A 71,425-nucleotide genomic window follows, 5' to 3' on the forward strand; every position below is an offset into this window, starting at 1 on the left:
CTGAACAACCCAATCGTGTCCTGTCTGATAAGCTGGGAGGCGGGGGAAGAGTGGTGTTTGACCTCCTGTGGTCCCTTTCAACCTGAAATAGACTATAATTATGTCAGTTTTTTGTTTTCTGAAGCAGCATACACAGAACTCTAGGGTGTGATTTAACTTATTTTGACCTCCAGTTGAACCTGAATAATCAGTGACAAGCAGAGAATGGGTTATCATTACAAACCCAGCCCAAAATGTCAATGAGCACCTTCAAACACGTACTCTGAAGTCAGGATGGGTTCCCTGGAATAAGCCATATAATCAATAGCATTTTGAGCAGTGGTCTCCAGAGACCTTACTTCAATTTTTAGATGCCAACTGAGCATCACCTAGTCCTTCAAATATAACCTGAAAAGGCCTGCACAAAGGCCTGGCAACTTTAGGATGCTGAGGGATGGAAGAAAGTTAAAATAAATCAATAAAATAAAAGCTTTCTGTCTAAATGCATAGTTTCTCATCCGCACCATCTTCTTCTGCTTGTTTGCTTTGTAAAAGTAACAATATCTGCTTGCCATGTCTTGGTTTTGCCAGCAACTCTCCTTTACAGTTGTTACGTACTAATAAGACTTTATCAGCCTTTACTAACACAACAAATTAATAAATTCGTGACTGCTACTTGTAACTGGTTTCTACAGATCTGAACTACCTGATCATGACATTTTTTTCCCCCAATGCCAAATTGTCTGCAGTCCACATAAGTAGTTCTGCTCTCACTTCCCTGGATCTTGCCTCCATGAACCATGATGTCATGTCATAATCCTGCCATGCACCACCAGCCACTAAAATCTTTCGTAACAGAACAGGTTGGACCAGACCCACACTTAACAAATATAGATGAAGAAAAATAAGAAACAAAACTGAAAAAGTACACTTAACACTATTCCTTTTCCATTATCTTTAAAGTTAACAGAAGATCACAGATAAGAAAAAAGTGCTAAAACCATTTAGGCCCTTTTACAGGTTCCCTTTAAGCAAATGCTTCTGTAGCCAAGTGCAGCAGTAAATCTTACTACTGCTTCCATTTCTGCCTGCACTTTAGGTTTCAAATTCCAGTCATGAGTTAGAAAGAGCAACCCCTGCTTATTCCTTGCAGTTTAAAATGTCTTGCCCAGGAGCGTGCAGATTTCTTACCTTCCCAGGATCATCCCTCGGTCGAGGCACTTTTCGAAAACACTTATTCAGAGAGAGGTTATGACGAATCGAGTTCTGAAGAGAAATTGAGAGGTACAGGTAAGTGCTACAACAAAAACATATAGCCTTCTGTGTATGCTCAGGTGTGGGTAGAGAAAACGGAAGGGAAGCGTATACTCAAAAGCCAAACCTCACTACATATACCCACCATGCAGCAGAACAGAAGCTTAGGAAAGGAGAGGAATAGAATAGGCTGAGTAACTGGGGCTGAACCACCTATACAAATACAAAAGGTACAGTGAAAATAGTATCAGCGTGATGCAGAGACTGGCAGTAACGTGGGTTTTGTGGGTTCTTTTTGTTGGTGTTGGTTTTTTTTTTGTGGTGATTTTCTTCCCTCTTTTCCCCAGGATTCTTTGTAAGGGCCACCACGTACACGCAACAAAAATCTGAGAAAAAAATGGGACCTCTGTCTCTCTTCATTTCTTCCAAATGGTCAACTTAATTTCACATCTGTTTCTCTTCATTTTGCTCAGTGAGCACATTTGGCACAGAACTAAGAAAATAACATCCATTTATTAGACGGAAAGGGCACTTTAGCTATGGAAGTCCTTACCTTCCAACCAATACCAGCATTTTTGTAGTAGGGAAAATTGTCACAGATCCAACGATAGATCTCACTGAGTGTCATCTTCTTGGCAGGCGACGAGTTGATTGCATACGTGATCAGAGTGGCATAGCTGTAACGTGGCTTCCCATCTTGATGCACTGCAGCCTCATCCTTACTCAGAGTAGCATTGGGATCAGTTGGTGAGCCTGGAGGACACTTTCGGGCAGCCCCTGGAGGCCCTGCTTGTGAGGAACCCCCCAGTTTTTCAATAGTAGCTCTTAAAGTAAGCTGTGGGAGCCAGTCAATGGAGGTGAGGCTGCTTTCCAGGTCAGAGGCCATGGTGCTGGAAGCAGGTGTATCTGTGAGAAGAACAAAAAGCACAATGAGAACTCCTCATATACAAACAAGGTAAACCATAACAACAGAAATATCCGTTTGCATTCCCCTTCTCTACTTCTTCCCCTATCACAAAATACCGGAGTGAAGATCATCCTGCTTTGCATACATTATTCAGACAGATATAATCATCCAAAAAGGCCTACCACTACGTCTCCAGGAAGACCATTCTTGCTAGGACAGCACTGATGATAATTTTGCTAGGACAGCCTTATCCAGAGCATCCCAACTGTTCTCAGGTAAAGAGCCAAGATCTATTCAAAGGACAGGGACCCTCTTCAGCAGCTGCATCACATTCATTCCTTTACTACCTAATATAACCTTGAGGCCTTCACCAAGATTAGCTGTAATACAGTAGGTTTGTCGTGTCATGTAAGAGGAAGATCGTGGCTAAAAGGGAATACCCACTCATTCACACCATATCCAAACCACAATGGATCTGATGATCTAATTAAGATCATCTGGAAAAGTCAGGACTGTGACTATCTTAATTTGGGGAGAAATTAATTTCTCTCTAAGGCCCACTCTGTCTTTTTGCATCAGGTGACATTATAATTAATCCTATTCCTTGGGGCTAGGATTACATATCTCATTTTAAAACACCAAGATCATGCATAATACTATATATAGATAATTACATCTACCATGTCGAGGTGGAACAGACTATATAAAGCTTGTAATAGTTAAAGCTTTGCCTACCATAACCCATTTTTCCTAAACATACATACAATTTTGATTGTATTAAATCTTGCTGAATTCACGAAATAACAAGCAAATATTTTGCCCAAATCTGAGACATGAGAAAAACTGACTTATCCAAGCTCACACTACAAATTTGCCACAGGGCAGAAACAGACTCGGGATCTTTCTTTTCATAAATATTACATATTCCCCCCCAACCCCCCCAAAAAAAATTAAAACACACCTGTCCAACATGACTAGCACTTGTAGCCAGGGTTTCCTACTTAAATATTTTATAGGAATAAAATATTCAATAGCATAAACACGGATGAACTTGTACACAGTACAAAAAGCTTATATGCCGCCTTTTGAAGTAGTCAGGGCATCAGAAAGATCATTATTCTTACTTGCAATTAGAAGCATCATTCGTTTGGACTGAGGTAGTTTCCATGGTCACAACCTGCACTGCTCTGCACTTAAGCATTGAACAAAAATAAAAATAAAATTTTGAAGGGCTGCAAGTTCTGCATCTTTCATTTTGGAAATTAATCTCTGTGGAGAATTCGATGATACCACCCCGTATCTCGCTAGTACATACAAAAGTTAAATGCCTAAAGACATGCATGCTCTTTTGTACATGCTCACGTAACAAATTAACTACATGCCTACATGTCAGAGAGCACAGACTAGTGTGAACATGCACTGCTTCGGAAAGATTCACCAGTCAACACCCCCCACACAAGTCCATCACTCATCTGAGCAGATCAGATGAGAAAGGGAGACGCACAAATAGATATTCATTCATTAGAGTATCTGAGTACTCATGCAGAGTATGATACAATACTCTGGTGGAGCATTACAGACACTCATTCTAAAAATAGGCATTTTACAATAACGCAGTGGATGCACCCAGCATTTTGACACAGAAGCTCCCCACTCTGCCCCACAACCACGTGTGTTACACAGAACCACAGAGTGGTTAGGGCTGGAAGGGGCCTCTGGAGGCCATCTGGTCCAAGCCCCCTGCTCAAGCAGGGACACCCAGAGCACGCTGCCCAGGATCACATCCAGGTGGCCTTGGAAGATCTCCAAGGAGGGAGACCACCACCCGTCTGGGCAACCTGTGCCAGTGCTCCGTCACCTGCACAGTGGCAAAGCGTTTCCTGATGCTTAGAGGGAGCTTCCTGTGTTCCAGTTTGTGCTCTCTGCCTCATATCCTGGCACTGGGCACCACTGAGAAGAGCCTGGCTCCACCTTCTTTGCACCCTTCCATCAGGTATCTGTAGGCATTGCTAAGATCCCCCTGAGCCTCCTCTTCTCCAGGCTGAACAGTCACAGGTCTCTTGGCCTCTCCCCATAGGAGGGGTGCTCAGTCCCTTGATCATCCTGGTAGCCCTCTGTGGGGCTCTTTCTGTATTCAAACATTTCTCTTGTTTTGGGAAGCCCAGAACTGGACACAGTGCTCCAGGTGTGGCCTCACCAGTGCTGAGCAGAGGGGAGGGATCACCTCTCTTGACCTGCTGGTGGTATTTTGCTTAATGCAGCCAATTAGCTGTCGTAGCAGCAATGACATATGGTTGACTCATGTTCAACTTGGTGTCTACCGGGATTCCTCGGTCCTTTTCAGCAGAGGTGCTTCCCATCTGAGCGTCCCCAGTACGTACTGGTGCCTGGGGTTGTTCCTCCCCAGATGGAGGCCTTTGCACTTTTGAACATGTTGAACTTCATGAGGTTCTTGTCAGCCCACCTCTCCAACCTGTCAAGATCCCCCTGCACGGCTGTGCAGCCCTCTGGTGAGTCAACCACTCCCCCCAGTTCTGTGTCATCACCACCTCACCCAGATCATTAATTAAAATGTGAAGCAGGACTGCACCCAGTATTGCCCTCTGGGCTTCATTGGCAGCTGCTGGTCTCCAACCAGACTTTGCACCACTGACCACTACCTTCAAGGCCCAGCCATTCGGCCAGTTGTTGACCCACCTCACACTTCTGCACTGATGTGCCCTCACAGTACAGAGGAATGCACAAAGCCTACACCCCGACACGATCCTACACACCAAACCTTTCGTTTTCGTGCACAATTTCATGCGTACATGACACCTTTCAGGCCCGGGCCACCTACACAGCACACCAACAAAACCCGCAAGCAGCTGCGCCAGCACGCGGGGCTGAGGAAACACCTCCCAGCGTCACCACTCACGCCCCGGCGCCTGCATGGATTGAAAAGTAAAATTGCACCACTGCAGTATCTGTAGTGGGTGGAAACATTTCTCTGCCTGTGGAGGAAAGGAAAAGCCCAACTGCTACCAACTTATCTATCTGCTCATCTGCCACAGATGACAGCGATGACTGCTTGCTCTGCAGCTGAGTGATCAGAGCTGCAGAAGGCTTCACACCATGCAGCCTGCTGAAGTTACTGCTTATTGAACGTAGATAGTTCAACCAAGAGGGGCCAATCTCAGGCATTTTTAAAAAACAGAAAGCAGCATTATTCCTTTCCAAATCACCCAAGGGTAAAGCAACAATACATTTTTACACAGCTTTGGGCACACGGACAAAGGCTGCTGGGACTGCTGACATCGAACGGAAACACAGCGAGACCTGCACGGTAACTTCACTTGGACAGCCCTCACTAACAAGTATTAGTTTGATCAACCTGGGAGGAAACAAACATGAACTGATGTCAGATGAATGTTGAATTTTCTAAGTGTGCCTCATAAAGATTTCAATTTTTCACAATGCAATCGGAGAACACATGATCTTATCATATGCATTAATCCAGAAATATCAGTTGTGCTAACAATACAAATCAAAATAGTTACAAGTTACAGCTAACACCTCCTTTCTTAAACACATATCAAGAAAATTAAGCTACTAAAACCTATAACAGATTGAGATACCGAAATGAAAGAAAAAAAAAATATGGAACAACACAAAACACTGCAGTTTTCTTAAAGATTCAGATTTGCCCAGCTAGTATCAGTAGAGCATTTAGCTCTACTTCACTGGCTATAAAGTAAAATGCAAAGTTGATACCAACACACCAACTCTCAAACGTACAAGCACTACTGTATTTGTGTAAAATATCTGTCAGGGAGACAAGCAAGGTTAGAATTGGGTCCCATCACTTTCACACTAAGAATCTGTTTTGTTTTTTTTCCCATTCTCTGGTTTATAAAACATTTTAACAAGAAAACAAAATCCTTAAACTTTAACTATATATATAATTAAATATATATGTATGTTAATATATGTATGCATATGCACTAACCAACCCATATTGAAACAACTACTTCTCAGTAAAATCCAGCAGCTCTTTAAGAATACATACGCCAGACAGTAATTCTGGACAGAAAGACTTTTAGATGTGAAAGCAATCACCTGTGATATTTCAAGGCAGTGGAATAAGACTGTTTTTCCAAGCTTAAACTTTATCATATTGCCGGAATTATAAATCTGTATCCTGGCAGTAAAGGATCTGTAGCATTCGTGCACAGTCAAACCCTCAGGTACAGTGGCAATTCCAGAACAATGTTGACACAAAAATAATTTGGTATAATTTGTTACTAAATTACTATAACAGTAGTACTTGCTATAATTTGTGCTGTGTATTTTCATTCATCTGATCCGAGCCGTACACCAGCTTGACACTACTTAATGGTACAGCACAACACCGCTACAGCCAAACGTCAGCAGCTGATGGTTCTTTCATCTTCCCCTTCCCAGTTCATTGCCTGACAATTCTTCTTTCAAATTCCTTTTTTATAATCCCACTCAAAGAGAGAAAAAAAAAAAAAAAAAAAACCAACAACTAGTGACTAACAAACATACTGAACCAAACAAGGGTGTTTAAAAAAAAAAATCCTACCATATTAGCAAGACAGATTTAACTCCAAATAAATAAAAAGACAGTTAAGGACCAGAATTCATCATCTCCCATTTTGCATGTACAGAAGTAAATGTTATCGGTTTATATATTTGGTTGACTTTAAAAATCAGCTGTAAGGTAGCCAGTCATAACCACCATCAGCAGCTGGAAACTGACTGCACAGTCTGCACTCCTCAAGTACTAACTAGTTCCAGCACAAGACCAAGTCAAGACAGATCAGAGATACAGAAACGACAGCCAAGCACCAACTCAGATCTGCAGCTAAATACACAAGAACCTGTCTGATTCATAAGGAAGACCTATTAAAGAAAATCCTAGCATGGAATACCTGTTAAAAACCATTAATTCCCTCAGGACTAGTAACACTTCACTGCAGCGCTCCAGGAAAGCTACTGCCTTACTGTGAGTATCTGCAGCTCACAAACTGAACCTCAGGTTGAAAACGTAAGCCAGCTTTCTGTCTGTCAGATTGTACCATACCTGCTGCTGGACTGCAGAAATGTGTACTGTGCCTACCCTGCTGTTTTGCAAAAGCTTGTTCTTAGTCAGCCCTTACCTTGTGCCACTACTACTTACGTATCAGGAACGGAAGAAAGATCTGAACAGTGAGGAACAACACTCTGAGGGGCAACACTGTGTGCAATCACTTAACATTTATAACCTGAAATATTCTCTAAGGCAGGTCCCAAAGGCTGTCCATTCAGTAGAGGGTGAAGCAATGAATGAAACTACACCATACACAGCCTATAGATAATGCATATTCTACAACAGATCTGTGGATTTACTTTCTAAATTTACTTTTCACTGTTGCTTTATTTTTCTTCCTCCTGCTATTCTAATCCAATGAAACACTGCTGGTGAAACACTCAAAGGAGACTCAATCTAATTTTCTCAACATAAACTTTGAGAAGGAAGATACACAAAACAGACTACCAAGTAGTGAGACACATTGCTGCAGAACACCTGTAAAAATAAGATCACTTCTACTGAGGTGCCTGAAGCACAGATCCAATGCTGACAGTATGCATCTAATATAATCTGACATAAACCTCACTTCTGGGGTATTTGGGGTAATTTTGGGGTAATTTTTTATTATGGGGCAAACAAATAAACATCATCATGAGGAAAAGAAAAAAAAAAAAAAAAGAACTTGACCACTGAAACAGAAAGGTGAGCAGGATGCCAATTAGACTAAACTGCCTTAGAAACTAAGGAAGAAAGTAACACATGAGAATGCATGAGAAAACAGGTTTTACTTTGACAAAAAAAAATAAAAAATGTACTTTATCAATGTTACTAAGGAGCTGGAGATTATCAAGGGGCTGGAGTGCCTCTCCTATGAAGACAGGCTGAGGGAGCTGGGGTTGTTCAGCCTGGAGAAGAGAAGGCTCTGGGGAGACCTTACAGCAGCCTGCCAGTGCCTAAAGGGGGCCTGCAGGAGAACTGAGGAGGGACTCTGTGTCAGGGGGTGTAGGGACAGGACAAGGGGGAATGGCTTTAAACTAAAAGAGGAGAGATTTAGATTAGATATAAGGAAGAAGTTCTTCACTCAGAGGGCAGTGAGGCCCTGGCACAGGTTGCCCAGAGAAGCTGTGGATGCCCCATCCCTGGAGGTGCTCAAGGCCAGGCTGGATGGGGCTTTGGGCAACCTGGTCTGGTGGGAGCTGTCCCTGCCCATGGCAGTGGGGGTGAAACTGGATGATCTTTAGGGTCTTTTCCAACCCAAATCATTCTATGATTGTTCATAAATGAAACTTAACCTGGAAGAACTGGCAGGGGTTGTGTTATTATATTAGCAGGCAAAAATGAAAGCATTGCAGTTAGAAAGCACACTTCTGTTTGCAGTACCTATAAAAGGAGGAAAAGCAGTCCCTGTCGCAAAGAGGTAGCAGAAACCATCATACCCTAGAACCACCCTTCTCTTCGTTGGGAGCAGTATAACAAGCACAAAAAATAAACTAATACAATAATTAAACTAATAAGCTAATAATTTATTGCCAATAAATTATTGGACTGGAGGTGTGGTAATAGAGTGTACACAGCTCACACTAGTCATGAGCTACAAAGGAAAAAAAAAGGCTTCAATCAAAGGAAGTTACTGTCATCTAAAAGCACACAGCTATATGGATATGAACTATGAAAAGTTATTATGTATTAATTTTTGTAGAAAACTGGCAGGAAGATACAGTTTACAAAACTTGACCTGCATATTTAAACTTATCAATAGATAGCATTACAGCCAACATCCAAAACATCACGTCAAGGGAAACAGTGTCTTTACAGGCATAAAAGGGTAGAATCAAACAGTTTGATCTAAATTTTAGTAGTAAGACCAACTACTCAAAAGACTTTTGTCATTTGCTACATGAACATGCTGCAGAAATGTAGAGAAACGCTCAGCAAACATTGCAGAAACCCCTCAGACAGTCTGAAGATGTGTTCAAAGTTAAGATTAGTGTGCTTATTTATGGTGCTGTGCAAGTGAGAGTGGGGAATATGTAACACCTGTTAAAAGAAACAGCAAATGATATTGAGAATAGTGGCATGCTTAAAATACTTCTGAGCTAAAAGTTACTTTAGTTGTAGTAAGACCATCATAAAAGATTTATTCTAATAATAAGCCCCATGTCCCATTATTATGTTAAAAAAAAAAAAAAAAAAAAAAAGTAAAAGCAAACCAAGTAAATTTGAAGCAGCACAATGAAAATAGATCACCCCAGCAGAAGGATCTCTACAGCATCCCTCCACCTTCAGAACCACTACGCAACATCTTACCATTGGAAACAGGAGCACGATTCTAAGCACATGCCAGGAAGGTAGGAGAAATCTTTTGGCACGAATATTAACAGAACAATTAGTCCTACACTGGAAAAGGTATTGGGTATTGTTTTTGGAAATAGTTCAAATTCATGAGCACATATCTGGAACGAAGGTTTCCCTTGGAAACCCAGAAGTCGGAGGTAGACAAACCATATTTAAGAGAAGGTATTTTCCCCCAGCTTCATGGAAGCACCTAGCTTGAAAAGAAGGATTTCGATTTTAGCTGCCTATCAGAATCATATCCCGTAGTAAAGCTTCAGTACAGGATATGCAAACACTGATATGACACACAGATTGTCTCTGAAATTAGAGACAATCAGAAGTAGATCAGCATGCAAAGTATCTTGTTCAGAAGATCTTCACATCACTGCAAAGACAGCTAGAAAAGCCCGGGTTAAAAAAATGCAACATGCACTTGTAAATAAAAAAAAATGTGTTCTTATTCACATTAAAAAATGGATCTGTCAGTAAAAAATGAAAATCTGACTGCAAGTGGCCTGTTCACCAAAAGCTGAACCACTGAAAAAGACATTAGTCCATACGAATTCTGCAATAGCTGCTGAAACAAGCCACAACCCACACTGACCTTGTGAGAAAATGAGTATCAAGCACCAACTTTGCATTGAATTCACAGAGAACAAGGAAACTGGTATCAAGTACAGATCAGTGGAGTACCACCTAGCACAGGAAATGCTCCCAGAGTTGAGATTACCAAAGCCCTGCAGAAAAAGTTGTTAAAGAAGAGCTTGGAAGCAAAGTACAGATGAAATTTAAGTTGTAGATTGATCAGATGAATCACGTAGCCCTGTGTAAAGTTCACAAATTATGTCTCAAGCACAACTTTAAACACAATCCTTTTTCACTTCTTTGTTAGCTGTTCATTTGAACTAATGTGATTGAACAGTCTTCCAGGAGACATCTGACAGCCTCCAGCCAGGTGCACAACTTTTAAGGATTTTCAGCAAGTGTGAACATCAAAAGGATTCCACGTACCACAGGAGAAGGGATGTACACCCATTAGTTCCTTCTTCTAGCTTAAAATGCTATTACTGCTACTTGGCACTCTGTATCCTACCTACGAAGTGCTACTTTCTGTGTGTCATCCTCAGACCAAGCCTCCTGTTCGGGCTGTTACAGACTCATAAAGAAGCCACGTTCTTCCACACGCACGCTTACCACAGCTGCCACCTTGCTGTTCTGAATAAATGTTTTCTGCTCCAGCTCTGACCTTCCCAGTCTCCGAGATGTGCCTTCGCTTATGACTATCTGTATTTACTTTTGTAATCGGTCCCGTTCGCAGGAGCAGCCTGGGAGAGGAGGACACATGCAACAATAACCCAGCTACATCTGAGTATCGGCAAGGCCTTCGGAATAATTTTCAAATATGTAAATAAGTAACCTCCAGTTTGTCTCGCCTCTATTGGCTGGCAATTCTCCTATATGTATCAAGGTATGAGTCAGCTGAGGAGGAATGCGAAGGGATGATCACGCAAGAAATGGAAAGGCACAGCGTCATGCCTGTGTTGCTGGAGAGCAAAGGACAACACAATAAAAGGCAGAAAGAGATAGGGGAGAGGCATAAATGTGGAAGGCCCCTCAGAGGAGGGGCGAGAAACTGTGACCTTACGTGGTGCACGATGGCCAACGGGCAGAACTGAGGGGGAGGAGAGGTGGCAATGCTTTGACTAAAAATGCCAGGAGGTTTTGCTTCAGCAACTGTCTTTTTGACAAGACTCGGGGAAAGTAAGAATTGTCAGAGGCCAGGAAGAAGAGAGAGCAGTAGCTGAGATGGCAAGCAAAACAGAAAGCATAGGGGTTACCCAAACAGGTAACTAAGAAAGAAGCAGCAGATTAAGGGCATGAAACTGGAGGACGAGGTCTTGTATCGTAAGTGTAAAAATAACAGTGTGATTCGGAGAAAACCCACGTCCAACTAGGGTCCAACTGTGGGAGGTTGCAACAGAGGAAAGCAGGAAACAAAGGGAAATCTCACGGGAGATTTCTGGGGTTTCATCCTGGTCTCAGCAATTTTGAACTATCAGCAAATCATTAAAAAAAAAAAAAAAATGAGACATTAAGGTGGTATGCTGAAATGCATAATGTAATATCGCTGGCATGAAGAAAGTGAAAAAAAGCCAGGAGAGCATGCCAGAAGTGGGTCTGTGTGTCTAACTTATGAAAAAATAAATGGAGGAAGGTAAATGGCCTAGTACAGAAGTAACTGAATAAGTAACTAGAACAGCAGGAGGGAAACCAGGAAAATACAGACACAAAAGTCAAAGGAGGACAAGATTTCAAGACTGGGCATGATCAAGTGTCAAAAACAGCAGGGAAGCCAAGAAGGATGAAGATGGAATACAGACCCTGAGACCTGGCCAAGAAAAGGTCACTAGAGATCTTAGAAGGAGACTCTTCAAGGGAGTCAGAGTATCTATACTCAAGTCAACTTTAAAAACAATCCCAGGCTACTGACACGGCACAGGATCTGTCACCCTTCAGTTCTGGCTTTGTGGGTCCTGCCACGAAACACGAACGACCAGGGGCATCGTGCTGCCACTGCTCCTCAGCGCCAAGCAAAGCAGCACGCAGAGGCGTCGAGTTCAATTTCACACCGCAATTAAGGTAATCGACAGGAAGAAGAACACCAATAACAACACCCAGCCTTCATGAAGGGTTTCTCCTCCTCACACTCTGGAACCCTTGGAAGGGACGATTCCCGATTCCCTCTTCCAGCGTCAATAGGAAGCTGTGCAAAGAGGAGCACGCGGCGCCAGGTCAGCCAGCAGAGCAGCAGCAGAGCCACGCGGAGCACACAGCACGCCCACGCCAGCTTTCAACCTTGAAACCCTGTCTGCTTTGCTCAGGTGGAGAGAAAGGGAATTTCAAAGGGAATTAATAGTTTGCCCATTCTTGTCTGCAAGTTACTGATGGAGAGGGAGATTTTTAAAATATTTTTTTCCTTAATTTTTTGGAGGGAAACTGAGAATTCACAAACTTTGCTCCTTTAACTGATGACAACAAGCAGTCCAGATTCCTTCCCAGTTATTCAGATTTGAACTTTTAGCAGTATGTATATGTTTCTCACCATCAGCCACAGCCTTTACACAGCAAAGAGCATAAACAAAATTTGAATTGCTAATGTAAAGAATAAAAAGCAAATACTTCTTCCTCCAGGTATAAAAGCTCTCACTCATCTCTCGCTCATTACTCAGTCTCTGTCATACATTAGAAAGGCCAAACAAAAACACACATGCCTTTATTTGTTGACTTCATGTCAAGTAAACCGACCAGCTTAGAGAGATCGGATCAGAAATGAGGCACTGGGCCTTGCACAAATTGTTCACACCAACTCAAAACCAAGCTCCTGAGGTGCTGGGAGCAACCAGAGATTGCAGTGCAAGGGGCTTTCATTCCAACCAAATAAAACCTTGAAGAAAAAAAACATGAAGAAAGGAAGGGGAAGGAAAGGAACATGGGAGACAAAGTACCATTCCCCAGCTTTGTTGACCTAGACATTTTCAGATGAACAGAGTTTCATTTATTTTATATTTGTATAAAATGTGCTTCTTGACATAAACTCTGGCCAAAAAAAAAAAAAAAAAAAAAAGGAAAAGTTTATCCACAAGCATATAATCTAACAAAAGCCAAAAAGACTGAAATACAGGTGCAATAATGGTGAAATACATGGTGAAATACAGGTGCAGAAATAATGAGATCTGTGAAACGGGTTAAGAAAGGACTCCTGATAGTAAAGAAACTTTAAAGGACATAGGGAATGCTTCTCTTTGAAGAGACAAGAAATGTTTCAGGCTTCTAGGGCCACAAGAGAGAATGACAAACGGACAGTAAGGAAAATAAGATGCAAAGAGCAGTACAGAGAGAACTGGGAGGAGTACTGGGGTGTAGGAGGAAGTGAAAGTAAAGTAGATGGGGTGGAAACACGCTGGGCCTTAAAGGTGCAGGAGAGGAGCCTGACTATGACACAACGATGGGAAGCCAGGGATGGGATTCAGGAAACTGCTCACGAGGTCCGCAGCTCGCAGCATCTGTGTCTTCTGCCTTTAAGGCATCGACTCAAAGGGTCATATTAGGACGGGGTAGAGGATGGAGCAGTCAAAGACAGGAGGATAAAACAGCTGGCTGGTCCAAATATTGGCAAGGCACCACAGCTCACACCTGTAACGGGTCCTACGCTCTGTTCTCTGCATTCTGAAATGTTCCCAGTATTCTGCATGTTCCTTTTCAAAGGTAAAATGAAAATTTTGCAGCTCATTCATTGTGAAAAAGTACTGCAGCATGCTTGCCCTCTCTCAGTAACATACACTCAGAGGATGCCTTAAAACATGGAAAAACTAAGGGCAGAGTAGACGTATGCCATGGATTTTTATGTTCATCACATATACCTCAGAAGGAGGACACACCAACAGCACAGTAGGTAGCAAGTATCAATGTTAAATCCTATAAAAATGATAAGCATTTTGTAGTTGAACACAAGCGGGATATTCTTGATAAAATAATGAGTACAGCAGCCAGCAAAACAGGGGTTCAGATACTTTTCTTTAGGCTTCAGTATTGACACAACTGGAAAATTCACACATTTTGGAAGTAACAATTTTGGGCTGTCAATCTGGGCACTACCCTCACTTTCCAAGTTGTCTTCTGGAAGTGCTAGAAACATTTTATTATTATTATTATTATTTAATTAAAGCATCACAAGGCAACAGTTTCTGCAAACGAAGTGCCACAGCGCACAGAGGGTTCTGTTCTCAAGTCACTGGTTACAATCCCAAAATTGGGGAAAGCAAATGGAAAAGCGAGTCCAAAAGCATCTCATCTTCTGATTGCTAATGACAGAGATGTAATTCCTGTCTGACAGCTGTGTAAAATGAGATAATCATCTCAGCCCTGCTCTTGAGAGACAGCTGTCCATATCACAGTTGCCATTAACCATACTTCTTTTCTGACACTTGAAGGGCCAAAGATCCAGACTGTGATGCAGACCGAATCTCCCACTACAAAGGTCAGCTGAAATTTACAGCAGGACGTAGTAAGTGAAGATACCAGTACCTCTGGGATGAGAAAAGACCTTCTTGAGAGACATAAGCATTCAGCTGCATTTTTATTGAAAAAATAAGTACTAGTATAGTCACAACCACATCTTGGACTGGGAAATGATATCTGAACTCCTTAAAAATCATTTATTCTGTTTCATTTGAAACTGTCTGACTCTTTATTCTACCCTAGACGCTTGCCTACAGAACCAGATTTCAAGATAAAAATCCAAGAAACTTACAGAACACATACTGAAACATTAATATAACCTCCTAACCTTTCAGTAATTTAATCCTTTTGACATAACTGTCCAGACCTTCTCATTGCATTTTACCTTAGGGCTTGACATGAAGTTCTGAGATGAGAGTGGAGCACACGCGGGGCAGAATCACGCTGCTTCAACTTTAACAGTCAACTTTGGGAATGATGAATGACCAAATTTAAACTTACAAATCCATACACATGCGTTTAAGTGTCTCTGTACAGTGAAGACTTCATTGCCTCTGTTAAGTCAACTCTACATTCCTGGGCACTTAGGAAAATTAGGCTATTTACTTAGGTACCTAAATGTGGTTTCAGAAGTCTAATTTTAGGTGTTCATGTTTAATATTCTTAATGTAAACGCTTAAAGACATAGTGCTTCCATTCAAATGCGTCTATACAGTACCTTGCACTTTTTATGAAGGCAATATTCTCCATTTTTCTTTCATGGATACTTCTGAATAAAATAAATGATGCAAAACAGCTGCAGTATTCCACCTCAGAGGAAGCTGCATTTCAGTCTGTGATAAACGTTTGATGAAAATACCAACATCACCACGGAAAACCTATGCTCCCAAAAGATTACCCCCTCCCTCGATTTTATCAGTCTGTCCTGGCTTTTGTATAGTTGTATTTCAGACTACAAGATCTTCAGAGCAGAGATTGTCTTAATTTTGTGTGTCTGAGTCAGCACCGAATGCACTGTCAGCAATTACCAAATAAATAGCCAACAATTACACTACAGCATATGAGTTTCTGCCCTGGATGTCTGTTGTGAAAAAAAAAGGCTCTGATACAAACTAAAAAAATCATAATAACCAAGGGAAACATATACAAATATATATATACACACACAAAAATAATCATTGCAGGAAAGCAGAATTCTGTAAGGCTGGCACATATATTCTGTAAAGCGCCCTGGCATCCATCAGAGCCAAAAGCACTTGAAAAATGTCAAGTCATTACTGTGAGGATGGGGACAGAGCAAGGTAAATTGGCCTCTGGAGAATGAAAAGTTAGCTACCCCCTTGAATTTAACCTCTAGAGCATGAGAAGTCAGTTACCCCCCTGAATGTACAAAGGACAAAATGCCTCAGTTATCTCTTCTCTTGCGCTAGATAACACTGTACTCAAAACAGGCTGATTGCATAACTGTAGGGCAACAGGTAGGAGGGCATCTAACAGTACTCTGAATATACATCACCTCTGGGTTCAGTCTCCCCTTCGCAAGGAGCACCTTCTCAAGCTATGGATAACTGTCAAAATTCCCTGCAGAAATGGGGAATTGTTTTGGAGGAACCTGGAGGCATCATCCCCTGTCTGATCTCACTGGCCACGTTTTTTCTTCAGGGTTTCCCTGCTCACTGTTCTGTGAAATGCATACTGCAAGGCTTCCTGTCCTGGTCAAGGGCCCTTTGATCTTGGATTTCCTCACTGCTGTCTCAGTGGAGAACACAAATAGAAGTACCTCAGGTGAGGTACCCGTGGGTTTGGTTCTTCTGCTACAGGGATCTGCTTTGACTTCATTTGAAACGAAGCCTCCCTTGGACTCGATTTCTCAGGAAATCACGTTGCTGTCAGAATAGTCATCTGGGGCTGGAAATTAACTGTCTTGTCTACAGAAAGCAGCCGGCTTGGCTCGCGACGGCACCAGGGTTACCCTTCACGTGAGGACAGCGTACAACACACACCAAGACTGGCAGCAGCAGAATGGCTTCTTCTGACTTTCAGAGCAGGTCCCACTAGCACTACCGTGATTTTTCATTCCTAGGCCCCCGAGCACAACAGATCCCACTCCCAAGGGCACTCACACCAGCGTCCACCCCACAGCCCCGAGGTACAGCAGGACACGCGGGACCTGCACGTTCAGATCCCAAGCACAGGAAGGTCTGCATCCCATGGTGATTTTATCACCACCGTTATTTGCACAGGAAGGCATGCAAGGAGAACAACTGCCACTCCAGCCCCATGGAGGCATCCTTGGGCACTAGCACTGCAAATCACCGTCTGTATCTCCTCGATACTTTTTGGGCAGTATTATCCTTCTCAATGACCCCTGAATGGAAGAAATTCACTCCACACCAGAGATGACGAAGGCTGAGCCTAGGATTAATGCACCAGTGCAATAAAATAGAAGGGAGAGGACAGCAAGGTTTCTTACAATTAATTAAGGTTAAGGTCTCCAATAAACTAAATAGCAAGGAAAGGCATCAGATCAATTACACATAGGGTACAAGATCACAAAATGACAAGAGATGGAGAAAAACAGCCATAGGAAGGTTTGGAAAAGGTTCAGAAACAACAGGAGAGGAAAAAAAAAAAAAAAGATTAAAAGGAAAGAAGATATGGTGAGAGAAGAGACATGGAAAATAAAGATAAAAAGCAAAAGAGAAGGACAGATAGGAATAGGAAGGTGATATAATGCGGTCACTCACTCTGACTGGAAGATTCTTCTGGAGGGAGGTGGATTATCTTCAGTGCTGGTTTCTGGGGTGCTGCTCTTCACACTTCTCTGAGACCCATCCTCAGAATGTTGCTGTCAGTTATTCCAAGAGCTTCTTCAAGAAATATTTCGAGGGCGTGGGGGTTGCAGATTAAATCAGAATCTTGAGTATTATAACAATCTGCCTGGGACTGTCACCTCCCTAAAACTGCTGGTTTTATCCCTGGATGGAGATCCGCTCTCCCTTTTGGCAGCTGAACACCAAAGGGGTGTTCCCCCGGGAGACTGCCTTTTCTTCTCCTTGCCGCCTGTCAGATTGGGGAAATTGATCTCCAATGGCCTCCCTACCTGGAAGTCCCTCTTCTTTTTCCTGTAGGTGCACCTTGTCCTTGGGGGTGGCGGGACCACTTTCTGTGAAATAACTCTTGCCAACGCTGTGGGTATTATCGGGGATCTCTGCCTTTTCCCCTCCCTGTAATCGGGAGGTCAGCGAACACTTGGAGAAAACCCCCTTGGGGTTAGGGAAGGCGGGATCTCCCTTGGGACGGCGGGGGATCGGGTAGCTCAGTACTGCAAATCACCTTTACCTCCAGCGGCCAGCAGCAGCTGGAAAAGGGAAGAGGAGGCACCTAAATTTACCCGTGCTCTCCCTCCCGAGCAGGGATAAATAACCAAAACCACTGCACACGCAGCCGGGGCTCCTGCTTATTTCTGCCTTGCCCGCTGCCTCCCTGGGGCGCCCGGGGTGCCTCCTGCGGGCCGGCTCCTCCCGTGCCTTGGGGGGGGAATCTCCTCACCGCCCAGACGGGCACCGGGGGGGCGCGGGGCCGCTCGGGGCTATCCCCGCCACCCCCGGCAGGCCGCGGGGGTCCCCCCCAGCCCGGCCCGGCCCGGCCCGGCCCAGCCCTGCCCGGCCCAGCCCAGCCCAGCGCCCTGAGCTCCGGCCCCGGCTTCCCCCCAGGCCCCGGCCCCGGCTACCGCGGGAGGCCGCGGCGGCCCTCGGGGCTCAGCGCCCGCCTCCGCCGCCGTCCGCCGGGCCTCGGCTGCGCCCCCGGGGGCTCCCCGGGCCCTGGTGCCGGAGCAGGGGGGGGGACGGGGGATGGGGGACGGGGAGGGGGCGCCCGGGCGGGCGGCGCTGAGTCCCTCCAGGCCCCGCCGCTCCCGCGGCTGCTGCTGCTGGCGGCGGCTCCGCTGCAGGCCCCGGCTCCTCCCCGGCCCCGCTCCGCCTCCTCCGGCTCCCCCCGGCCGCGGCCGCCCCCGCCTCACGCGGGTTAAGGAGGCGCCGCCGCCCGGCCCCGCTCCCAAATGGCGGCCGCCGCCTCAGCGCGGCCCTACCCGGGGTGTGGGCGCCGTGCCGGGCGCTGCCCCGCTCCCCTCAGCCCTCCCAGCCCGGTTCTGAGCCCTGTCCCCGCTCATCTGCCTTCGTGTGTTCTTCCATAACCTTCCACAGGAGCGTCCCCAAAGCTCGGGGTGTTTCCCCCGCAGTCCCGTAACACGTTATAACCAGCCAAAGCACTACACAAATCCCCCCTCAATTGCCTGCCGTGTTGTCGCACTTCCACCCCCTTGGCTGCAAATGATGAGCCTCGCGTGGGCACACTGCGAGGCTGGCGCTGGGCACACGGGCTGCCCGTAACGTCAGAACATCACAGCAGGCTGCCCGGTGAGGTGGCTGGGGTAATAAGATGCAATACGCCAAAACCTGCATGGGAGAAGGAAGAGACGCTGCATGAGATCCCCCTGAATCTAAGGCCAGTGCTGCAGGCCGGCCGCTGACACGTGGAAACCTGAAATGCGCAAACCTGTAACACCCCGACACTCATCTGGAAGACTCCCCATCTCTGAATCAATCTCTTCTTTCCATGGCTAGCTTTGTATTTGCACCCCTCCAAGCAGTAACACTGCTACGAAACGTGGAGCTCAGGACATGGAATACACTGGGAGGGAAATACATTTATTTTCTGAGCAAATTTTCTTATTTTTTCTTCTATAAACTGTAATGTGAAAACCGTTCTGATGGCTCAGCAGCTCCTGTAAGACTTGCTACTTTAGCAGGGCTTCGTTTTTTCTTGTATCTACCAGACACTCTTTGCATTCCTTCAATGTGTCAAAATCTGTGCCAAACTCCCATGCCTTCATTTCAGGACATACCAGGAACTAACACTTGATGTCCACTCTGTCAGGAAGTTTGTGCCCTCTTCTCCCAAACCAAACCTTTGTTTTGCCAGCAGCTCTGGCAGGAGCTCTTCACCCTTTGTTATTATCTACTCCTCTCTGTCCGGGACGATTCCCTGTCCCTTTACCCATATTATTCTCTCATTACAGATCCCATTACAGTGTTCCCTCTCATTACCAAGGGCCAACATCCACGTCTTCGCCCTCACCTCTGCAGGCCGTGGCAGAGCCCTGTCCTGTTCTCATTGTTCCCCCATCTTGCTCCAGTTCTGGGTAAGCACCTCAGCTCCTACTCCCATGGCTTTTTACCTCCCCTTAGGATTTCTCTTTGGGGCAGGTGGTCTTTGTTCCTCCCTGCTATTCCCACAAGTCCTCCAGTCCCCTTCTTGCCAGGGTTTGTGTCCACGTGGTGCACGGGCTCATCACCCTGCTGAGAGGCACGACAGGAGCATCACCATGCTGGGGGGAACCAGAGCGTGGGCTCTGCGCGTTGCTTGACCTGCAGCCAGCTGCAGGAGCATTGGAAAACTGCAGCTGGACTCAACACGTTCCAGGTACCCCACGTGTATTCCCCAGTTATTTTTACTCTTTGTGTCTGCTGTCTTCTCCCACAAGTTAATGTCTGAAACATTGTTTTTTATAGGCAGAAACGATCTGATGTGATTGACTTACTCTGCTACTTGAAAGGAGATAAATATGAGAATGCTATTAAATACTAAAAGGGGCTTCCAGAGGCAGCTACGTGCTGCAGGAACGTGGAGGATAACGGATCGTGACCCCATCGCCACGTCTGGTACTCTGAGAGCGGAAAGACCCATCCCAAGGCCTCTGCAAGCCAAGTACAAGAGCAGGGACAGCAGATGGGGACACGAAAAACGACTCAACTAGTCCTCACGCAGTTTATTTTACTTATTTTTACATCATATCCGATATATTTTGGCTTTTCAAGATGCCACGGGCTTCGCACACGATGGAGGGTTCATTCCTTCCGCGGGTAACCAGCACCCGCCTCAGGAACCCAGCACAACGCAGAGCTGTCTCGATGTATATTTATTACATCTCTGAGGACTTTCTCAGCCCTTCCTGAGCACCGCCGCGTAACGACACCCAACACAACGAAGCGCTTCAACCGCGTGCCCAGCGGCGAGGCGAGGCTCCTTCCCCCCGCCCCTCAGCGGCGGCGCCACCTTAAGAGCGCGCGGCCCCGCCCCTCCCCTCCCCTCCCCGCCCCGCCCGTGGCCGCGCGCTGCGGATGCGGCCCCGGGCCCGGCCCGGCCGCCCCAGGGGCTGCGGGGAGCCTCGGGGGCGCGCGCGCGGCGCGTGCCCGGCCCCGCCCCCCTCGCGCGCCCGCCCGCCCGCCGGCGCCTTCGCTCCTCAGCGCGGCCCCCCCCCTCCATGGTAGGCGGGGCCAGGCCGGCCCGCAGCTCGGCCCTGATTGGCTCGTTCCCCCCTCCGGGAGCTGCTATTGGCCGGCTGGCGCTGCCAGTCAGGTGACTCACAAAGGGCCGCGCGGACGCCCGCAAGAGAGGGGCGGGCGGCGGAGGGGTCACTTCCTGTCCGCGGGCTGCGGCTTCCGGTCCAGCCCTCGCACTTGGGGCCGGCCTGCGGGAGGCGGCGCGCGCATGCGCCGTAGGGTGGTTGCCCCCCCCCCGCGTACGTCACGGCGGGACGGTGGCCGGGCCGGGGCGCGAAGGCGCTGCCCTGTCAGGGCGGGGGGGGGGAGGCTGTCAGTCGCCACAGAGGCTCGCAGCCGCGTGCTGTGTCTTGTTGTAACACCAAACACTAAATAAAGGAGTAAATGCAGCCCATGAGGATGGGCAGGCACACCTCGGGCCACACAAAAGCACAGTTCACACACGAGTTATCGTGCCGTGGGTCTCTCCTTGCCTTCGCGCAGGAGCTGCACCACACAAACCCTTCCCGAAGCCCTCAGGAGCCCCAGCGCAGCGGCGTGCTTTTAACACAGAAACCCCCTTCCAAAAGCAGGAGAATCCCAGCCTGGGTTGCTCACCCGCGGGTGGTTTGTTCTTTCCTTCTGCGGAATGGTTGGAAAGCTGCCAGGCAGAGAAGGACCTGGGAGTGATGGTGGACAGTCGGCTGAATATGAGCCAGCAGTGTGCTCAGGTGGCCAAGAAGGCCAACGGCATCCTGGCTTGTATCAGGAACAGTGTGACCAGCAGGGCTAGGGAGGTGATCGTCCCCCTGTACTCGGCTCTGGTGAGGCCGCACCTCGAGTACTGTGTTCAGTTTTGGGCCCCTCGCTACAAGAAGGACATCGAGGTGCTTGAGCGGGTGCAGAGAAGGGCGACGAAGCTGGTGAGGGGCCTGGAGAACAAGTCCTATGAGGAGCGGCTGAGGGAGCTGGGCTTGTTCAGCCTGGAGAAGAGGAGGCTCAGGGGCGACCTTATCGCTCTCTATGGGTACCTCAAGGGAGGCTGTAGCGAGGTGGGGGTTGGCCTGTTCTCCCACGTGCCTGGTGACAGGACGAGGGGGAATGGGTTTAAGTTGAGCCAGGGGAGTTTTAGGCTAGATGTTAGGAAGAACTTCTTCACTGAAAGGGTTGTGAGGCACTGGAACAGGCTGCCCAGGGAAGTGGTGGAGTCACCATCCTTGGAAGTCTTCAAAAGACGTTTAGATGTAGAGCTTAGGGATATGGTTTAGTGGAGGGCTGTTAGCGTTAGGTTGGAGGTTGGACTCGATGACCTTGAGGTCTCTTCCAACCTAGAAAATTCTGTGATTCTGTGTGATTTGGTCTCCTGTTTTCTGTAGGAACTCTCCACCTTTTAGGTCTCTGCAAGTGGCCTCTTGTTCTTTATAGCAAAGGTTTAAAGCTGGGCAACCAGCTTTTCCCCCCATCCTTCAGACAGGTGTAGTGGCTGTAGGTGGGTACCAGGGCAGGGCTCATTCCCAAGGGTCATCATCAGGAGACTCTTGTCTGCCTGAGGTCAAACGCCCTATTTGAAGGGCACCCTTTGCTATGGGTTCCCTGTGGTTTAGAAGTGGTCCAAATGGGAATCTTGTTCTGGAGCTTCAACTCCAGCTGAAAAGCTTGGAGGGTGAAGTCAGATCAGATAGAGTCAGCATGACAAGTGAGTGATGCTTAAATGCAGACTCCCGTGCAACGTGGGTGCTCGTAAGGCCAGAGAGCAGCTGGGTTGGGGCTGGAGGAGCGTTCTCAGGAAGAGAGAAGTTGCAGGCATGCCAGTGAATGGACTGAATGTATTCAACATTCATTTTCATTTCATACAGCTTTTCTTTCAGTGTGAAACATCCAACAAGATTTCCATGAGAAAATATCTCCATGATAATTGCACTTTACTGAATCACAAGGTTTACTAAGTGACACTACTTAGTTAAGACTTACAAAGTACTCGCAAATGAGACATTTCAGTAGTTACGCAAACTGATAATGAATAGCAGATTCTTGGGCCCAAAAGCCCGCTGATCTATGGTTACAGATGTTATGTTACTATGGACTCAATGAATATATAGGAAAGTGACAAAGTGATTTTCCTCTGAAAAGCTGTACGTAAAAAGGTACCTTCTTACTCAGCAGTTAAGTTGCTTAGGTGTGTTCTGACTAATCTTCTGACCTGAGTGACTGAAATAATTTTTACTGTTTTTCTTGCTTGTTAGCCCTGCAGAATTAAAATAGCTCTGAGAGAGGATGCTGGATACTGCTCCTGCCTGTATTGAAACAACAGAATTGCATTATAAGTTTAAGTTAGTTAGAATGAACAAACCAAAAGATCAGTTAGTAGCTGTCCTTAAAGGAACCCGTTTTGTGTATGATACTTTTGGTCTTCATATTCGGCAGTGGTGCCAAGGAAGAAAAGCTGTGGTCTCACATCCCAGGATTGGCAGCTAGAAAAGTTCAGTCTGCCTGTATGTGTGGACAGAGGTTGCTGTGAAGCAGTGAATGTGGGACCACCTCAAGTCGCTTTTCACAGAGCCCCTACATTTCACAAACACTGAAGCGCAGGGAGGCTGACTAACTGTCTGCCACTTCAAAAGCAGGCGGTGTGAAAATGCAGACAGGATACAAAGTTTGATCGCAATAGCTCACACTAATGAGCAGTTCGTGCTGTTGCATCCTGACTGAGAACTAGGCATCAGAGTTAATAGTAAAAGATTAAAATCCTTAGAAGTGCTGCACATACATATAATATCAGGCATAATAATAGTCTTGGATGACAAGCATCTCTGTGGATCAAAAGAAAAGCAGGATACCTGTGTGACTTAAGTTACAATTTCTGAGAAACCTGGAGTCACGCAAGAGAGTCTTCAAAATTTACAGTAGACAGAAGCTTGAATTTGCAGCACGTAATAATTAGGATGGAAGCTGGAATAGGGAGTTGAAGTGCAAACAATGAAGTGAATGAAAAGTATAAATGAGAGTCTTTCAGTGTGTGAGAATCAGGAAGTCTGTGAAAGAATTAGTGGATGTGTTGGATCAGGGGAGGTTACAGAGAACAATTAAGAAAAACTTTGCTTTTTCATATCCAACTCCAATTCTGAGGGTGTAGGAGACTTTTTATATTATTGTCTTGCAAAGCTACACCATCCTGTTCATCTTGATAGAGAAAAGGGATTACTAACACAGGTCAGTTTTTGTTTCATATTTGATTTCGTGGACTTGGCATAAATAAAAAGAACATTTGGATGAAATTTGCTGATAGCACAAGGACAGAATGATCAGGGTTTTACAAAAGCATACTGAAAGACCTCTGAAATTTGGATGAAATGAGATCTCGCATAAGAGTCACATATGTAAAATTTAGTGCCAAGAATTGCTTTTTTTTTTTTTTTTTTTTTTTTTTTCCCCCCCATGGGAACTCACCCATTGGAAATGGGGCAGGAGGAGAAGAGGAACTTTTGAGCATTCAGGGTCACATAAGATGAATTTCTAAAAAATAAATCGGAGAGAATCAAGAGAATTTTCTATAAGAGGAAAAGAAAAAGTAATATTGCACCATCACAGATGAAATCTCATACGTAATATTGTGAATAATTCTGATTAGTCATTCTCAACAAAAATTATTTCAAACAGAAGCAGGAGGAAGAACAGCTTCTAGGATTTCCTGGGGAAGATGATCCTGCTAGTAGAGCTTAAAAATCTTGCCTAGTAAAACAAAGCCTTGGAAATATTCTGATGGCTGGCTAAAAACACATATGACAGTAAGCAACAGGTAGGAAAAAGAGCTTTCAAGGGGAAGGATACTGCTGATTATGAACAAATAGGTATAGCATGGCCAAAGTTGAACTGTAGAAAGACAAATCCAACACTGAGAAGGGACTTTCCAAAATGGCCTTCCTTAGATTGTGGGAGCAAAAAGCCTAAAAAATTTTAAGCGCTGCAGGGCAAGATGAGAATTGTCTTTGAACAAGGACTGTCCTACAGGCAGCAAGCAAGGGACAATTAGACAATTCATTGTCGTGGTAAAAGGTTAAGAGAAAAATGTTTTAAGGATCCACCCTGTGTTCTTGTGCATCTATTAATCATGTGGAAGGAGAAGGGAAAAGTGAACAGTGAAGCAACAACCTCTGCAGAAGACAAAATAATTCAGAACAGTGGCATGAGAGCGGATTCTGGAAGACTTGAGTCAGACCTAAAACAAGGAAGATGATCAGACAGCACAGCAGAAAATGAAATTCAGCGTCAACAGTGCAATGGTAAGGGGAATGTTTAGAATGATGTTACCCCTTCAAGGTTTAAAATTAACTGTATAATCATCGCCATGAGATTTCAGCACCGGTGTGGACAATGTTGTCTGAATGCTCTGTGGAGGATGCATGTCTGACCTTAAATGTGAGGTTTTGGGAAATGGTGACCTGAATAATTAAGGCATGTAAAAACTCTCTGAGAGAGGTTAGAAAAACTGAGGTTGCTGTTTTGTAAAGGAGAGATTTTTGTAAAGGAGAGTAATTACTAGAGCAGGAAAAGTAAACTTGAGAGCTTCTGTTCTTCCTGTATCACAGTATGAGAACAAAGTGACCATTCAATGAAACTGAGGAGTGAAAATGCAGTAATGCTTTTCCACGTCATGAAATTACACTGATGAATTCGTTGCTGAAGGAAGTGGTTGAGCCAAGTAGCTTCCAGAAAGAACTGAACGTGTAGCTCTCATGAGTATCTTGAGGAAATGAAAATACATTTAGGAAAGGGGTATTTGATACAGTTCTGTCCACATGAACTGTTGAGAGGTTGTGACATGGAACATCCTGGCTGAGGATGCTGAGCTATCTGGTACGTGACTGATGCCCAGGAGAGACTGTAGTGAATGATGTCCCAAAGGTGTGTGAGTCACACTGAAACACGACTGAATCTGAAGTGAAGACACAGTGGTTGAGAAAGGGCTGACTAATATTTCATTTCATGGACTGGCACCTGCTGCCCTACTCTTCCACTCAGCCTAAGGTGGTAGAGTGGAAACAGGAAATGAAAATAACCATTTAACTTGAACTCAGTTCAGCTTATTCTCTGAGCTATTTTCTTATCAGTCCACACTTGAGAGCACAACATATTCCTTCATGTGGGGTTACCATTTGTTAGACATTGTCCTAATCATAGTGTTCCTAATTGCCAGGTGTTTTGTTTGTTTGTTTGTTTGTTTGTTTTTGGACAAGGGTGCTATTTATGTTGTGCAATTGGCAGTTTACAGAAATAGTCAGTATAAGATGCCCATGTGTCTAAAAAAACAGCAACTGGGATAAATGGGTAACCATGTTCTTTCTTTCTTCTACATAATCAGAAGACTTTTGCCTCTAACATTTGAGAAGAAACAGGATGAATAAAATTAATAATAATAATAATAATAATAAAGGATATTTACTAATGCCTATATAAGGATTTCAAAGGATTTTTGAATAGCTAATATCCAGAAGATATTTCTCTCTTCTTAAGGAGTCCATGTCCATGTCACCCCATATCCATGTTCTCCATGGTAATGCACTCCACAGCAATGCACTTGACCTATAAAACAATGTTGCCAGTAACCTGAATCCTGAAAACTATGAAGTTCTGATTTTCTAAAAGCAATGCAGCCAAAAAAAGAAAAGTGAATAAACTTGGTTAAGTCATCATAATGCATTGCAATCAAGCATTACACGTAGAGACTTGCAAGTGAAAGAAGAATTTGGACCTAAACTGCATTAGTCCCCTGCCCCATTTGATTTTGGTACCATGCATAGATGCTGCAGTAATTGGAAGGAATGAAAAGTGATCAAAGTGTTTATGAATTGGCTCAGTTCCCACTCAGAGAGAAAGGCTGTGTCTGTGGTAGTAAATTAAACAAGACTGTTCTCTGGTTCTGAGGCCAACAGTATGGCCAGAAGTGGCCGTCCTGTTACACTCTTACCTTCCGTGACAGTCTGGCTGTGTGCAGACTTCCCTCTGGGAATGGTCCTTGCTGTGTGCTGACTCCTAAACTGTGACCAGAACTGTTTGGAAGATTGCTAGTCGGCTGCCATAAATAAATAAATAAATAAATAAATAAATAAATAAATAAATAAATTCCAATTTCACTGCTGGGGAACACTCCCAGTCACCATTTCTTTTACCAGTCTGGCTGTGTGCAGACTTCCCTCTGGGAATGGTCCTTGCTGTGTGCTGACTCCTAAACTGTGACCAGAACTGTTTGGAAGATTGCTAGTCGGCTGCCATAAATAAATAAATAAATAAATAAATAAATAAATAAATAAATAAATAAATTCCAATTTCACTGCTGGGGAACACTCCCAGTCACCATTTCTTTTACCAGTGTGGATATCTACCCAAATAACCTCTGTCACAAGACAGCTTGGAGTGAATGAATATCCACCCCAGCCTAAGTAGTACAAAATCACCAATACTATTGGAAAAATCCTTTGTCTATGAAGTTTCTAAGGACTCCTCTGTCTCTCAAACTCGTATGACCCACTGCTGTCACCCTGTGGTGGGATGAGGTTGCTTTGTTTCGGAGCAAAGCAGTAGGTTGGTAGGTCAGCCAGGTTTCTCTTGGGCTGCCTAGGTTGGTGATGCCCGTGGAATCAGGGATTTAGCTCAGGATAGCTAATGAGTCCTTCAAGCTGAGTGCCCCTCTCTGATCTTTGGTCAATTGTGCATGCACTGGGCTGATTGTGAAGCTGAAAGATGTAGTGCTAGAGAGCTGGATGAGAAAATCCCTGCTAGTTATGAGTCCCTCAAACTCTCAGCCTTCTGTCCTCCCAGTGGAGGCCAGTACTGTTATAGAGAGTAAAAAATAAATTACCTAAAGTGAAGGATGTTTTCAACCACACCAGGACTTTTCCAATTGATCCCTGCTGGAGATGGGAATGATGCACTGCAGGGCTCCTACCAGAGGCCATGCTGAGGGTCACAGTATGCATGGCCAGATATCCCCATACAGTCCCACTGCTGTTGCTTTATTGCTGAGAGTGCAGCTTCTGCTGACCGAACTCCTCTGGGGTCTACATAAACTGTGAGCTGGGGCCAGTGATCACTGCACTTCTGTGGTCAATCTCACGTGGGGCAGAAACCAGCGCTGCTGGAGCACCAGCATCCATGCAGAGCTGGAGAGTGGCTGGCTGCTCCTCAGATTTCATGGGCTGGGTCACTGGGAGCAACTAAATGTCATGAGTCACCCCTGCCTTTGGGAACACTGGAATGGGAAATTCGTCAGGTACTCTGTGCCTGAGTGGTCAACCAGCTTGTTAGAGTTCGGGCAAGACGGTCACAAGGCTGGGCGTTCACACAGGCAGAAGTGGCTGAGCTGGCGCAAGGAACAGGCAGGAGCAAGGCTGGCATGGAAGGGAGGCACGAAGGCAGGGCTTGAGCAAGGGGTTAAGCATAGCTGGGAGCAAACACTGACGGAGAGCTACTGTCAAATGCCATCAGGCTGCCCTCCCTCTGAATTGTCTGCACGGTTCTGGGATCTGGTCCCATCCTTAAATGGGAAGGGAATTACTCTATACCAAAACATAAGGAGATGAGAAGAGGGTGATTTTTTATTTTTTTTTCTGTCTCTTTTATTCTGCAATTTAAGCCAGGCTCAACCAGAAAGCACAACAGCACCCACGAAAGGAGCACACGTGAGCAAACCATCTGACGTGAGATTCCTGCACTCTGTGAGACATCTGCCACTAAGCCAGAGATGGAGCCCTGAGCCAGACAAATAGACTGAGGGTGGCTGGTGGGTTTTGAGTTCCTTGGTAAGCAGGGGCACAGTCCTATAAATTCTGGTGATTTCTGCAGCAGGCAGATGGGGTTGGTAATTTCACATTCATTAACTGGCCCACTGTGGGTGACTCATGTGGGTGACAGCAGCTCTCAGGGATGAAGCGAATCTTTCTAATTTAGGGCCAGCTAAACCACAAGCTTCACAAGTTAGGAGGGACTCCTGACTGCAGCACGTGGAGTAGTCAAGAAAATTTGCCAGTGTTGAATTGAGAACTATGGAGAAGACTTGAAATGGCAGGTATAACTAGAAATCTAACAACGTGAGATTTAATAATAGATAAAGAAATAATCCAACAACAAACTAACATGAAAAATTTTTGATGTGGCAAGAATAAGGGCCTGTGGGGTAAACAGAGAGGAATAAGCACCCCTCAAAGAATAGCAGGGGCGGGGTGGGGGTGGATCTTGGTATTTATCTATTTATCTATCTATTTATTTATTTATTTATCTATCTATTTATTTATTTATTTCCAAGCACTCGGCAGGTATCCACCAGATGGCAACAGAAATCTATTTTTTACACGCCAGTATTCTGTGGGGAGTCTCGCCAAATTCCAGCTGCTTTCCTGTCTGGAAGATTTACGGGACTGCAAAGCCTGCCCTGCCACCAAACAGAGAGAGAGGCAGAGAGAGAAAGGAAAAAGCCTACACGAAAAAGCCAAAGTGGTTTTATCGTCTCTAGGCATGCCTACGCTGGCTTTTTACTGAGTCGGCCTGGGCAGCTGAGGACGGTGAAGGAGGGGTGTCTGGCACGCTGAATTTTCCCTGGGAAGCTGTGGTGAGCTGGTGCAGCCTGTGTGGGGCTGCCCTTGCTCCTGGCACTGCGCACGCCAGCCCACGCTGCTACCAGCCGCCTCTGCTGGCTGTGCGGATGTATTCTGGGTGACCCAGAAACAAAAATAGCTACGGGTGGATTCAGGACAGGCGCTGAAGTAGATGGTCAGGCTCCGGGAGAGCCCCTGGGCAGTGCTGTAGCTGGGAGTGATGCAGGCTGGCTGGGGGGCGTTTGCAGAGCTGATTGGGAGCCCAGCGCCGTGGGTTTTATCCTCTCAGCAAAATTCATTTTTTCTGGCAGCCTCCGTCATATTTTGACCTCAGCTGGCTTGAGCTCTGTTGCCATGGGAACTGCTTGCTCTTCCTGCCGTACCGTTCACTTACTGTCTGTGTCAAGAAAAAAAAAAAAGAACTCCCCCTATCTTGCAACAGGTCCTTCCCAGCAGAAGTGCTGCCAGGTTTTTAGCCCTGTCCCCAGGCAGAAAAGCCCTGTTTAGCAGCCCGAGGAGGGCAGCCCGCAGGTCCCCAGGGGCAAGAGGCGCATCACAATCCCCTGCCTCACAATCTGCCCCATTCCAGGCAGAGGGCTGCAGGCAGCTGGATGACCTCTGGGAACTGAAGTCTTAAAAATGGACCTGTGTTGCCCAGGACTGGCCATGGTGAGTTTGCAGAAGAGGGATGGAGGGAGGGCATCGCTGCCCAGTGGTCCTGCAGGCGTGTAGGGAGAGGAGGGGGAAAGGAAGGAGGCAGAGGAGAAGGGAGAGAAGGGGGTGTGGAGCGGGGAGCAGACCCCCCAGGGCTGCAGGGGAGCCGTGAGGGGAGCGGGATCGTGCTGAAATGCCTGCCGAGATTAAAGCAGGCCTGAAAACCAGTCTAGAGCACGTCGCTAAGAGCAGGGCAAAGGAAATGTTCAGTTAAAAAACAAACAAACAAACAATAACAACAACAACAAAAAACTAGAGATCAGAACCTAAGGAGAAATGGGACTTGGCTGTGAGCCCACTGTCCTACTAGTTACTGGTACGTAGGAAGGAAATCCAGAAACTCCCTCTGACACACATGCAGCAGACACATGACGCATATTGTAGATCTGCTGGGGAAAAAAAAAAAAAAAAAAGGAAAACGGGCTCTGCTGTAGCCAAATAATAGTGCATTCCATATTGCACTGTCAACAGAAAAGCTGTAGGAAATTTTTACAGAGCCATGCAATTCTTGGGAGTATGCCAAGAAGTTCTTCATGTGTGTTAAACCAAGATCATGCATCGGTATTTTTTAAGCACAAAAGGATGCAGCAAAACATATTTTTTTTACATGCTATTTAACATGCTATGAATGCACTCCTCCACATTGTTTTGTAAATGATGTAGCCTTTCAGAGCTTCTGCTCATCATTTCATTGTAGCTTCTGCCCCCTTTTAACAGCAGTAAGGAAAGAAAACCCAGACCACCAAAGGAAGCTGTTAAGTGCCATAAGGAGATGAGAATGCTGTGGTATATTAATATATTGATATATTAATATACAGTATTAATATAGTGTATAAATACTATATATATTAATATACCATGTGATATATTATAATATATTAATACGTTAATACACTATGTTAATGCATGATATTATTAATATATAATTTTACATCTTTAAATTCATATTGATATAACTGATACATTGATATGCATTTAAAGACGTAGCGAATTTAAGAGGTTTGGTGTGTTGATACCACGTATAACTAGTAACACAAATACCTAAAACTTAGCTATGAATTCTGCCAGTAGTTCAGCCACTCTCAGCCTTAAAGGAGAACTCTGTGGCTCAGCTGAGAGCGACATTTTTGGGGCCCCCGGGGCCCCGCAGTCCCGCACCGTGCCGCAGCACCCCGCGGCTCCCTGCCGGTGCCCCCTGGTCAGTGGCCAGCAGAGGGGAGTGTTGGAGTGCTCGGTGCCCCTCCTGCAATCCGGATTTTGCTGCCACCTGCCCTCTCCTGAATACCAAAGGCAGCACTGGAAGGTGGGATCAGGCCTCTTTGTTGTTCCTGATGTTAGCTGTTACTCAGCCCGACCTGCAACCTTTTGCTTTTATGTTTTAACTCCAACTTATTTTCTAGTCATAGTCACAGGACGGTGTGGGTTGGAAGGGACCCTAAAGACCACCCAGTTCCCACCCCCCTGCCATGGGCAGGGACACCTTCCACCAGACCAGGTTGCTCAAAGCCCCATCCAGCCTGGCCTTGAACACTTCCAAGGATGTGCATCCACAGCTTCTCTGGGCAACCTGTTCATCTTGGCTGTCCTCTGGGCTTGTTCTAATACATCTGTGTCCTTCTGGCTCCCCCCCCCCCCCCCCCCAGCTGAAAGTCTCTTTTTGTTCCCTTTCAGCCTCCCTTTATTGTTAGCAAAAGTCCTCCCAGATCCTGAGCTCACCTAATCCGTATCTAAGGCGCAAAACAAGTCATTTGTTTCTCTTTCTTTCTCTCTCCTCTTTGAGGAAGGAGTGATGAACTCCCAATGAGAAACAAGCAAATGTTAACATGAACACGTAAGAAGAGGAAGTAAAAAAATGAGAAAGGCCATGTGATTTTTCTGAGAATGGCTAAAAATGTGTTGTGGGTAGCAGAGTCTGAAGGGGAAAAACAAAGAGTTGTGTGCTGTTTGGGGTGATGGAGAAATTGTACAAAAGAGCCTCCTTAGGGCAGAAAGGAAGGAAAAAGAGATGGGTTCCAAATGACAAAGACCAGAACAAAACTGAGGAGAGACCTTTGGAAACAATGAGTCAGAAACTGATAGAAACTGGGAGAGCTGCAAAGAAACTTTCTTGCCTAGATTAGGAATTAAAGTGTACCTTTTAGATTCTAACGATCCACTTAACATTTCTTAAAAACAGTCTGCTGTGTCTACATTAGACTGGTAAAAACGAGACTCATAGGATGGCTTCTGTTGGAAGGGACCTTAAAGATCACCCAGTTCCAACCCCCAGGCCATGGGCAGGGACACCTCCCACCAGACCAGGTTGCTCAAAGCCCCATCCAGCCTGGCCTTGAAACCTTCCAGGGATGGGGCATCCACAGCTTCTCTGGGCAAAATAGTTGGGTTATTCTGGGTGGCTAACATCACATGTTGACTTCAGTCTAGATTAAGCCATGAGGGAGGTGTTGAAAAAAAAGGAGGCTGAAGAGGAGAAAGATGATGGCGAAAAGATGATGCAGAAGGAAATGGCAGCACACAGAAGGGAAGCATGCAATGCATGAGGGAATGAATGCAGGGGCTGGGTAATGCTGTGCACAGACCACAGGGCAGGTGCTTAAAGATGAGAGGGGACCTGTTACAGGAAAGTGGGCACAGGGAAGGTGCATGGGCATGAGGGGAGAAGGGGAGGCTGATGGATTCAATTGCACATTTCCATGATGTTACTTGTCTTGGAGCTTTGGCTGCAGAGATGCTAAACTAGAGGAGGACAGAAGAAGGGCAGGAATTTCAGTTACTGTGCAGGTGGGAAACTGGATAGTGGGATCACAGAAATAGAAAGCCTGAAATCCATTTCCAGGTCTGGCATGACTGATCATTGTCATTTGGCAAGGGCATTAAATAATTATGACCTTTGTAAACTCTTGGGAATATTAGTTGCTGCTTTTGTGGTAACTTCTCTGTGTAGTCCTTAATGTGATGTTCTGAGTGCAATACTTAACAATGACAAATCAAGGCTGACTTTGTCTAGAGAGATATTAATATGCCCAAGAAGGTTCCCTTGTTCTCAGGCCTTGCTGACTACAATTGCTTGTGTTGTTGTTGAATCTAGACATACTTATTTATGAGGGAAAGTAAACTGGGGTTCATCTCAGTGAGATAATTACTCTTCTCTGTGGCTGTTCCTACATCCATTTTTCATAGAAAATAAAAATGACCTTAATCAGTTATAAGTACCCTGCCTTCCAAAGCCATTTTAGTCTGGAAAACAAGCATGGGACTTTGAAACACCATCACACATCAGAAACAGATCTTATAACTATCAAAATAACCATTCATTGTGAAGCAGGTTGTTAGTTTTTCATAACAAATCTGTGACGAGATGACTGGAGGGAAAAACTGCAAGGGAAATTTGTTTGCATCTCTCAAATGCTGCCTATTTCTGAACTACACTCTAGTAAAAGGAGTTTAAAAGCCAAAAATGATACAGTGCCCAGCAGAAGAATCACTAATATTGTCTGTGCTTGTTTGGGCTGTGATTGGCAAAATTCATGAGCCAGAGTTCACTCTGACAGGGTCACAATTTTTGCATACTGAGGAGCACAGTTCTCATCCCTAGTGGGGTAAGTGAGGACATCTGATTAATTCAGCTGTGAGTGGAAGACAACTGGCAAGCTTTAAAAGAGAGGAAGTGGCCTGCAGTGCTTCTAGGGCTTCCTAGAAACATGTGAGCTGGTGAGGGGTTTCACAGAGCCTTGTGGCAAGTCAAGAGGCATCAGGGAAAGCAGCCTGCTCTGCAACATGCTCTGCTAACATGGTGACCCAGCCGTAGCTCTTCCTTTTGCCATGCTGCCTTCCACCTTCCTGAATTACTCAGTGAAGGCAGGCGAAATGTGTATGCTGGTTGGGTGCTCGAGGTTCAGCCAGGTCAGCTGAAGCTGGAAGACAAAGAGGAAACCAATATTAGCTTCTGTGGCAGGACCATTGCCCTTGGGAAAGTACTTTGAAGGTGAAGGGGGACTGCATGTCCTGGGAGTTAGAAAAGCAGCTGAAGAGAAAGCTAGAGCATGTGCGGTGAGCACAAAGGTTTCCATGATAGCAGAGCTCCTCCAGGAGAATTGCCTGGGTGTGTAACAGAGGGGAGTGCTGCAGGCAAGGGGGACACCAAGGGAGGAGGTTTTGTAAGGTGAATTGCTGTCTGTCCATCTGAATTTCACACTGGTGAAGATGAACACACACCCAGTGGGGGTCAAAAAGTGGGGCAGTTCTGGTGGGGCTCCAAAGCCGCAGGCAAGGTGGGGACAGAAGCAACACAGTGAAGGGAACACAGTACATGAATGCCATTGATTGCTGTCAGATGCTGCATCATCTTTACAGCTGGGGAGGAGCCAGTGTGGAGTCATGGCAACTGCGAGAGCCTCCCCTGTAGATAAAATCCACATTTACTCCATATGTTCTCCTCCCACTGCTAGGGGATGGACAGGTTCAACTTCCACACCTGCTGCCACACAGTCTACTCTGGAAGGAGGAGACAGCTGTTCTCCACAGAGCATGCTGAACCCATGTCGACCTGCTTCAGTATTAACAGGTTACTCCAGACCCAGTAATTAGGCCACGAGGGAGTCAAAATTAGAAACAGAAAAAGGCGTTCTGTGTTTGAGCATGTCACGTCCCTTCTCTTTTACTTGGGTCTAGGCAGATCTTTTACTGCACTACAAACCACTAAGGTTTGATGTAGCCCTTTTAAGGTGTCTGTGGGAGAACAGGACATAGGGCTGCAAGAGTAGGTTGCATTTTTGACACATATTCTTCAGTGATGCTTGGTTCCTCTCTTTGACAGGCTGTCAACTTCCAGCTGCAATTTAGGAGCAATGTCACAGTCCTGAACAGTACTTATTCCTCTCAGTAAAAAGCAAGAATATGCTTGTGCTCACATAGGCAGTCACAACAACACTTTGATGTTGCGCTGCAGTATCTGAAGGGCTGTGCCCCAACTTCTTTTGGTGCATAAAGCCGAACAGCAAGTATCTTTGATTTTCATCCTGGGTTAGGAAGAGTGTTGTACTTTTTGAGTGTCCTACTAGAACCAGTCAGCTAGGCAGAAAAATGTGGAGTGCAACTCTAAAGGTGATTTTCTTGCTTCTGGTCTGGGCTAGATGGCAGAATCTGACATCTATCCTACTGATAGTATCAGCTGTGGACATTCCCAGCAGGCAAGCAAAGGTTTATGATCCATGTCTATACTTCCTCACTTCCCCACAGATTATTCTTTGGTGCCAGAGGCTTCAAGTAAGTAAAGGAGCATAGAATCTAGGGTAAAGATGAACTGCATTAAAAATGCAGCATTTGTAGCAGCCCTGTTTTCTAGACATAACAGCCATCTGTGTCATGGTGTCTGCTCCTGGTCCAGAGGGAGATCACGGATTGCCTAGCTGGTACAGCACCAGTCTGGGTCTCAGCATGCTGGGGTTTTGTTTACAACATCACTGCAGATTTTCTCTTGGGCTAAACCATGTAATCACTCCATGCCTGGTTCCCATATCAGCAAAACAGAGTTAATATTAATTCTTTTTCCTTATCTGTGTTGGTCTTGAGATAGATCTTCAAGACATAGCTAACGCTTACTGTTTATATACAGTCCTTTCTACAGTGTCACTGTGATTTGAGCTGGACCCTTTAGGAGCACTAATTATTCCTATTATAATCCATGCCTAGCTGGCTGCAGACTCTGAAAGCCATGTCAGCAGTTGTTTGTTTTTGTTTGTTTGTTTGTTTGTTTGTTTTTAATTTATTTTTTTTTCTATTTATTTTTTATTTTTAGTTTCTGAAATATTCTGAGTTCTATGGGGTAAACTCTGGAACAAACAGGGGACTGGCTGCCATGGGGAAGCAATTCCAGGTCTTACCCTGAGCCTTGCACAAAATGGGGATCTGGGGAAGGCTTGGGTCTGCTGTATGGACCCAGCAATAGTGGTGACACATGTATTTAACTGCTACATTTCACCCCACCGTTTAAGGTGTTCCCAGAAATCTTGCATTAACACTTGGTTAGGGATCAGTTGCATATAAATCGGTCATTTATGGAGTTCTGAGCTTCACTGCACTTTTAGGTCAGTTCAGGATTTAGGGTCTCATGTGACTAGCACATTGTCCTCTCTGTCTCTGATCCAGTGATTCATCTGAAAGGCTGAAGAATGTGTTATCTGATAAGTCTTTAGACCTGGTAAAGGTGGTTTGCCTCAGGGTCCCAAATTCCCAGGGAAACCTGAACTCTTGGCATAGGTTAGGCTGAATGGTTGTGGTGCCAAGCTCCTTTATGGCACAAAGAGCTGCAGAGAGAGCCTGTACCTAACACTAGGTATAATTCAGGAGATATTTTTTGACCAAGAGAAACTTTGAAGACCTCCAAGCTAGTGAGTAACTGAAGTAATGATTTAACAGCTTAAAAGAAATCCCTTCTGTGGATAGTGAAGGAGTCCTGCATGTGTCCTGCCCCCCTGACTCATTGCTGCACCAATTACTTCACTTAGCACAAAACCACTGCAAGAACATCCTTCCCTTATGCTGTCCCACAACTTTTACCCAATTGCTTTCTGCAAGTCAGAAGAATATAGCTGCAGTAAAGAGAAATGTTTCTATATCAGATGTATTTGTTTCTTTCTTCTTTTCTTCATTTTTTGTTATTCTTGTCTTTCACAAATATATTTCTCACATTGCTATTCCTTTCATGTATAATCTTAACCTGCATTTTGTTTTTCTGTTGCTCTTCTTTTCCTGTCCTTCCCTCATTTTCTGTAAGACAGGTATTTTTTTCTCCTTATTTTTTTGCTTCAGCTCTTCTTCATCCTTGTTTCCATTTCTCTTTCTCAGTCATTGTCCATGATACCAAAAGAAGATCTAAAAAGACAGATGTGTATTGAAGTTGGGGAAAAGGAGTGATGTGGTGGCTGTAGTGCCACAACACTGGGTGGAGTTAAAAAATAGGCCTCGATGGCTCTACACTGGCATCACCTGTTCACACACCTTCCTCCCTTGAGAGAGAAGTTTCCAGCCCCACATTGGTGTCGCAGTTTACAGATCCTTTGTTCAGCTACTTGTTCTAGTATAACAGGTAGTGCAGTGATCACTACTAAGACAGATTTCAATACAGGAATTTATGAATCTGAAGGGTGACAGTCAGTGTTTAGGCAACTACACCTAAAAAACTTGTTCCTGAAAAAAACATACTTGGTGGCTGTTGTATACTGGAGGCAAATTTCTGTCATTGCCTTATTTATTTATTTATTTATTTATTTATTTATTTATTTATTATTTTTTTATTTTTCTTAAAATACTGTTTGCATGCCTGCTAGATCAGACGCCACATGCAATGCAACACGTTTTATCTTAGAGAGCCTCCTTATGAAAGCCTTCTCACCACTGGAGGCAACTGGACTGGTGGAAGCCCCAATCAGTTAATGATTACAAGTTCTGGGTTGGGCTGAAAGATACGTCCCCATGCGAAGAGTTAAAGATGCATTGGCCCATAAATCAGCCATTAGGCAGCATGATCCCTACCTTACCTGGCAGAATTACAGAGAGCAGGTAGGTGGCCTTGGCTTCTGCTATGGGCGTCTTTGCTCCATTTTTGACCATGTGCATGGTTAAACTTATTATGGTAGGCAGAGAAGATGTATATTTTAAGGACTACTATAGGGAGTTATGAGACCTAAAAAAAAGCATTCATAGCATCACAGTGAGTGGGTTTGTTCTTCATCAGCAGCTTTTGGATCCATAAAGACCATGGAGAGGAAGGTAGAATAAAGGTTCCTTAATGGAGAAGCTGGTGTATGGGTCTCATGTTCTGGGGTATTGAAGTAATCATAGAGTCACCCAGTCAATGGGGAGAAAGAACAGATTCTCTAGCAGCTGATTTACTGTTGCTGGGTTTGTATTTTTTTTGTTTTTTCCCCTTTGTTTTTAAAGAAGGATGAGTGTGGCTTCAGAAAGACACAGGTTACAGGTCTCCTCTGGAGGGAGACAGCTCCCAATGATGCTGGGTAAAGCAACATAGCCTGGAGAGTGCTGGGCTTCACCAATTTCCTCTAGGCTAATTTGCATTACAGTTCCTCTGACTGTTGGTTTTGGGGGTCCATAGTAGCAAAAAAATAGTCATCTCTCCTTCTATTCTCTTGGTTTCCATCTGAAGGGCTGAGAAAGTGTTTGTGCTGAAGTGCTCAGCCTTATGGCATCTTAGTTTGGGATCTACTCTTAGTTTGCCTTTGCCTCAGTTCTGCATCTGGAAAAGGATCTTCTTTCCAGTGGGGTGCTGTGAAGAATCAAGGCTGTGAGGTGTCCAGGTCCTACAGAGCTACAGAAGTGGGATGTTTGCACACATGCCTCGTGGATGGAGTGTGTGAAATTGGTGGCACATTTTGGAACACTTCACATATTGTTCTGTGATCCCTTAAAGCTTGAGGATCTGGCAAGATACCACTCTATTCTGTGCCTTGTTCCAGCTGGATGGACCAGAAGCAGGAATAACCCAGCAATCCTTCAGCTGGGGACATTTGGCTCGGAGGCACAGCTCCTGACATCACACCCAAATTCCCATGCTTAGTCTCACTTGGCAAGGTACTCTGTGATTTTGGTACTTATTTATTTTCCACCCACTGAATTGTACCACTGCATCTGAGCAGAGGGTCAGGGATGCCTCCACGAGAGATGTCTTTTCTTGTTCTTACCTCTGAGAAATCACAGAATCACAGAATTGTCTAATCTCAGTCTCTGTGTTTGTATTTTTGCTCTCTGTGTTGCCAAAGAGAAGCAGTTTCCGAGGGAGGAAGGAAATCCAGCAGGCTTGCGCAGTGCTCGGTTCTTTAGAAATTTCACTGCTTGGGGATTGCAGGGCTGAGATGCACGTGTAGGGGGGGGCAGAAGGAAGGGGTACCAAGCGGGACTCAGCGATGTGCTGTGGGATGAAAGCAAAAACAGGCACCCACGCAGCGCGCAGGACCGGTGCAGCGTGGCTGAGCCCGGCGGCGACGATGCTCAACGTGCTTCGGCTTTGTAAAACCTCCTCTGCACCACATCCATCCCCTGCCATCCTCACGCCTGGGAGGCCCCCGGGTGTGCCCCCAGCTCTGTCTGCCCGACAGCCAGCTTCTCCTGCCCACCCCCCCCACCCCGTGCCCGGCCGCGGGTCCCAGCTGCGCGCAGGCTGCCGAGGACGTGCGAGCCCGCACGGGGCGCGCCCGGCTCCGGCCTCCCGAGGGCTCCCGGGGGCTGATGGCAGCGATCAAGGACGGAGGAGGAGGGCGCCTGCCCGCCCCCGCTGCTCTTTAACCCGCCGCTGACCGCCGCTTTCCTGCCCCAGGGGAGCCGGGGAGCGCAGCTGCAGAGGCCGGGGGGTGAGCAGGGAGGAAAGGGCGAGCACAGAAGCCACAGATGGAGGGAAGGAGGCTTGGAGGAAGAAGTAGAAAAAGGCGAAAAAGTCGGCCAGCAGGGAGAAGGCGAAAGGCAGGAGAAGCCTGGTTAGAGGAGGGTGGCGTGACATGGTAAAACCGAGCAGCATAGCTGGGGGCTGTACGCATGGCACCTGGCCCTGCCAGGGCAGGGAGCGACTGATGCCTAAAAATGTGACTGTTGGAAGAAAACCCTTGGCTGCAGAGAACATGTTTAGAGACTAGATGGGTGCCTCTGCCTTTTCCTGTGGCTGGTTTCTCTCTTTTCCCTTGTTGGTGCTCCTGTGGCTCTGTTAGCAGTTGGGGTTAACAGCTCAGCCAGCACACGGTCCCTCCGCTGTGTCTCCTTGCTATTCCAGGCCTGCCATCACATTTTAGTTTAATTTCTGTGCTGGGAAATGGCCAGTTCTACTTATCAGTGTCATCAGCAGAGGAATCTACGCTCTTCCTTATGCATCCAGCCTGTGTTTTCCCAGGTCCGTTTCCCCATACTCCCATTGTTTGCAGAACGATAAGAGACTTGGCAGGAGAGCTAATTCAGGAGCATAATCTCTTTCAAACAAAGTGCACCCTGTTCCCACCTGGTCAATTAAACCGGAACAAATCCGTCCAGAACCACTGACCTGAGGCCAAGCACTTTCCCTCCCGAAAGCATGTGTGGTGGCTTTCCCTGTGAACCACTTCAGCCCTACCTGGAGCTGCGGGATGGGCAGCTAGTCCCCAGTGCTCACTGGCTGTCTGCTCAGGCACAGGAGGGTTGGAGCCAATTGTGATGGTGTTTTGATCTGTGTGACACGCTCCTGTATGATCTTCCTTGAAGGAATGTCTCCAAGAGCGAAGCCCCTGTTGGAAAAAGTGGCATAGATACCTTATGAAACTGTCGCTATCACAGATGAAAAGACACAGAGCAGGGCTGAGCCTGTTTCCTCCATCTTGTCCCATAGTATGTGATCTCTATCAGATCTGAAGCTTCTCAATACTGAAGATATTTAAACCATCTCTACCTATAAGCCATATCCTGAAAGAGTCCCTGACCTCACAGCAGCTGACCTTTTCCTTGCTAAGAAAGAGCTGAGAGCAAACAAAATATTCTAGGGGAGGACTCTTGATGGAGTAGTGTGGATTGGAAGGAAGGAGCTGTGCAGCCAAGACTGTGACATTTCCACTTTACAAAGCTTTCTCTGGGAGAGGCCTGGGCCAGAACAGCCACGACTCCTGTGCAGTTCCCACAGTAAGGCTCTGCTGCAAGATGCTCCCATGGAACACCAAGGACATCTCCTTACACTTAGTGTACCTGTACTAATCTCAATTATTTCTTTTGGAGAGATACCAGGACTGAAGGGCAAGCAAACCAGCTGTTAGCTCGCTCTGTTTCCTGAATTTCTATGGGAAAAAATAGAGACAGTAGTAGAAAGCAAGTGAAAACCTCCTTTCACACAGCGAAAACTTGTACACCATCTCCTGCAGCTCATGGGTTTGGAAGGAGGTGTATGAGGAAAGAGACTGGAACACTAGGTCAGCATTCCCGCTGCACCCTTTGTGGCAACCTCTCTTCAGAGATAAGAGGGATGACCACGTACCCAGTCATTCCAAACACCTTGTTTTTCAGGCAAACATGCAGAATTGTGCAGGGACAAATCATATCCTGCTCCGGGCTAAGCTTAAAAAAGATACTAGCGTACAGGGCATGGTCTCTTAAGGGCAGAGGCTAAAGCAAAGGACAGCAGTGCAGAACAACAGCTGCAGCCTACCTTATTGCAAATGTTGTTGTACAAAATTGGAAGTGTTGTACTTCACATTGACTGGGAGAGTACAGATTTGATTTGATTTGATTCTGTTTTTTGAGGATTGGGTCAGAAGTGTTGAGTTTCTCAGTGCTTTCAACAAAACTCGTGTTCCTGCTGTTCAAGCTTTCTCCTTTTCTGCATTTTGTGATCTTATCACTGCAAAGAGAGAAGCATGACACAATGCTATGGGGAAATAAAAACAAAACAAAACAAAACAAAACACTTGCATTACCTACAGAAGTTTCCATGCAGGATTTTGTTGTGCTGTAATTTTTGTCATTGTGAATATGAATGTTAATGTTTAGTTTTGGACAAACTGCATCGGAAATAAAATGCCCCAAGTCTGAAAATTGCATGTATATAGCCACAGGAGTACAAATATTGACAGGTGCCACTGAAGAATAAACATCAGAAATGTAAGATTTCACATAAGGAAACAGGTGAATGTAGGTACAAGGGTATACATAGTCATGAACAAAGAGTGTATCTACACAAATGCAAACAAGCACAGATATAAAAATACAGCTATGTATGCATGTGTACATACCTTTCTGTGTATGAAGTAGGTAAAGGAGCATGTATATAAATATGTTTACATGTTTTAATGTATGCCCAGATATAAACTTGTGTGCATATATACATGGGCATATTGGAAAACACATGTACACATTTCAGTATTATGAATTCATGCACCGGTAATCTCAGGCACTGGTATTTGCACAGGCCTGCAGTAGCACACAGCCCGTATCTGTACGAGAATGTAAAGTTACACAGACCGGGTATTTCATAAAAGGAAAGCGAGTGTAATGCAGGCCCCTGCAAATCCTCCACCTACCCACAGAAACATGCATGAGCAGTTGTGTGCACGGCAGCCTGGCGCAGACAGGCTGGCTGAAGGTAACCACACTAGTTTACAAAGAGATGAGGAGGACCAGGGGCAAGCAGATGCACGTGTGTGTAGGAGTGGAAGTGAGCCGTGGCAGGGTGCGTGAATGATCCTGGGGGAGGAGGGAAGCGTAAGGTGTAAGAGCCAAATGTGTTTGCATGAACAGGGCAAAACAAAAAGCAGCATGACCTGAGGGGGGGGGGGGGGGGGGGAAGCTCTGTGCTCCACTGGGTCCCCACACAGCCCTCCCGCAGGGACCACATCCTGTCTGTCCTGAGCCACCCCAGACAGCCCTGTGAGCGTGCTGGGGAGCAGGCTTGGGCGTGCAGCCTGCCACTGTCCCACTTGCTGCAGCGTGGTGCAGCTGTGCTCCGACTGGGAGGGTCATGCATCTGCCAGGGAAGGGCGCAGGCCATCTTCCAAGACCAGCAAGACAAACCCTTGGAGAATGAGCTGTCTCTGGAGGGAGGTTTTCCTCCGAAAGGGCAGGGCTGGGGTGAGGCCAGCAGCTGTGTCAGCGGCCTGAGTTTTGCAAGAAGCTGCTGTGGCTTGAACTGTCAGTATAGGGGAGATGCCCATCCAAGGCTGCTGATGCCATTTCTGAAGGAGGAGAGGGAAGAATTGCCAGGCTGTGAAGATGGGGCTGTATTCCAGGATGCTTTCTGGCCCATCTCTCATGACTGAGATGCAGAGATGGACTGGCTATCTAGCCTGGGTCACCCTAGAGGTGGTTTAACCTTGTCCTTCCTGGACAGGAGCAGCGTGCTGCACTTCAGAGCACTCTTCATATAACCTCCTTTCTTGTTCTGCTTGTAACAATGCGTTTGCTGCTCCTGCTCATTGCTACTGAACAGCAGATGCAAGGTGCTAGGAGGTGGCTCTACACTGCCACAGGGCAGGGCAGAGCAAAGCATCTCCTGCTGGGAGAGGAATGCTAAACCTTATGCACTATCTGGCTTAGCCGCTTGTATCCCACTGGGAGAAACAAACCTGCTAAAGGGAGAGGGGGAAATTCAAATCTGGCCATCTCTGATTGTTGCCAGCTCAACAGAAGATAATTTTAAACTACTGTAGCGAGGGGACCAGGGCTGCAGAACACATAATCATCACATCGGTCAGGCCGGAAAAGACCTAAGATCTAAGAAGACCTAAGATCTTCTAGTTCAAACAGAGAGTGGTCAGCCAGATACTTTCTTTCCTTTGTTTATTTGTGAATCTTTCTGATGTAACTACATGCAGTCTTACTGAGCCAGTTTTCACAGTCCCTGCTCCCCGCTTCCCCCCCCCCCCCCCTGCACTACAACCCTTCCTGCAATTGCTGGGAAGTGTAGTGTGACTCAGGCTGGATACCTGGGAGCAGATGACCAGAGGAAAAATTCCTTCAGCTGTGGTATTTTGAAGTGTGCAGCTCTGTTTGTGCTCAGTTGCGCACCAGTGTTTTTGTGTGTCAGTATGTGTCAGTATGTCCAACCTGTGTGTTTGCTAGGGAGTGTGTATGTACAGCGGGTGGGTTTGGCTCTGCACACTCCATGTATATGCACTGGATGTGTGCGTAGCTCTCTGTTACTAATGTCGGGGTGTGAGAAGTATGCCTAAATGGGGCCATGAGATAAGGCAGCTGACACTGCTGAAATGCCTCCACCCTATGCCACAGCGTGCAGGCCCCGGCTGGCTCCCCGTGCCAACAGGCAGCATGCCCCTGTTGCACACCTCCTGTGCACCTCTCGCACTGCTGCTAGGCTGACCAGGCGAGGCATAAAACAGCGCGAGGAACCAAGCGCTTTCTGATCAGTCGCTGTGTGACTGCGAGGCTGCATCCGGTTAAGCAGCCAGACAAATTCTGGTTAAGCAGCCAGACAAAAGCGTGTCCTCACACTTCCTCAGACTTCCCATCATCCTTTTGCTCAGCTGGCTCAGTGCCCTGTACGTACGTGAGAGGGTTTATTTTTGTGACTTCCACAGAAAAATTGTTTCCCCTTAACAAATAGAATTTTTCCTCCTGCATATAATGTTTTCCTGAGAAATATGAAGTAAAGAATAATTTGGGAATGCTCGCCAAAAAAACACACTCCATTCAGCCCTCAAGAGAAGGAGGGAAGGGTCAGGCAATGACTCAACCGAACTGCAGCTCTAATTCCCGGTATCCAACACTTTCTGCTCCTCTCCTGGCTCCTTCTGGAACCCACCCTTCACCCAATCTCTCCCCTGAAAAAGGTATATTTTCATACTGCTGTGCTGCTTTTCAGGACTTTAATAGGAAATTATCTTTTTAATTTTTTTGATTGGTACTTTTTTAAAAAAAAAAAATTCTCTACATGTTTTAAAACTGAACCTGATGTTCAGTTTAAAACTGAACTGATGTTCTAAAACTGGACTTGAGCAGAGAGCTGTTTTCTTCCATTGCCCCACAGATTCGGTTTCTTGCTCAGGGTAGAGAAAACCACAGTAAGATCCAGTGGCTGATATACATAAAACAAACAAACCAAAACAAACAAACATAGAAAACCCTCACCAGATATATTTTGGCCAAAGCCCCTCTCTCCTGCCCTGCAGACTCCTGGTAGCTCAGCCCTGAGCTCCAAGGACTACTCTGCCAATGCCACCCACCTTCACAGCCCCTTTAGCACCGCAGTCCTGAGGGCATTTGAGCAGTTTCAGGTGCTCAAAAACAGATGAGTTTCAGCTCATCTGTTTCCTGGAGACACCAGAGGAAAGGAGGCAGAAACTAAGATGGATCAATAAGAAGGGCTGTTGCTTATGAAAGCAACATTTTTACAGAATTCTGCATGAGTCACCTGCACACACTTCATTATTGCTATCCTTAGATATGGACTAATGTTAGAATAAAAACTGGTGGCACAGGAAAAAGATAAATACGCAGTTATATGGCTTCTGTCTTTGCTAGAAAGCCTGGTTGCCCTGGCAACATCAATCAGAAAAAAAGTTGGCTTGTGTCCTCAATGCTGGGCCGGAGTCTTTTATCGATCAGAAAAAAAAAAAAAAAAAAAAAAAAAAAAAAAGATGGGGCCTAAAGTGTTACAGGCATGAAGACTAAGAGAACATAGATGACTGTCTGGGCTTGTCACGTCTCTCTCGTAGCACAGAGCTGAGCTCAGGAAACAGCATTTGGTGTGATGCTACAGTTTGCGGTTTACTCTTTTACTCTTAGCATGTTGGTTTCTGCTTTTTTTTTTTTAATTATGAAAACTACTTCCTCTTTGCAATTGATTGTTGCAGTATTAGAAGCTTTTGACTTTAGTGATTTGATTGATCAATTAGGTTAATTAGGAAAATTTTCAGAGGCATCAGCTCCTACCTATGTTTCACCATGGAAAAGGGAAGGGGTTAAAGATGACTTTGTATTAGTGACGTGAACTCTAGTGATGTGCTCTTCTCATTGAGCAATTCTGCAATTTCCTCCCGCACTTCTATCCGCCTGTGTTTATCTTTTCTCCCAATTCATGTTATCCCTTTTCTCACATTGTGCCTGCCTTTTCCTTTCTTTTCTCTCTCTCCCTCTTTTTTTTCCCTCCACTTTGCTCCTCTTATCTGTTTTAATTCTTTCTTTCTTCACCTCATTATTCCTTTGTTTTGGGTTTTGTTTTGTTTTGGGCCTTCTGTCTCTCCCTTCCCTCTCTCTCTTTCCACTCTTAAGCTCCTCCTGTCTATGGGCCAACCTATTCCCCACCTATCATCTTGTTTCTCTCTTTTATCTTTCCTTTTTTCTCCCACTCTTTCTCAGCTCCTCTCAACAATGAAGTTACTCACTGTTTGTAGGGGAAGCATCTGGCCCTTGTTGGCTCTTGTTCTCTCTCCTTTGTTCTGAATACTCTTTTGTTATAAACACAACAACAGAAAAGCACAAAATCATCTTTCAAGGCAAACACTGCATAATATTTCTCCTTGTCTGTTCTCCTCTTATCTCTGAAGATTTTGTTCACCATGCAAAATAGAAACATGAGAAAGGATTCACTAAAATTATTTGAAAATTTTATGCAGAACTAAGGAATGGTGAGGAACTTCAGGGGAAAAAGAGACTAGAAAGAGCTTCATCTCATGGGGCAGCTCCACTGAGCTGAAAACTGGGCAGATGTGAAAAAGCAGTTACTGTAAGGTCAAATGTCTTGGACAGCAGAGTGATGATGCTGTGCTTGATCATTTCAAGATGATCATACCCTGTTCCTAGTAATTTTATTTTATTTTATTTTATTTTATTTTATTTTATTTTATTTTATTTTATTTTATTTTATTTTATTTTATTTTATTTTATTTTATTTTATTTTATTTTATTTTATTTTATTTTATTGTATTTGCACAGTTTTCTGTGTCTTCTCCCATTTGTCCCTTGAGCCAAGGCTTTGTGTATACAAAATGTGCCAAAGAACCGTACCTGTTGGAGCTCCACTGATGTTCTCAAAAAGCCACAGCAAGCTGGCTTCTGTGGGATCACTTTCCAGGTCCAACCTCTAAGATAAATTAAGATAAGAACGGGCTTGCTAGTTGTTAGGACTCTCTTAATTCTGAATTCTCTGATAAAAGTAGTTTTTCATGGAAAATGTAGGTTTTCTGGAAAAGAAACATTACTTGCCATGCCCTATTTTAGAAATATACGAGTTGTCAAAGCTAAAATGAATGAAGCTTCTCAAGTGTTCAGTGAGTCCCCGTTCACATAGCTGGTAACAATACTGGTGTATCCTAGTGTGGGGCAACCAGCATGAAGTTCTGCCTGGTCCTTCACTTGAAAATATGGCTGGCTGGCTACTGGTAACCTGCAGTGGGCCTCTATCCTTGTGCACATTGCATAATATGCATAACTATTATATTCACAAAAACAGATTAAGTGTGTAGTTTAAGCTGGTGCACTATCAGATAACTCTGCTACGGAGGCATTAAGGTGCTTCCCCCATAGCTACTCAACAGATGATCTTCATAGGAATGATCTGGGATGTGGGAGGTGCGTGTGTGTCCTAGGACAGAAACAAAGCTGATATTTAGGAGGAACAGACTGTGATGCAAGCTTCAAATCTAAATATTTCAGTGCCAGCAGATGAATTCAGACTGGAGGAAAATCAGCTGAAATGGGAGGGTGGGGTGTTTTCCCCACATTTCTTAGGGAAATTTGGCTTTCAGTGATGGATTTTGATCTTGTGTCTCTTTTTTACTCCTTTTTACTCCAACAGTTCCGTAAAGATAATGAAATGTCACCAACCGTGTCCTGCATTTGTGTCAGAGAAGCAAATTTCAGCCAAAGTTGTATTGCTTCTAAATTGAGCTGCCAGTTAAACATGTGTTTAGATTAATATAATTTAATCAAATTTCAAGATTAGATTAACTTAATCTTCAAGTCTGGATTTCCCAGCACTTGCAGTTGAGTCATATGAGTCAAGAAGAACGTAGGAGTGATACAATTTCAGAAGAATGTGTTTGTTTTGTTTTTTTTTTTCTCCCCCCCCCCTTTTCTTTTCTTCTGCTCAGAGATTGCCTCTGAAATTTTGAGATGATCTGAGCCTCTCCAAATATGGCAACTTTCCACGTTAACCAGTAATTGAATACACTCAGAGCTAATGCCAGGGTTTGAGACATCTGAGTGATCAGATTCGAGGTGGAGTTTGTTATGCTTGCAAATAAGTGGAAAACAAGCTAGGAAAAAAGAAAAATATACGTGAGCCAAGATCAGTGAGACAAAGAGTGTTAAGGAATTAGGACCAGATCTGGCAGCCTGGTAAAAGCAAGGCTGCCACGGCTCCTTGCTCCCAGGTGCAGCCGCAAACAAGGCTGAGCCTGTATTCTCAGTAGTCACATGCATGAAAACACGTATATACACCATACATGTATATATGTATACATATACGCACATATATACGTATACGTACATATATACATATCTAAGTATATATACTTAGATAACACGCCTGCTACACAGATCCACACAAACACAGAGCAGTTACATGAACACAAACAGCACCTCATTCTGTTCTCCTCCCCGACTGAGCAGCATGGAAGTCTAGTGGGAAATATATATATATATACATATATATATAATGAGGTCCTTTCCAACCCCTACAATTCTGTGATTCTGTGATAATGCATATAAATACATATAAGTGTGTGTGTGTACCAGGTAGCTCCATCTAGCATTCGAGCTCACTCTCGATCCCAGTCTCCCCAGTTGCTAGCACCAAGGCCTCTCTGGGAGCTCTCTGGGATTCCCCTGGTCGCTCCAAAAAGCAAGTGCTCCTTTATAAACATCCTACAGACATGTACACACCCAAAGTGGAGAGTTCCTCACCCAGGAAAGGAGTCAGTAGTTGGAGTCACTGGCATGTAAGGACTGAGCGTCCTGATGAGGCACGTACTGGCTGGCCAGCCAGTGCTTCTACATGGGACAGAAACTTTCTTCTCCTTATCCCTCCATTTTCCCACACTCCTTCCTCCCCAAGTGACCCGGATTCTTCCATTTCCCCACCTTTGATTACTTCCTAAACTTCTCATCACGAGTCCCGTGCAAACCCCAAGCACTTCCCCTGCCTCCTGCGTGCCCCCGTGCACGGCAGCACCGCCCTGCCCCGCTCTGTCACCTCTCCCCCCGCTGGCTCCACACCTGGACAATGGGGCTGATGGCCCTCGGGGGCAGGGAGCCGCAGTGTCACATCCTCCCAGGCCTTAATCTGCCTCCCCCCCTGCCGTGAGCCCTTCGATGGGCTGATGGCTGCCGTGATGGCCCTGCGAGCAGCTGGGGCAGGGGCTATTGTGTGTCACCCCCTCTCCCACCGCCATTGTCTCCTCGGGGGGTGTGAGGACGAGCTTTTATCACGTAGCCCCAGAGAGAGGAATGCGCATTTTTCTCCTTGTCCCTTTACACAGCAGCCCTGCTGCTGCAGCAGCACAGAAAGACCCGTGAGGGGACACTGCCACCTCACCTGAACTGTGTACATATATATATGTGTGTGTGTGTATGCTTGTGTCGCACCTCTTAAATATTAAAAATGCTTTTAATAGGTGTTGTGTACTCATGAGCCTTATCTGGGCTGTAAATTCCTGTTAGCCTGCCTGTGGTCAGCAAGAAACAGCAGAAACGGAATCAAAACGTTGACGCTGGAGTTCCTCAGAAGTGGGTGGCGGCGGGGGCGGTGGCAGCAAACCTCGTGCTGAAAAAACAGCACGAGCCAGCTGGCTTCCCTCCTGCCCCAACCGTTTCCAAAATTTTGGAGGAATCCGAGTTCGGCAGAGTCCTCGTGCTGCTTGAGGACGCCGATTTGGCTCAGAAAAACACGGGTTTTGAGACCAAAGGCGGCCACACCCCCAGCTTTGCCCCCATGGCTTATAGGTGTGATGTAAATATATGTGTATATACATATTTACTTGTACACATTTACTTGTCCCATGCGTATGTGTAAGCAAAATAAGCAGAAAGTCACGTTTGGGCCCCCCCCCTGTGGTGCGACACCCCCCTGAGGTGCCGCCCGGCCCCGCCCCGCCCCGCGCACGCCCATAAATGCGGCCCCGCTGGCCGGGCGCGCACGCAGGCGCCGCAGTGGGCAGGGCCGGCAGCGGGTGCGCGAGGAGCGGAGCGGGGTCCGTTAGGCGCGGGGAGCCGTTGGGCGGCCGAGATGGCCGACAAGAAGGTGGGTGCCGTGAGGGGGGAAGCAGCCCCGTCTGACGGGGAAAGGTTGTTGTAATAATGTTATTAAGGGTTATGTTAAAGGCTGGGGTTATTTCTGTGTTTGTTGGGGAAGGATGGGTTTTTAATATTATTATTATTTGGGGGGTAGCGTGTTTGTGAAAGCCGGTTGATTTTTATTTTTATTTTTAATTTATTTTTATTTCTTTCTTTTTTTTTTTTTTTTTTACTATTTGGAAGGGGAGTGAGGATTGATTCGCGTGTCCCCGCGGTTAATTGCTATCGATCCGATTAACGTGTGCGCGGTTACTTGGTATCGGTCCAATTCACGTGTGCGCGGCTGCAGCCCGGATGGAGGGGAGGGGATGGGGATAGGGATGGGATGGGGATGGGGATGGGATGAGGCGGCGCCGCGGCCGGCGTTAAAACCGTTACTCGGCTCTGGAGATCGGGCCGGCCCCCCCTGCCCCTCCGGAGCCCTGCAGCGGGTGGGCGCCGTGCCCGGGGGCCGGGGGTCGGTGCCCGTGCCCGGGGGGGTGTGTGGGGGTGCTCCCGTCACGGAGACGCCGTCCCCAGCGCCATGTTGGCGAGAGCGGCGTGGGGGTGAGGAGGGGAAGGAGGCAGCAGCACCGCAAGGTCGCCCGGGTCTCGTCAGGACATCCCGGGGGGGTTCAACAAGTTGCGCCGCTCCAGGATGCGGTGAAGGGCATGGGAGGTACCTCCCATGTGGCGCGAGGGGAAGGGTGGTGGGTGAGTGCTCTGCTGGTGCCCAGACCTCCGCCTTGGTTGGGGTGGATGTAGCTGCGTTGTTTCTGAGCTCTGTTTGCGTTTTGGGAAGTGAGGCACCGCGAGCAGTAACAAATGGTCCATACATTAGCTCGTGGGCTGGCTGGCTGGCTGGGGGGGCTGGGTCTGGCCATGTGATGTCTTGGGTGGTGTGATGCCGGGCAGGAGATGGAGATGAATAAGCGGCGATGTTCCGGAAAACGCATTACGAAAGGTGGTAGTAGAACCAACCTCACCACTGCCTTATGTATGTGCCATGAGGGCAAGATATGCCTCCAGAGCAGGTACCCTGTAGACCCTGCTGCCCCCAGAAGAAAAAAGTCGACTGTAACCACTGCTAGCTATGACAAAGCAGAGCCTTGAGGGGAAAGATTCCCTTCTGTTGAGTCACTGTGCTGGAAGTAGTGCACAGCTGGGCTTTGTCATCCCCTTTGGTATATCAGCTATGGGGCGCCTAGCCTGGAGTCCCAAAAGTGCTTAGATGTCTTAATGGCCTTTTAGTGGCACCCATGTGCTTTGGAAAAGCTGTGTCCTTGTGGCTTTGCGCCACAACTTGTCCTCTAAAATGAGGGGAACAGTCACAGGGTGGCAGAGAAAAGGCTTGGATCCTCTGGAGTATGTTCATGTGTCAATTGTACCATGGGAATCATCTGCCCCATGCAAGAACATGGGGTCTTGTGTCCTCTGCCTGCAGCATTAACCTTAGTAGGAAGTGACCTCAAACTGAGATACTTAAATGATACAGGCAGGGGAAGCCATGCATGAGAACAGTTTCCTCAATTTCTGCTTACTGAGGCCTAGCTGGTAGCTTTGCAGGAGTGTGCAGGCCAGAAGCACCTACATGCATGGCTTAAAAGATTGGCAGGGGGTGGTGTGAGCCCTGGCAGCCTTGGGAACTGCCACTTCTGGAGCGAGCTGGAAAATGAGAAATTGGAGAAACTGTGACAGTAGGCCCCATGGCTTTGCATCTGCCCTGCCAGCCTTAGGAGAATAACTGGAAAGATTTGGAAAGGGAAGGGGACTGTTAAAACTTCTAGAAAAGCTTACAGTCCCTCTTGAGACAAGCATGTGCTTTCAAATAGTGCCAAATTAGGCACTGGCAGTGTAAGTTCCAATTCCTGAGTCACCTGTTCCCCCCTGTCTCCCTAACAGAGCTGGCTTAAATGTTGGATTTAAAAAAAAAAAAGTGTCAGATGCTTTTTACTGACAGTTTAATTTCTCAGTCTTTGGGACTTGTGCAGGTTGGAGCTGTTTCCTTGATGGCTGTAAGGCTCAGCAGTTTTTTAATTTTAATAAATAAAATTTACATACCCTCAAATTCCAGGGACTGTGCTTTATTAAAAAAATCAAGTATTGACTCAGTGTCAAGACAAATAAAGGGAGAAGGTTGGCACCCTAGGCTCCTGTGCTCATGTGCCTTGGGGCAGGGCTGGGAAGTCCTAGCCTGGGAAAAGCAGACCTGCTGCTGAAGAGGGCAAGTGTTGAGTGACTGCCAGTGTAGACCTGGTGCAGATCTAAGAATGTATGGGGGGGGGGTGGGGAGAAGGGGGCAGTGGCTTTCTCGGTTGGCATGAGGAGGAGTCTGGCCCTTGTTTCATGATCAGCAAAATCTTTTCTATAAAGCAAATCAGCCCAAAATAACAGCCACTAATGGAGCCAGTGTTTTCATTATTAATGAGCTGAGAATAGTTGAATGTCAGGATTTATAAACATTGGTCAGGTCCTTCTCACAGTCACCAAACTCTTTGCTGTCCAGTTGCACCTCTGTTTCCAGGGTCTCTGTTACTGGTACATACCCTCGCTAGATAGAACCATGTTCCATAGCTCCAGGTACAGCTGCATCTTCTGTTTGTGCTCAAGTTGTGTAGAAAGCATGAATAAACAAATTAACCAAGCAATTGTCTTTTCTTTCAGAAAATTACTGCACCCCTTATCTATGCTGTTACTATTGCTGCTATTGGATCTCTCCAATTTGGGTACAACACTGGTGTCATCAATGCTCCTGAGAAGGTAAGGAGGATGGGTGAAATGGGGAAAAATACGGATATGAGGCTGATGAAGAAAAAAGGCATAGAAAAGGGGGGGAGCTGTCTATCAAGCAGCTAATAGTTTGGTTCTGGTTTTTGAAGTGAAGGAAGAGATTCAGAGGACAAAGAAGTTACTAGAAAGGAGAAAGCAGAGAATTTAATTAGGAGTGCAGAATGTCTAGATAAAGAAGGGTCCATCTGCCATTTTCTGGAACATCAGCCACTTCAGGGCTAGCAGTTTTAACCCACCTCCTTCCCTTTTAGGGCATGAGAGGAGAAGAAACATAATTTGATTCTTCTGTTTTAAATGCTGCCATGTGCTACCCTGCTCTCCAATCTGTCACAAATTGATTAACTCTCTAGACTGTTGTACGGGTCAGGGGATGAGGCAGGATGTTCTGAGTCAGAATGAACCAGCTGGGGCAGAAGGCAAGTAGTGAGCAGTGTACAGAAATGAGCTGAGAAGGTTGGTAGAGGTTACAGTTGCTCTGGTTTCTCTCAGGGGCCATCTCTCAGACTTCCTCAGTTGAAATGCAGATTTAGTGCTTATAAAAGAGTTGTGACTGGGGTATTTTTGACAAAATAATATGTTTGCACCATAAAAAAGAAGAAAAGATGAAGTAAATGAGAAACGTGGTTTTCTTGCACTAAGATGGTTCCTCAGGAACTGAGTCACTAATACCACATCCACCCCATCTCCAGGAATAGATGTAACATCACATGCTGGTGGGGGGGGGGTGGATGCCCCTCCCTAGCTAATGTCCTGCTGCCCTCTGCTGGGAGCAGGTGTTCTGAGGCTGCATCTCCTTCCTCTTATTATCAAAGAACATGCCTCAAATTGGAAATGGCACTGCTGCTGGGTTTTTGCTGTTACCATAAATGTTCCCCTCCATTCTCTGGTTGTGTTTTTCCCTCTTGCTCTCATCTCAACCTTAAACATCAGCAGTGACTCACATCTAGAAACATCATCAATGCTTTCCAGTCAGTGAAACAATCCCTCCTGCATCATTCTGCTTCTGGTCTCTGAACTTCTTGAATTTTTAATTTCTGATTTTTCTGTCTTGATCTTTGCTTTGTGTGCCTTCTTGACTTGCTGCATCCTTTTAATCTTTTGTCCTGTTCTTGCTGCTTGACTCCATGAAAACAGAAGACTACAGAAATATTCTCCCCCCACCCAGTACAAAATGCCTCTCACAGGATTGTAACCCACTTTACCCACCTGGCTTTTCTTGCAGATCATCCAGGCCTTCTACAACAGAACTTTGTACCAACGGAGTGGAGAGCCTGCCTCTCCAGAGCTTCTTACTTCATTATGGTCCCTTTCTGTGGCTATCTTCTCAGTGGGAGGTATGATCGGCTCCTTCTCAGTCAGCCTTTTCGTCAATCGATTTGGCAGGTAAGTTGAGAGGAGGAATCCAAGCAATTAGTGACTTCCCATTTAGCACTGGAGTTCTGGGGAGAAAGGGGGAGGAAGAATGCATGGGCTGTGAAAAGAAAGAAGTGGTTGCAGGTCAAGGCAGGAGCTGAATGGGAATTGCTGTTCTTTTCCTGCTCCCAAGATGAGGGTTATGGGTAGCTTTATGCTCTTCCCCATGGCTTTCTCACACTATTTCTAGTTAAAGCTCAATCTTGTTACCTTTACCCTGGCAGGAGGAACTCCATGCTGCTGGTGAACGTCTTGGCTTTTGCTGGTGGTGCTCTCATGGCCTTAGCCAAGACTGCAAAGTCCGTGGAGATGCTGATCATTGGGCGCTTCATTATTGGCCTCTTCTGTGGTCTCTGCACTGGCTTTGTACCCATGTATATCAGTGAGGTCTCACCCACCAGCCTCCGTGGAGCCTTTGGAACCCTCAACCAGCTGGGCATTGTTGTAGGCATCCTGGTGGCCCAGGTAGGCTTGACAAACTTGATCTTGTACTTAGGGGAAAGGTCAGGTGAGGGACTGAGAGCTTGTGAAGTGCCATTTGCCATCGAGTACAATATTTTGTCCTGTTATACTTTGTGGCATAGAGGTAAGGAATTAGCAGACTTAAATCATCTTTTCTCTCCATTTCATGGGTAGATCTTTGGCCTGAAGGGGATCATGGGGACTGAAGCACTTTGGCCACTGCTTTTGGGGTTCACTGTCATCCCAGCAGTCCTACAGTGTGTGGCTCTTCTGTTCTGCCCTGAGAGCCCCCGCTTCCTGTTGATCAACAAGATGGAGGAAGAGAAAGCACAAGCAGGTAAGAACTCATTTCTGAAGGGGCAGGGCTGTGTTGTGGCTCCTAGCCTGCCCTGGGCTTGAGTGGGAGGCTGGGATTACCTTTAGAGCCTGTGGTAGACAAGGGTGTGATTCCCAGAGGGCACCAGACCTGCCTTCCCATCCTTTAGATTGCACTGATGCCAGGAATTTTGAGAAACCTGGCATCCCAACAGACTCCTTGATAGGATTAAGAAATTGGGAGTGGCAACTGGCCTGATGGGATGAAGCAGGACCTGCTGATGCAGCTCTGTTGGCTCCTCCTGAGTGGCAGGAAATAAACTGATGTTTAACAATGAGCTTGGAGGGTTTCCTTCTCCTACCACAGAGGGATGAAACCAGCTCTGGAAAGTGTATGAACAGAATTAGGAATCAAATGCAAGTTAGGAGCACAAATTACATGAACAGTGCCTGGGTTTGGTTTCCATGGTGATTGCAGCACCCTGAATTCTGGTTTAAAAAGATGAGCAACAGCTACATGTAGAGGCTCTTTCCCACAAAGGAGGACCAAACACTGACTTGTTTGGTGATTCTGTCTTCCAAGCGTGCCCTCCCTGAAACAGCAGTGTAGGGGTTGGGGGAATCTCCTGTCTGTGGGATTATTCTACCTTGCACTTCTGGATTTGTCCCTACAGTTCTCCAGAAGCTCCGTGGCACACAAGATGTGTCTCAAGACATCCTGGAGATGAAAGAAGAGAGTGCTAAAATGTCTCAGGAGAAGAAAGCAACTGTGCTAGAGCTCTTTCGTTCTCCAAACTATCGTCAAGCCATTATCATTGCCATCATTCTACAGCTCTCCCAGCAGCTCTCAGGCATCAATGCTGTGAGTTATCTTTCTCTCATTTTTGGGCCTCTGGCTATCCTTGTGGTTCAGAATAGTTGTGCACAACTCATTGTGACAGAACTAGGCTTGCAAAGACCTCTTTTCAGTTTTGACTGGAAAATCACAGAATCACAATACTACTTTTTGTGATACTGCAAGAAATTGCCAAAATTAAACAGATTATAGTGGCTTCCACTTTTCCCAGGCACCATGGCAAGGCATTGCAGCCATGCATCAAGTGAATGAAACTTGACTGGAAGCATGCTGTTTCGTGCTGTTGAGTGCTTTTATACTGCTGAGTGCCTGTTGAGACCCTCTCATTATTCAGAGAATGAGGAACACACTCATAAGCGCTAGAATTGTTATGGCATCTGACTTTGGCTTCTGCTTCTCTTTGTAGGTATTCTATTATTCTACAGGGATTTTTGAACGAGCTGGTATCACAGAGCCTGTGTATGCTACCATTGGAGCTGGTGTGGTAAACACAGTCTTCACTGTTGTATCGGTAAGTAGAACAGGTCCTTCTGAGAGAAATAACTTGTCCGCATGGGATCTTTGGGGGGGATGTGATTAAAGATAACTAGCTATGCTGTGGCAAAGCAGTGGGCTAATTATTGGCATATAAAAGCAAAGAGCCCATCAAATGGGAGGGGGAAGGAGAAAAAGATCTGTTTTATGAGAGGTAGTGAAGGGTGAGGAGTGCTTGAGGGGAAGAGGGAGAATGATGATGAAAAAGGCAGTAGCAAGAACTGGATAAATGTATTGAAGAGAGCAGCCTGATAAACTGCACTGAGATCACTGCTGACACTGAGGACTTTATGGATAGATTAAAGCAGTGCAGTTCACACTGGAGGGAGCCTCTTCTGTTCTTGCTGACAGTCACTGATTTTTCTTTCTGCTACATTTCCAGCTGTTCCTGGTGGAGCGTGCAGGACGCAGGACACTCCATTTAGTTGGTTTGGGTGGCATGGCTGTGTGTGCTGCTGTCATGACTATTGCTTTAGCTCTGAAGGTGAGTAATCGGTGTTTTTGTCCAGACTCCCTGCAGTGGGGGATCTTTAGGTCTGTAGCTGAGTAGAGGGCAGAATTGCAGGGCAAGGCAGGTACAGCTGGGGTTAGGGTGGAGCACGTGGTGGGGTACAGCATTCTTGCAGGAAGAACTGTGCTACAGTGTTCATAATATAACTATGAAAGTAGACCATGTTAATGGACATTGCATTATGCTGTGCCATGTTTGCTTCTCAAATTGAATTTGATAGTTTTGTTCCCTTGCAGGATGCTGTGAAATGGATCAGATACATCAGCATTGTTGCTACTTTCGGCTTTGTAGCCCTTTTTGAGGTTGGCCCTGGTCCTATCCCTTGGTTTATTGTGGCAGAACTCTTCAGTCAGGGCCCACGTCCTGCAGCCATGGCAGTGGCTGGTTGTTCAAACTGGACCTCTAATTTCCTGGTGGGAATGCTCTTCCCCTATGCAGAGGTAAGGACCTGGATTGCAAAGAACTGCAGGAGTGCTGCTGCATTGGAATAGGTGTTAAGAATGGTTGTGGAATCTCAACCCTTAGCATCCCGATCTCTTTGAAGTTGGCTCTGCTTTGACCAGAGGACTGGGACAATCTTTTATGGTGTTCTGGTTGATTTAGAGTGTGGCTGATCATATGTCCTGCTTGGCTACTGCTTGTAGCCTAGAGCCATCTTAATTTAAAAGCTTTCCTTTTAAAAGCTTTAATTTTGGTCACTTCAAGAGTGCTTAAAGCATCTCAGAAGCCTACATCAACCTGATCTTTAAAAAAAAAAATCTTGTTTGAGGACAATTCAATAAAGGGTGTTGGAGTTCTGATATGTTAACAGAAAATGACTTTGCATTTAGGCTTATGATTTTTTGCAAATTTAAAACCTGCTTTTGTTCTCATTGCAGAAACTATGTGGCCCCTATGTATTCCTTATCTTCCTTGTTTTCCTGGTCATCTTTTTCATCTTCACATACTTCAAAGTGCCAGAGACCAGGGGCAGGACATTTGAAGACATCTCCAGGGGCTTTGAAGGACAAGCAGGAACCAGCCCCACAACCTCACCACCTGTGGAGAAAAACCCCATGGTGGAGATGAACAGCATTGAACCTGACAAAGAAGATGCCTAAGATTCATGATGCACCCCTTCTTTGACTCTTGGATCCTCGAAGAGTCATTAAAGGAATGAGCAAAGAAACAGTGAGAACTGGGACAATTTTTTTCCCCCAACTGCTGCTATTGTCTTTGCACCCACGTATTTCCTCCCCCCCCCCGCCCCCTGCACTATTCTGCCAGGCTTACCAGCGTTAAGCAAATCTGATATGAAATCTCATTCTAAAAATACCAGAAGGTGCCTGGCACTCTAGCAAAAATCTCATCTTATCTGCCACAAACATCAGGTGAATGGACAACAGCTGGCAGTATTTTTGCTTTTCTCACCTGTAACTGCTATTTGGGATTAACGTACTTGTGCACGCAGTGACCATAATGTAACTTAAATACTATTTTTGTAGGGAGTTAAAGTTACATGCTAAACAAGTCCCCTGCCCTTGGAGTCTACTCTGTATGTGTGTGCAGTGTGCACTGGAATTTAAGAAGCCTACCAAAAAGCCATTTCCTAGCTTTTTCCTATCCAGTGTGCACTTTTTCAGCCTCAGGAAAAAGGGGACCAAGTTACATGCATATTTTTTCCTGTTCTTTTATTTTTTGTATAGACTGGGAACATACTTTTACTTAAGTTTATTTATTTGTATGTCACTTTGTAAATATTTATTTTTTTAATGGTGTACAAAAATGTACAGAATGAAATTGAAGATGTTTAAGACAAATAGCTATTCTAATGGAAGATGCTGTAGACTTGAGGTGCAATAAAATTGTAAAGGAGAAATACAGTACCAAACAGTAAGGCAGGTGTGTTGGATGGTAGATCAGAGCCAATTTTGCACATCACCTTTCAAAGTTATTTCTGCCCTCTGGAAAGATTCAAATTGATCAGTACTGGTGAGAAGAGGCAAACTTGTTTATCAACCAAAATCCCTATGTCATTTGGGATGTTTTGAGTGGTGATATAAATTTTTTTTGGAGTGCTACTTGGAAAGTGTGGTATTGCAGCAAGGGGCTGTTGTTAGTTTATACATCAGTTAAGCATTAGGGATGACTGAGGGTGGTAACTGCAAACCAGAAGGTGAGGTTTTTCTTTTGTCTTTTCTTGCCTTTTTGACTTCTCTGCTATATTCCAGTAGGCCAGAAAGTCTGAAAATTGCAGATTGTGAAACATCTTTGGAATATAGTTTTTAACCTCATACAACTTATGTGACAATTATAAATACTGAAGGTGCATAATGTAACTCTTGTAGAACAACCAGTCAGTTACAGCATGTGTAAGGTTCTGCATCATAAAGATGCAGGAGTAGAGAGCAGAGCTACTGGAATATGTTAGCTTAGTCTGAAAGATCTATAGTACTCAGTCTACTGATTGGTTGTAGGTCAAATGTTTTTGCCCCTTGTGTCCTCTGGAAGATCTGCATGATGTTGCAATGCCCACTGTTGTCCAGTGTGTTGTGTAGACGTGTGCAACTGTGTAATATTGCCTGTTAGATGGGATATGGCAGACAAAAACGGTACATTGTAAGTAATGGTCTTCCCTTTGTCTCATTGCTAGGCAATCAAGTGTATGTACACAGTTCTCAAGCTCTAGTTGCAAGCTATCACAGCTCATTTTAGGAAGGCAAAAAGTAACGCATGCAGTATCTTCTGTTATCAAGGGTTGGGACTGTTACTTCTCTGACTGCAGTGTTCTGAGTCTGGGCCCGCACAAGTGCTATCTAAAACCAGCAAAGGGATAGCTACAATTTCAAGCTCCTGTTCTTAGACCTGCCTTTTTCATGGTCACAATCAAATTGAAATTTACCTGCAAACTCAGAGTTCATCACTGAACATCCTATAAAAGAAGCAAACCCCCAGATTTCAAGATGAGTAAGAGGAATTTAAAAAGGCTCCAAAAGGCAGAAGTGACCGCAAAATTGTGGTAGCATGTATAAACCAAACATTGACAACATTGTTTTGGAGCAGGTTAAAGTTCCAATCAAAGTATATTCTGGGAGTGCCTATGGTGTTTTCTGTAACTAGTGATGAGATTTTTTCACCTTCCCTAATGAGAAACAGTTGCAGAGATCAGTAAAACTTGCTGCTGTGAAATACTTCCTGTGATGTTACTTAAAATACTCCCATCTTTGCACAATGTTATTCTGTTACATCTGATTTTCCCTTGCTTTCCATCAGCCTTCTCTGTCAGGTATTTATTCCCAGAGGTATTATATGACTACCCTCAATTCCAACTTTCATATTTTGGCTCAGTTATACAGATTGTGCCCTTCCTTTAGGCCTCCAGCACTTGCAGAGATATTTCCATATGGACATCTGTGTTTTAGGAAACTCCCCCTACAGCTGTGCATAAGAGCATTCCCCACTTTGCATTAGAGATGTGTTGGCTTGGACCAAAATGTGTAGGTCTTCCTCACATGGTATCTCTTTGTTCTGTAATGGCGTTGTGGATATTTTGGATGGTTTTTATAAGCTTATTGTGACTGTTTAATGTTTTTAAAATAAAAGTTACAACCTTAACACTGGTTCTGGGTTTTATCTGTACCCTTTAGTTCTATTTCCTACTACTTTATCCTAGGCTGCATCCTGTAATGTTCTAAGCTTCTGCTTGGCAGTCTCTGGCTAGCCCAGCATCCTGGATTTGCTGTTTTCTTCTAGTGGTGATGGCTGCTTCATGCTTAGTACCTTAATGAATTCCCATATTCCTTTTTCTTAGTTAAGAATGTGTTGCTCTGATTCTTGTTAGCTCAAATCCCCTAAGCAGGGCCTTCAGTGATACTTTGCCAGTTTTTCTCAATAACATGTGGAGAGGAGAGTGCTTGGAGGTTAGAAATGCCTCCTTCCTGGCAAGGGACCTCTATGCCCCACTCAGGTTTTACATGTGTAAACACTGTTTTAAATACTGTTCTTAAATACTGTTCTGCAGTGGGTACGTGGAAGGAGCAGAGGGTGGCAAAGAATAAACCTTACTGCCTGGGGAGATGCCACTTGTCAGAAACTGCTCCCTTAGCTCAGGGTCTGTGGCATTCTTGACAGTGGCAAGTCTGAGCTGATCTCCACAGCTCTTGCATGTGGAGTACTGAGCACCCCACCTATTCCCATGAGGCAACAAGTTCTGGTTGTAGTGCAAGTCTTTCTCCACCACACAGCCTCAGGGGTCTGTATCTGTTCCACAGAACTATAAACTACGAACAGATCATCAAAATACATGGAGATAAAATCCTTCAGATGAAGAGAATGGAGGAAAATGAGAAAAAAGAAAAAGGAAGACAACACGATATGGTAGAGCTAGAAGTGGACCAGTTCAACCTGTCTTCTGACCCTTGTCATCAGACAGGCTACACAAAGCGTGCACATCAAGTGGTTTGAATGCTGGAAGGTGGGCTCTTAGCTGAAGTGTTCATCACATTAAACCAGTGTGCAGGCAGGTCTCATGGCTGTCACAACAACACACTTCAGCTCTGAGAGGGGTGACAGGTGTCAGAGGTCACTTGAACAGGTAAGTCTTTGAGACGGCACTCAAATTTTGTTCTGGCTTGCTAGGTGCAGGTGATGCTCCAGAGACCTTCGAAGCATAGTGCAGGCCTCTGAAAATTGTTGGTCCCTGGAGCGGTGTGTGTGATTAAGGTTTAGCTGAAGTGGATGCTCTTGTGATACTATCCCCATGCTATTTCTTGGGGGTACTCTGAGCTGGTGAAGTATCAGCTCTGGTGGGAAGCATGGTACTCTAAATATTTGCATCCCCCAACATAACTGAACCTGAAATGGAGCAAAGGAAGGAAATATGAAGGAATAGTGAGATAATGAAAGAAGTGAAACTTCAATGAGAAATTAGTCCTGGAGGAAACTCCCTCCCCTTGCTGCCTTTTTTTTTTTTTTTTTTTTTCCCCAACAGCTTATATCACAAAACCTGTGAGTTTCTCAGCATGTTTTCAGTATTGGCAGAGATGGAGATAACACCAGGCCAGGACTACTTTTGGTTCTCTCTCTGTTCCCATGTGTTCTCCATCTGAGCAGCAGTTGGCAGAGGTGTTACCACCAGAAAAATCCCCAGTGGCATGGAAAGTCATGACAGGTCCTTGAGGACAGAAGGCAATAGGATGCATATGAACATCTAGATTGCTGGAGAACCCGTCTCAGAGAGAAACCATTGCTGAGTGGACGAGAGAAGATCCCTAAGGGTCACAAGTGAAGCTGCACTTTTATCAACCGCACCAAAGGTTTCTGTGCTGTTTTACAAGCTGGAGCAAGATGAGGCATGTCATGGCATCACTGCAAACGTTTGTCACTTTTTGTGTGTGATTTCTGATGAACTCATTTGTATACGAGACAAGAAAACCAGTTAGTTTTCATGAGAAGAAACGTGAAAACACAATTTATTGGAGCTAAATTTCACAGGGGTCTGCCCTGTGTACATATCTTTGCATTTAATTTTGTTCTTTTTTTTTTTTTTTTTTTTTATGTTCCAGACACCTTATTAGCTAGGGAGACCGTGGGGATGCTCTTTCTCCTTTGGGAAGGTTCCAGGGTGAGAGCCCAAGCAGTGCTGCAGTCTTACCTCCAAGCAAAGCTGCTAAGCTTTGCTTTCTACAGTGGATAGGATCATCAGAACTACCAAAAGAAGCAATATTTGTAACTTTGTTGAGGGGACTGCTACATCATCAGTTTCATTTGAGAGGAAGGAGGGTGTTGTGCATTGTGTGGACTGGGTGCTGATGCCACTGTTGTGAGGCCATGATGGAGGACCAAGAGAAGGTACCACTCTACAATGTTCTTTCCAGCTGTACACGTAATCAAGAAGGTCCTGACAACAGGTATATCAAACATTGAGCTGCACAGAAAATGCACATCTCTCTGATTTTTTTTTCCTTTTTCCCCCCATTTTTTTGTTTGTTTGTTTGTTTGTTGTTGTTCGTTTTTTCCAAAGTTTTCTTCATTTTGAGAGTGACTAGATCTCCCTTTGGTGATACTTGAGGTGCTTACTGGAAAACCAGATGTGAATGGCTCTTGTCTGTTATGCTTATTGTTTAACAGTGTTTAACCTGGCCCTGTCATTACAATGCAGGTCACCAGACAAGACAATTGTCTTCATAGTGTAATTCAGGGACATTAGGTTTGCTTAGACAAGGGAAGAAAATGGTTTTGTTTCTTAAAATATATCTTGACAACACAATTTATTTGGTGCTACTTAAAAGTGTGCAACATTGAGTGTAGGCAGGCTGTGTAACTTCCAAAAGAATTTATTTGCTGTGTTAGACCTTGATTCTACACTGTATGCCAATAAAATACACAGCTTACATGAATTGTCTTCTGCTTCTCCAAGAGACACAGCCTCAGCATGTCTGATAGACATATGACTGACCTGTTAAGTCTGTTTTCTGCTTGCATTGCACAACCATTTCTTGTTTAGCAAATGGTCACATGAATCTGTGTGTGGCAGTCACACTGGTGCACCAGTCACTGTGGCATCTAGTACGGGACCACTGCAGATCGTGTACTGACTGTCCATGTACTGTAGCTTGTGACTCATAGGCACAAGTTAATCAATTCTTGAGCTTAAAGGGAAATACAGGTGTCCTCTCTGCAGTGAATGCTCATGGGAAACTTTGCAGGTGAAACAAACAACGTTAGAGCAACAGAATTCGTAGCAGTGGGAAATAAACTCTGGTTCTACAAAGTTTGGTCTCTGCTTTCTTGAAGGAGGGTGTCTGAAGCAAGGTGCTTAATTGCCACAGCCAAAAAGAAAAAAGTATCTGATATATGGTTTGTGGTTGTGAACAATTCAGTTGCACACAAACAGTATGTTCTTGTTCAGAGTGGGGAGTTAAAAGTACAAGCTAGACATAGAAGTATCTCTGTTTAAACCTACCTTTCCCTCTCTCTGAATCACCGTATCACTGCTGAAGGCAGTGGTCCCCTACAGCACACACCTTTTGCTTCTTTATGCTTCAGGATATTACAACTCTTCAGCCCTAAGAAGTCTCAAGAATAAATGTTCTCTAAAAGGATATGATTACCCAGTGAGGAGATGTGTTCTTCCTTATGCCACTGTCAAATTTGGGAGCAGGCAGAAACTGTAGCAGTATATAGCTGCACAGCCACTGTTTTAATCTTGTATCTAGGATCAAAGAACACTTCCATCAGAGACCTGAGAAAGGTTTTAGAGAACTCAGGCATAAACAGATGTGACAGTGAAAACCAGATGTGGTCTTGCAAAAACAAGAATGAAATACTCAGAGTTTTGTTGTTGTTGTTTGTTGGTTTGTTTTTCTCTTTTCTTACAAAACCCTGGAGACTGAGGTGCTGATTAGTTGCTGGAGAAAGTAGACAAGACATCATAGCCATTGCTACCATTCTCAGTGTAAACACTCTGCCCTTAGGGGTCAGTGCTGCAGGTGGATTTAATATGACCAGCAGTCTCACAAAGAGGGAAGAGTGACTCAGGGAATGAGGAGGGACTGGAAGAGAGTTTTTAGCAGCTGGGTCTGCGGTGATTATGAGGAATAAAATGTGTTTCTGGGTGGAGAACTTGAGGACAGGTTGTAGATTTATATAAGTGAATTGTTAGATTTATATAAGTGAATCTCAACACCAAAAAGGACTTATAACCCCACTCTGTCTCCTTCTCCCTATTTGCCTTCTCAAATCATTCCTCAAAAAATTCCTTCAAAATTGTCCTGCTACCTGAAGTTCCCCATTACCTTTATCACACTAGAAATGGGAGCCATAAACACCCTCCTCTCCATATTTCCTGTATATACCTTTAACGCCAGCTCCTCATTCTCAGTAGATTGGGATGGAAACCAAAGCATTGGGCTTCTTTGCTATGAGGAATCAATGGTGACTTACTCTTTGAAGTGACTTGTTCTTTCTCAGGGGTCAGGAAATGGTCCAATAGCTGCTTTGGGGAACCACCTCCAGCTAGTCCAGATCCATACTAACCTGCAGACATTGACATACTGCAGTTTGCTCTTTTACCTCTCAAAGACTGATCCACCTCTCTAGTGTTGTTCTATCCTGTTCTGTGCCACAGTACATGGAAAAATGCTTAGGTAACCTTTATGGCCTTCTATCTTAGCTCCTGCCTTCTACACTGAAGCTTCATGTTGGCTGACCCTCCATGCCCATCACTGCACAAGCCAGAACCTTGTTGGATGTTTCTTAAGGAAGCCTGTGACCATTCTGCATGAGCTGAAGCTAGTTTGCAACCTTTCTTCCTCACTTTATCTACCAGGTTATGAATTCTCCACTGGGGGCGCATCCTCTGGTCTCATGCAACTTTCAAGTATTTCATGGACAAATGCATCCCTATGAATTAGAAAAACATTATTCAATGGATATACATCTGCAGAACATCAGAAATACATGGTGGCAAAACAAGTAGGTTGGTATGCCACTTCCATTTCCAGATGTTCACAGTGGTTGAAGGAAATCTGCCAATATTTGGCCAGTTGGTTATGGCTTTCTATAACCTGTCTAGTTTCTTCTCTGCCTCCAGCCGAAACTCCTTTGCTACAGCACATTTTAATGCACAATCAACTAGTATAGGTGTTATGTTTAACCTTTCTTATTTATCCTACCATGTCTCAGAGTGCTGAAGAGTGTGATGGATTACCCAGGGTGCTCTTTGTAGAATGTCACTGTGCCAGGACACCAGCGTGGGCTGTTGTATAATACACTGTATAATAATTATCCCATTCTCCCTTACGGGGATAATTTACATCTTCCCATTTCACAGTATGCAGAGTAGTGGTTTGCTGCCACCTTCCACAGAAGTATGATCTGGGAGACAATATCTACAGAGTACCTCATGTCAGCGTATATTTTTACCACCTTTTTATTTCAAAAGGTGGTAAAGTTTGCCCTTGAACAGTCAGGACCATGAAGGCAAAAATGATCAAAAAGGCCTCATATGGGAGAATCCTTGAAAGCAGCATGGCTGAAGAGATCTTAAGAAAGCAAGCCAGAGTGGTTGGTAGTTAGTGTTAGCTAGCTGTTGGCTTAATACAAAACCCCACTCCTGGGGTTTCCCTCATTGGATCATGACTGTAAGGGTGGATTGGGAGCAGATAGTTGTGAGGCAGAGGAAATAAACTCTATTCTATCTCCTACAACAACCTGTAGCTCAGTACATGCTGTGTCCCAGCAGTCTCTGTCACCATGCTCCCTCCAGACTGGTCCTTTCATGCCCATCCAAGAGCACTCTGTGGTTACAAAAAGATGTCTGCCAAGAATACCAGGATGGTGGGAAAAACAAAAAACTACAGGCAGCTTTGGAGTGATGTGTATACTGAAGGATAATCTTCTTCCCTCGGTCAGATACAGGACAGGGGCATCTGTGGGTACAGCAGAGCTTGAATTCTGAGAGCAGTTGGTATTCAACTGAGAGGCTAAATGGAGAGGGGTGATATGTGGTATTTGGGGTGCAACAAAATGCTGCAATCGTGTGTGTTTTCTCATCTGGGCTTTTACCCTCCAGTGAGGGACCCCACTGGAAGAAGGAATAAACAGAGTGGCAGTTCAGGAAAACATAACGAGGTAGTTATGGGTATGGTAGGTCACCCAGGTCTGACTACGAGGTGGTGCTCTGCATGCTGGAGTCGAACTGAACCCCCTCGCCGTGCTCTCTGGTTGTGCGAAAACCTCGCCAGCTTCCAGCAGGACAAGCTGACAGTGCCATCTCCTGGTCACAGCCTGGAGCACCAGAAACTAGCTGGTTCTGTTGCTGATCGTGAGCAAACCACTTCCCCTCCTTGCACCTCGATATTTTCATGAACAAGACAGTCCCAGGGAAGGCAGTGACGAGAGCTCACGCCCATCTAAATTAAACCTTGACATCGTCAAATAAAGGGTACAGAGCTACCCTCAGGTTGGCAGTTACTGCTGAAAGGAGAGGATGGACAAATATTGCCCGTACCTTTCTATGAGACTGTCGTTCTCACCGAGTTTCTGCAAAAAGGCATGACATTTATTCACTTCAGTTCTTTTTACCATGGGACTCCCTCATAGACCTGTCCTGATCCCATTTCCAGCTGTATTACTGTGGACTTCATCAGCCATATTGTTGTATTGTGTTCCCACAGAAATTGTACTTGCTTTGACAAATCATCACGTTTTAACAGTCACCACTGATAAGACAGGTGGGTGTGGTGAGAGAAGGTGGGCAGCCTTTGACAATTTCCAATAGGAACACAATAGCTGTGCTTTCTTGAAGGCAGGAATACAATATCTTTAAGGTTGTGCCTAACCAGCTAGGAGGCTTGATTGCAAGTGCCCCACAGGATGTGAGAAAACAGCCTCTGCAAAAAGTTATTCACATCCTGTAGAGTAGAAATTAGGATGCCCATTTTTCTGCAGAGTGGGCTTTCACAGGAAGCCAAAAAGAAACATGACTAAACCACACAATTTTCACAGAACATGAACAGCTGGGATTTATTGTAAGCTACTTGCAGAAAGAGCTCAGGGAAAACTGATAAATGCAGGCCTATTGATTGCCACAGCCAGGAAGAACAGGTGGACATATAAAATGCAGCTGGCTCAGCTAGAATAAAGCTTATCTGAGTAGTCTGTCAGACTGCCTTTCCATACACACAAAGTAAAGCTCTACACTCAACCATCAGGTAACACAAGACAAGGTCCTGAGAAAGAGAACTGTCCCAGACATATGCCAGCAAAGCCCAGTCCTGACAGAAAACATGATTACTTTGAAATTTGCAAGGGCTCATCCATCTCCAAAACACTGTTACTGCAGAAGTGTTGAAAGAAATGTTTTTCAGCTTCCTTATTTCATGCCCTGGTCAAAAGCTTTTCAGAGTGAGCAATATCAAGAGCACCTTTACTCTTTGACCTTTTTCTCATTCTGATACAGGAATAATATTCATGCTCATCATACATAGCTCATAGCCACTGCAATCCAAAACAGGGGAGCAGGCAGGACAGCAAAATCACTCACTGTAGGGGAAAGACCACAGTCCCTAGGGTGTCCTTCCTAGACTGAAGCCAAAAAGTGATCCTGGAATGGGCACACCCAAAGAAACTCTCATTGGCAGCAGATATGCAGGCATCAGGTGTATGTGCTTGTGCAGTGTCCTGACACAAAGGAGTCTGTGGAAGCACTGCACAGCTTTTTCATCATCATCCCCTTCTACTGTCTGCTGTGAAAGGGTAAGTTGGTGGAACAGAGGCACCAAGGGAAGTGGTTTATACTGTTCCTGGTGCCAGTGCAAGGGGTTGCAGGAGGTGTGTGTTGACTGAGAAGCTCTGGGAGCCAAAGGTGCCATGTGCCCTGCTCCCAGGTTCCTAGAACTGTCTGCACCCTAGAGGGTTTTGGAGCATGGCCATGAGGACCACATATCTGATGTGTGGTTTGTGGGTGTGAATAATTTGGTTGCATAGATACTGTGTGCTTGATTCTCTCCAGCAGTGTAGTGACAAGGTGCAAAATGTCCGTACAGCCAGACAGCTCTCATGATGCGGCCTAGGGAGGTCTTCTGAGATCAGCATTATTGATCGCAAAATGCAGACCTTCATGAAAAAGTAGGGCAAAAGCTGAATCACTGCACAGCCTTGTACCTGTGCCTGGCCACGCAGTAGAGAGAAACAAAATTTTCACCAGCTTCACTGATGACTTACCTCCCACACCACACCCTGTGGGGATCTGCATGGCAAAGGGGTCACAAATTTTGCTAGCCTCCTCTCCTCCTCCCAATATGTGGTGGCTTTTCTTGCTGTTCGCAGGGTCCTCACATATCCATCTCTCAACTTATTCCTTTGGGAATTACTGTCCACTTTCACCTGGCTGACATCTTCCAACTTTAGGAAGGACAGGTATGGATGAACTGAAAGTACAGATGAAGGTATGGCAAGCTTCCTTGTGGAGGTTGGCTTGCATTACCTAGCTGCCTCTGGGCTCTCTCTTGTAACTCAAGGACTTTCTTGTGACCTTGACCTTCACATGGCCAAGGTCACAAGACCTTGTGACGTGGTAGACCCTCTATCACGTGGCATTTTCTGATGCCCCCATTTCCCCTGTAGCTCCTTCTGTCTCTGTCATGTTGTTGGATCCTCCTGTATACCAGCAGAACTGAGGGTGACCCAGTATTACAATCCCTTATACCTCTAGGAACATCTCCATATTTTCCCTGATATTTCAGCCCATTCCCCCTGCTCTACCCCACTTCTCTATGGGGATATTAGATCAATAAAAATTACATGATGACCACGACATGAGGGTGATCCCAGTGCCTCCCCTGTGCACCCCAAGTACTCCTGGAGCACCAGGCCACCCCTCGAGCACCGCTGGGTGAGGATGTGGCGGTGCGGGGAGGCCAGCAGGCCACAGCCTCTCTGGGGAGTGGAGACACCCAAGAGCTTTCCTTTCCCTGGTGATCCCAGAAGATTTTTACATCGTGCCTTTGCTGCTGTGAGCAAAAGATATTCCTTCACGCATGTCCCAGCATGAGCAATGCAGCTTTTGAAAAAGCTCTCCTGCCTTTTTCATGCTGATATTTCCACTGGCTGCCTGCCTGCCACTCTGTTGTCTTCCCTGCAAGTTAACATTACCTCCCCCAGAAATGGTTGCCTTTGGGCCACAAATTACTTTCTTCCTCCCAAGGTGTCTCATTCTTGCTAGAGTGCAGCAGCCATGTGGAAACACCAGATACCATGTGCCCTCAGTGGGGGGTGCTGACTGTGCTACCCTCTCTGTAGCATGGAAACATGCCTGATTTTTTTTTTTTTTTTTGGCAACACACTAGGAGCATGTATGTCTCCTGGGTGTCTCGCCAGCAGCGACTATTCCGTATAGATGGCTGTCAACCACTCACCCACAAATTTTCATTGCAAAGTTTAGACTAATCTGCACTGCAATTATCAGGAACGTTTTCTTAGACCACCTGAGGGCTCAAAGAAACAAATCTTGACTGCCCACGCCAAAGCACAGGGCTGCTCTGAAATATGAACCCCAAGCCAACCTCCCTCAAAACAGTCAATGCATACACACAGTGCCCTGCAGCCCTCAAAACAAAACAAAACAAAACAACAAAGACAAAACAAAACAGCAACAACAAAACACTCTAATTCACAACCCAAAACATAACACTGCTCAGCAGCACTTCTGTGCCACCCCCCAACCCACCCCAATATACGCCTGAGCCACAACTACAGGCTTCAGAGATCGGTGGATTTTTCTACAGAGTCTATCAGGTCTGCTCCTGTTTGCCCAGCAGAACTAACACAGCTCGCAGGAAGGAATTGGACCAATTAATAACACTGCCTATTAAGATCCAGCAATGATGTGACTGGTAGAGCTTGTTGGAGGATCATCCAACGTAACTGTTGGTAATGGTGATGAGAGAGAAGGCCAGCCCTGGCCCATCTCTGTTCCAGACTGGGAGGGTACATAAGTGAGATTGTGAAGAACTGACAACTAAAGTGACATGCAATCTTATTTACTTTCATCACTGCCCCGTCTCTGTCTGCCAGTTCAGCCACCTGTCCGCACCTTTTTTATGGGAAAGGCAACCTGAGTGGAGCTGGCAGTGGGAACGCCTTCAGGAAAAAATAATCTCTCCCTAAGTGTAAACAGAGATTAGATACACAGATTGCTGAGAGGCAGAGAGGATGAGGTGCTGCAGTTCTATTCTGAATTTGCCAAGCAAGTATGTTTGGCAGAGAAAAGCTGTTTGTCTTTTTTTAACACTCTTGTGCCTGCTGCTCTTCCCTGGGACCTCTCCCTCCCTCTCGTTTTTGCAGGGCACACACAAAACAGAATGTAGCCTTCTTTGCATGATCTCACCGTAACAGTGTATAACACCATCCTTTAGTTCTAAAACTAAAGTTTTCTGCATTGACAACATGATGTTTCTGCCTAGCCAAGGTGTGGCCAGTGCTGCACAACAACAGGCCCTTTACTGAGCCTGTATGTTGCCTCAGTTTCCCCATCCATGAAAATGAGATGATATGGATCTTTGTCAAGTGCTTGCATGCCTGCAAAAGTCAAGCTGTTGCTTGAATTGGGTATACCTCAGCTAGTAAACATGCATCTCTTCTGCTTCTCTCTCTCTCTCTCTTTTTTTTTTTTTTTTTTTTTCTTTCATGCTGTGCTTCCTACATATCTCCCTTTGATATTTACTTACCTTTGGGATTCTTTCTCCCCAGGTGCATGACTAGCTCTCATTTTTTGCTTCTTCCTCCCTGCTCAAGCAAGATAGGTTGCTTTTACATTATTTCTTTGTTCTCTGTGGTATTTGCGACACCCTCCCAGCCTTGTATCACCTGTGAATTCCATTCCTCCTGGTTGTGTTTTCCCTGTCTCTGCAGTACCTAGAATGACGCAGCCTTTTGTGCTGTTGTTGCTGTAATTGAACCTGATGCTTGAAAGGAGAAGAAAAGGTTGGAATAAACTGCCTTGATGATTCAACCCTGGGGCTGAGTGATTTGTTTCTTTGATATCAGTCCCTTGATCAGAGCTTTGCTATGTTATCTCTGTTTGTCTGGGGAGAGTTAATTCCTGGCACATTTGGGCTGGT

The 71,425-nt window shown here is 45.5% G+C and overlaps 2 protein-coding genes and 1 long non-coding RNA gene across 4 annotated transcripts in view; 2 read left to right on the forward strand and 1 right to left on the reverse strand.

Moving 5' to 3' along the window:
* The window catches only part of FOXJ2 (forkhead box J2), a 29,220-nt gene extending 11,765 nt beyond the window's left edge, over nt 1-17,455 (reverse strand). For both annotated transcript variants that reach the window (XM_084529191.1, XM_084529190.1), the window contains exons 1-3: nt 17,315-17,455; nt 1,787-2,139; nt 1,171-1,245 (exon numbers count right to left, since the gene is read on the reverse strand). In XM_084529191.1, the coding sequence (XP_084385317.1) occupies nt 1,171-1,245; nt 1,787-2,119 (408 nt within the window). In that variant the 5' untranslated portion in view covers nt 2,120-2,139; nt 17,315-17,455. The remainder of the gene's footprint in view (nt 1-1,170; nt 1,246-1,786; nt 2,140-17,314) is intronic.
* Nucleotides 17,456-18,717: 1,262 nt separating this feature from the next.
* LOC311430096 lies at nt 18,718-20,661 on the forward strand. The gene is made up of 2 exons (XR_014688556.1): nt 18,718-20,051; nt 20,141-20,661. It is a non-coding gene; the product is annotated as an uncharacterized lncRNA (long non-coding RNA).
* A 29,146-nt stretch (nt 20,662-49,807) lies between these two features.
* Nucleotides 49,808-60,416, forward strand: LOC311445102 (solute carrier family 2, facilitated glucose transporter member 3). Its single transcript, XM_084536825.1, has 10 exons — nt 49,808-49,909; nt 52,606-52,701; nt 53,954-54,114; nt 54,369-54,609; nt 54,781-54,943; nt 55,596-55,783; nt 56,184-56,288; nt 56,694-56,795; nt 57,059-57,262; nt 57,701-60,416. Exons 1-10 carry the CDS (start codon nt 49,895-49,897, stop codon nt 57,920-57,922), a joined length of 1,497 nt encoding a protein of 498 aa, XP_084392951.1. The 5' UTR covers nt 49,808-49,894; the 3' UTR covers nt 57,923-60,416.
* Nucleotides 60,417-71,425: the final 11,009 nt, after the last annotated feature.

The sequence above is a fragment of the Aythya ferina genome (assembly GCF_964211825.1).
Source record: "Aythya ferina genome assembly, chromosome: 1".
Lineage (NCBI taxonomy): Eukaryota > Metazoa > Chordata > Aves > Anseriformes > Anatidae > Aythya > Aythya ferina.

Excerpts from the sequence above, each read along its gene's own strand:
- LOC311445102 (XM_084536825.1), top strand. Across the intron at positions 54,610-54,780 it reads TAGGCATCCTGGTGGCCCAG|ATCTTTGGCCTGAAGGGGAT; the intron begins GTAGGCTTGACA and ends TTTCATGGGTAG. Across the intron at positions 54,944-55,595 it reads GGAAGAGAAAGCACAAGCAG|TTCTCCAGAAGCTCCGTGGC; the intron begins GTAAGAACTCAT and ends TTGTCCCTACAG.